The 72,089-nt window shown below is 35.8% G+C and overlaps 3 protein-coding genes, 1 non-coding gene and 2 pseudogenes across 4 annotated transcripts; all 6 read left to right on the forward strand.

Annotated features, from left to right (window-relative positions):
• Window positions 1-6,896: 6,896 nt before the first annotated feature.
• On the forward strand, window positions 6,897-9,502 carry LOC143569171 (uncharacterized; annotated as a pseudogene).
• A 2,164-nt stretch (window positions 9,503-11,666) lies between these two features.
• On the forward strand, window positions 11,667-15,602 carry LOC143569172 (putative disease resistance RPP13-like protein 1). The gene has a single exon (XM_077055145.1). It carries the CDS (start codon window positions 11,667-11,669, stop codon window positions 15,600-15,602), a length of 3,936 nt encoding a protein of 1,311 aa, XP_076911260.1.
• Window positions 15,603-19,455: 3,853 nt separating this feature from the next.
• Window positions 19,456-19,526, forward strand: TRNAG-CCC (transfer RNA glycine (anticodon CCC)). The gene has a single exon. It is a non-coding gene; the product is annotated as a tRNA-Gly (tRNA).
• A 1,683-nt stretch (window positions 19,527-21,209) lies between these two features.
• LOC143569159 (rop guanine nucleotide exchange factor 12-like) lies at window positions 21,210-23,848 on the forward strand. The gene is made up of 6 exons (XM_077055137.1): window positions 21,210-21,324; window positions 21,401-21,555; window positions 21,819-21,893; window positions 22,106-22,372; window positions 22,830-23,150; window positions 23,645-23,848. Exons 1-6 carry the CDS (start codon window positions 21,210-21,212, stop codon window positions 23,846-23,848), a joined length of 1,137 nt encoding a protein of 378 aa, XP_076911252.1.
• A 14,579-nt stretch (window positions 23,849-38,427) lies between these two features.
• Window positions 38,428-38,988, forward strand: LOC143569173 (F-box/LRR-repeat protein At4g29420-like). The gene has a single exon (XM_077055146.1). The coding sequence runs from the start codon at window positions 38,428-38,430 to the stop codon at window positions 38,986-38,988; it is 561 nt and encodes a 186-aa protein (XP_076911261.1).
• An 11,711-nt stretch (window positions 38,989-50,699) lies between these two features.
• LOC143569174 (abscisic acid 8'-hydroxylase 3-like) lies at window positions 50,700-64,601 on the forward strand (annotated as a pseudogene).
• Window positions 64,602-72,089: the final 7,488 nt, after the last annotated feature.

Raw genomic sequence — 72,089 nt, forward strand, 5'->3', positions numbered from 1 at the left:
CGTATTCGAGAATCGTTAATTTTTTAGGCCAAAAACGAAAACAAATTTGGGCCTTAAATTAGTTGACTAATTGAGTTTAAACATTAAGAATACATATCTTTCTTTTTCAAAAAGCATATATAAACTAAAAAAAATTCCCGCCCTATTAGGGTGTCAGGCCTGGGTTGGTCGACCACCCAGCCCTGCCTCATAGCCGGCACTGTTCACATCCAATGGTATTTGGTGGTGTGACCCTCAACACGCGGGTTAGATTTATTTATGAGTAAAATATTAGCTGTTAAAAAAATCGTTAAAAAAGCTGACCTGACCGCTACCAACACGGATTCTTGAATAAAAGAGATTTAATGAAGTGGATGAAACATGAATGCCAAAAAATGTTGCAGGGTTTTGTATGCTCATCTTCACAGTACAATTTACTGTTAATAACTTGGTTGACACTCCTGTGTTATCTAATCCTTCTCCATAATAGAAATTATTCACTTTCCAACTCTACATGACCACAACATTTATTATTAGCTTCACAAAGGGTTAAAAAATGTATCATACTACTACTATAAATGATCTATAAATAGATTATCTTGAGTTGAATAAGTTAATATTTTCATATACATAAGCACTTATCTCTAAATGAATTATTGTTCCATAGCGAACCTCACTTATATGTACAGCGGTGCGCAGAAATCAAAAAAACAATCCGAAACCAAAAAAAAATTGAAAAAATCGAATTGAAACAAAAACCGACGGTTTGGTTTTATGTTTTCTTAAAAACTGAACTTTTGGTTAGGTTTTTGTTTTGCATACAACTAAACCAAAATAATTGACCTGAACTATAGTCTGTGCTTATAGATTTTTAATTTTATTTTGAGTTTTAGCTAATTTATATTAAATTAATATATAATCTAACCAAAATTATTTTAGCCTAAATGTATATTAATAATCAATTAAATTATTAACTAACCAAAAAATTAGGCCGAAATTCATTATTTTCAGAAAAAAACATTTCGGCCAAAAATTCTTAAACCTAAATGACAAACCCGAAAAATGGAAACAAACACGACCCTACTCAAAAAAAAAACACCAAAATTTCAATTCGTTGTTCGGTCTTAGCATAAAGCCAACCCAAACCGACCCATACACACAGCTGTATATGTAAATTATATATAAGTTATCATATAATTTGTATGCAAAAAACTAGGGTTTTTACCTTCATTTGAACATGAAACTTATAAGGTCTACTAGCCCCCCAAGTAATGAGACAAATAGTAGTAAACACCATCACAAACCCCATCAAAAACATCACAAACCTACATTGTCTTGTAACTTGTCTCTCATCATAATAATCATCATCTCCATAATCCTCATCTTCCTCATCTATCACACTAAACAAAGGTGGCCACCCTTTCTTCTTCTTCAAAATATTATTATTATGATGATGGTGATGATGTTTCCCTATCAACGAAAACCGGTACGGCCCCGACACACGGCTCTCTGACGAAAACCGAGAGTGTGACGAATGTGTCGGGGATTCTGTCGGTGTGGTTCGAGTGGATGATTTGTAGTCATCGTGTGAGTCGTGTGACGGGCTTTGGACAATGTAGGTGCATTTTGGAGAGGCCGAGGCCGATGATGTTGAGTTTGAGTCGGATTCGGATTTTTCGTGGATCATTTGTAATGAATAAATATATTAAATGAATAAAAATTAATGATCTAAGGATGAGGATGATGAATAATATTTGGAGTTGAATGGAACATGTTGATGTGATTAGATTTGAAGGTGTTTTAAGGAACGAGAATAAAGGGAGTGGAAAGAGACCGGTTCATGTGGAGAGTGAGAAAATGTGAATTTTGGAACCTTAAAACAAAATCTTGGACAAGTTTTGTGTTGTGTTGTGTTGTGTCAGGAAGTGAGTTATAGTTTTGGGTGAGTTAAGGTTATTTATTAATGGATGTGGGCCCAAAGGATTATTTAAGGTTGATTCCAAATAAATATATATAATGGGCCCAGAAAAGAGTGAGAGGTACACATACAAAATGGTTAATTTGTTATTTGAAAACCGGTTAATTTAATAATTAGTTAATAGTCAGCGGTTAAATAACTGGTTAGACTGGTTAATTAGATCGGTTAATAACCGGTTTTCGAGCACAAAAATCCTAACCGGGAAAAAAACCGATTTTAAAAAAATAATTTAAAAACTGGCTTTGTAACCGATTATTAACTTGTTCTAGGGCCAAAATAAAAAACCGGTTACTAAACGCCGTCTTTTTCCAGATAGAAACCTGTTAATGACTGGTTAATCGGCTTGGATGTTCACCTCTAGTAAAGAGGTAAATACATAAATTTGGGATGCATAGTTATGCGAGGGTAAACGTGTCATGCCACATCGTTTTATGGGGGTAAATTCATCGTATATCGGATAGAACCTAAAGTTGAACACTCGTTGTACACTTGTACGTATCCAGTTTCATTATTTTAAACATTCTTTAAGGTTCCTACTTTAAAAAAAATATAGCAGTATCATATTTAAATTAAAAATAAAAAATTCTCGATTTTATAATGTGCTAGACTTGAACTAGGTAAAAGAACTACTTTTACGTCACCATTTTTATTCTAAATTACCGTAACACCTAGCATTTTCTAATAGTTAATATAACTATAATATTGTTATATTAACTTTTTTTTAAAAAGTTTGTTAAATGTGTTGTGTATAAAGGCATGTTGTGATTTTTGTAACGGTTATAGGCTTTTTTTAGATGTATTTACACCATCTTTGTTAAGCTATAAAAATAGAACATATTTTCACTTGCCACTTCCAAGATTTTTTTTGATAAACTTTGTGTTAATTTGATTTGGTATAATAATGTAAAAGTATTTATTTTTTAAGAAAAAGAAAATTAGTATCCACCATGAAATCGATATCAGCTTTTAAAATTACTGTTAAAGAGACTAATTTTTTAGATGCTTTTAAAGGATCTTGGAATTGACAAAAATATAATCCTCTTTAAGCTTGAGATTTTACCTAATTACTTGACTATTAAAGTAATTTTAAACTTAATAAATGAAGAAAATAGATTTTATTTTTCTATTTCACGGTAAACTAGTGTTTTAAAAATCGGTTCATACCGACAGGTTGAATTGGTATACCGGGTTTCGTATATCAGACCGGTATTTTGAACCCGGTATTTTTGGGCGGTTTTCTATAATGCCGAACCGGCGATTTTTTTTTCTAAAATACCGGATTAAACTGACAAACCGGTTCTAACCCAAAGCGAATTTTGATAATCTGAGGCCAATATTTTTAAAAAATTTTTAACCTAACGATTAACATCAAAACGAGTAAACTTTTGGATTATTTTTTGAAAATCGAATGCTTTTGTATTAATTTTTTTTATTATGGATTATATTTTATTTATGGAATCATATACTTTCTGGGATACTTTTTGGGATATTTTTTGAGTTGAAGCTACATTTATATGATACAATCTTTTATCACCCGTATTACGGGGGCTGTTTTACATTTTTCTGATCTAATATTGATATATTTTTTTTGGATTTTAATTTTATTTATTGTAAGGAAGTAAATAATATACTTAGGGTTTAATGATGAAAGAGTTTCGTAAACAAATATGCTATAACCCATTTAAAAGCTATTTGGGTTGGATGAGACACATGACCCGCTTATTTTTTTTTACTATAAAACTATTTCTTAATTATAATATATATATATATATATATATATATATATATATTTTTAAAAACGAATATTAATTTTTAGTATATTCATATTTTATATGATTTTCATATCAAATAGTTGGTAAGATTAATTTTTAATTTAACGAGATCTAATAACCCGTTTAAGGGTTATCTGGGTTTGGTGAGACTAATACCCATGAATTCGGGTCAAATGCATGAGAAACCTTTATTTACAAATAAAGCAATCTGGTGGTTTGAGAGGAGGTGAGAAGCAACCACAGAGCTTTTAAAGGTTTCGTTTATATATATTTAGGATTGCAAGGTAAACTATTAACCCGTTTGTACCATTTTATAGCCTAATTCGGTATGAGTTAAAGGCCGGTTTTTAAAACATTTCGGTAAACTCTTGTTTTGTGTCTGGATTCTTGCTGTGCATTTTAATTTTTAGGCAAATTGGAATTAAATAATTCCAACTTTTGTGTGTTGGCTGATAATAATCCCAACTTCAAAAATCACTACCAGGGGTCCCAACTTTCTTGGTCTCAATGGATCTCCATTAAAAAACACTTAACGCCATTAAGTTTATTTTCTAGTTTCAAATCGATGTTTTAGGGCTTTTGATCGGAAGAACGATACGATTCGACTGTTGTAAAACTTATCACGCAACGGTGATTCAAATGATTTGATTTTTGTTAACTGGAAATTCAAACACACGAATTAAAACATTGTTTCGTCGTTTGGATTACCGTTTCATGATAAGTTTTACATCAGTTGAATCATATCGTTTTTCCGATCGGAAAAAAATCTTAACGATGTTAAAGTGTTTTTTAACGGAGGTCCATTAAGACAAAAATAGTTGAAAGTGAGATCGTTGGTAGTAATTTTTAAAGTTAGGATTATTATCAGCCAACACACAAAAGTTAGGATTATTTATTTACTAATTTACCTAATTTTTATTGCATCTTAGATGTTAAAAAAATAGTATGAACAATTGCTCCTTTTAGAAAGTTGGACGACAACTCTTAAGAGTCTTAACCTTTCTATTATCAAAACATTAAATTAGTTTCCCAAAATACTAGTCTACATGTAATATTACATATAATACATCTTTAAATATTTACCAAATATAACTTGATAAAATATTCACTTATAAGATTACTAAATATTACAATTAATATTTTTACAATTAGAAAAACGTTTTTGAATACATAAAATGACTGATATTTGTTTGAATAAAAAACAAACCACGTAATATTGTCACAGGTCTCTACTTCTCTAACTTCAAACGATCTACGTTAAACGGATGATAACTTTTGTAGTTCAGTAAGTTCGATTAGATCTATTTACGGTTGGGTTTAGTATTTAGCGAATCTATTGTTCGAAGCATGATTTGAACAAGATCTTGTAATAAGAAAATCACGAATCTGTATAGAGTGATAAAAATCCTAAATACAATGAGAAAAATTAAAAATTGAAACATTTGTGATGAATAGTAGTATAGATATTGGACATTGATTATAACTTATTATTAAAGTTCAAGTAAAGCAAATGTATATTATTTGAAAATGATATATTATCTCCTTTAATATTAAGAATAACGTTTTGATATTATTCGAATTTATCAAAACCTGAAATTATCAGCCATTTTTAATTTTTAAATAGGTATAAGACTAAACACTAAAAACCACTAAACTTGGAAGAAAACACGAGCTAAGCTTGACTAAGTTTGAACTCAACTAAATCGAATCTTGCATTTCAAACTTGAACTCGACTCGTTAGTAATATAAATATAATGCTAAAGCTCGGATAATTTATTATTTCTTTATTATCTAAATCTCTTTAAGTATAGATAATATATATATTCTTCTTTTTATCAATAATTATTTAATTTTTTTCTCATATAATATTATATTCCATTCATCTATTCAATTGTATTATGTTATGTTACATTACGTTAAGTCATGTAATTTAGCGTATTGCAATACATTGTAATACATGTAATTAGCTCTACTATGATTAAACTATGCGTATGAAGTTTCACATGCCTAAAACATAAACTCTAATTTAAATTTAGGTTCAACTTAACTTATTGAGCTCGATCCAATTCAAGTAAATCAATTTTAAGTAATACACAAACAACTTGGATAACACAAAATCTTGCTTTAATCTATATATGATTCTCATGGGCCTTTGCTAGTCTAGAGTTGATTAGCCTAGCGTAACAAATAGAATAAAGTAATCTTTTTACACAAATCCTAACGTTTTAGACCACTTTTAGTCATTCATATTAATACCTTTCAGTCACTAAAAGTGTAAAACGATATCTTTTAGAAAAAGTTGAAAAAAAATGCTGGCTTATACTGAATAATCAGTCCACCAAAAAGTATCTATGTTGTTCCTTTTAAAAAGAGTGTTGGTTTTTTATGTATTAATTTAATTTAATTATAGTATAACTATTTAAGACAGTTCTCAACATGTCAAAACACCTAAAACCCTCTAAAATCAGTAAAATAATAATACATCAACATTTAAAGCCTTCATAAGTCATAAGTTCATGCTTCACCAATTTTGAATCAACTAAAACTCTTATGTTAAAAATAATCAATTGTGATATCTATATTACATTATAAAACATACATACATACAGACAACCCTTCACATTTCATGCTCTCTCTCTCTCTCTCTCTCCTTCAGACCCCGTTAAATTAAATACCGTCATTAAGTCTCCTGCAACTATTCGGCAGAGTCTCGTATCTCCGGCGGGCATTACCAGACAGCATTAACGTCAGTTACCAGCATCTTTTAAGCATTCCAAGCATCAATTGAATGGTTTTTGTGCAATCATAATACGTAATGAATTCAATGATGATCTGTTATTATCAAATGAAGCAATTAATCAACCAGCTAGGTACGCATTCTTCTTATCCGCTGGAGCATTCAGTTTTAGACGATTCAGAGTGTTCTCTTTATTATAGGTTGCTGCAACCCAGATCGTCTGATTGTTGTTGTTTTAGGTATGTTCTGATTTCAAGCTATGTCTTTCTGATACTTACAAAACCACATGCTATTTTTTCTTTATGATAATTAGACTTAGTAAAATAACACATTACAATGTCCTTTGACTCATTTCAATCAAACCAAATAATAGAAATGTGTGCTTATTGTTCTGAAACAACGGTCGACTTTTTAACAGATTTTTATAAAAATGAGTGTGTTTTATATGCAGATTGCGCGCAAAGAGGGTGATCCAGAAACGCCACGTCCATGGAGCCGACATACTCTTAAGAAACAAGAGTCAACTAAGGAGTAAAAGGAATCTGTTAATGCAAGTAAAAAAGTAACACCAGAGGTGAAGGATAATACTGAGGATGGTGACCTTCTGTTCCAGGAGTTTCTTCAGGTCACGCAACCGCGCAAAAGGTCAAAGTTATGGTTAATGATCTTCTAGAAGCCACCCAAGGAAATGATGGTACTAAAAAAGTACAAGTAAGGGAAGACAATAAGAAATTGAAAATAGAATCTGACAACCCTAATGCAACAGATGATGTCGATGAACTGTCATCAAGTTTAGAAGATGAAGATGATTTTTTACAAACCGGTCGTCTTTTTGTTAGAAACCTGCCATATACTACCACGCATGTTTCTTAATCTTCCTTCAAGTTCTGTCATTTTATGATTTATAACGATATTATTTTGTTAATAAAAAACAGGGAAGATGATTTGAGGGAGCATTTCAGCAAGTTTGGCAATGTGTCTCAGGTTCGTCTGGTGGTTGATAAAGATACGAAGCGATCAAAGGGACTTGCTTATATTCTCTATACTCTCCCAGAATGTGCAGCCAGGTTTGCATATTTTTCAAATGTGCATTTCTTGTTATAAATTTCAAGATGCTGTTTTTGTAATTAATATTCTGATCTGTACAGGGCACTAGAAGATCTTTACCAATCTATTTTTCAAGGCAGACTTCTGCACATTATGCCAGCAAAGCCGAAAATTTCTCCTGTGAAAAAAGAGTAAGATTTTTTTTCCATAAACTCATCTTCTGAAGTTATCAATTCATATTGACCAACATTTGAAGATGTTTAAGCAACAAAGTGAAGAAAAGAGGAAGAAATATGAAATTTCTAGAAAATACAAGAGCCTGGAACAGTTTATTAATGAGACAAGACACAGTATGATTCTTACTTCTAGAGTTCTATCTTATTATAAGTTACTAAATTTTGGAAAATGTGACAACACTTTAGATTTTTATTTTGTAATAGATTGTTGAGAACATTGCTAAGGAATTCGGTACAAGTAAAAGTGAATTACTAGACCGAGAAGCCTTTGATGTAGTTGTACGTATTGCGTTAGCAGAAACACAAGTGATTGTAAAGACAAAAAAGGCTCTTGCGAATGCTGGTGTTAACGTGACTGCATTAGAGAATTTCGCCAGTAAAAAAACAGAGGGTGGAAAAAGAAGTAACCATGTTATAATAGTAAAGAATCTCCCGTACGGTTCTTCTGAAAGTGAACTTGCTAGCATGTTTGGTAAATTTGGAAGTATTGACAAAATTATTCTCCCTTCGACGAAAACTCTCGGTTTGGTATGTTATTATCAGGCTTTTTCATTATCTGAATTATATGATTACCTCAGAAGAAAATTAAAAAAAAAAATTATATGTAACGAGTTATTATGGATTTATGTTAATTAAAATTACTCATTATTTGATTTCATAATCCATCAGGTTGTTTTTCTTGAATGTGGCGAGGCTCGTCGAGCATTTAATGGTCTGCTATACAGGCAGTACAAGTAAGTTCATGCTTATTGTTAATTGAATTTTCTGCATAGTATTATAGATATGTAATACTATATATCATTTTTTTTTGTTTCTGTGATTTAGAGATGCTCCTTTGTTTTTGGAGTGGCAGCTGTTGATATTATGAGTGAAGATTCAACGTATTCAACTGATGAAGAAACACCTATTGTGGCAGAACACCAGACCAAACGAGCATTATTAGAGCAACAACTGGAAGGAACGGAGAATGCTGATGTTAATACCGAACGAGTTGAGGTGGTATTTTTGGCCCATTTACAGTTTACTTATAAATTTGTCAATTTGGGCTATGTTTATCTTAACGGGTCCAACGGGCGGAATAAAAATGGAAATAGCATGGCGAAAGTGGTCATGTTTTTAAAATGGTGATTCATTTTATTTAAAACAGATTTTCTATCATTGGGATCATATAGCTTTTTATATCATTTATGGCACTGATTGTTTATATAGATTTTCTATTTGATGTATTTATAAATAACTCTTAATATTATTTTTTGTTCTCCATGATCTTATCAGAGCCGGTCACTTTCCGTCAAGAATCTGAACTTTAAAACTACAGACGAGAGTTTGAAGGTGCATTTTATTGAGCATGTAAAGAAAGGAAGACTACACAGTGTTCGGTGTATAGTTTTCGGCCTTCACTATCCCGCCTTAAACAGTATGCTTTAAATTCCCTTTTTTAATTTAATTTTATTTTTTTGCAGATACAAAAGCACATGAAAAGTAGAAAAAGCGTTTCATCGGGCTTTGGATTTTTGGAGTTTGATTCTATGGATACCGCTGTACATGTTTGCAGGGATTTACAGGTAAATAATACATCATGTTGTATTCAGATTAAATGGATGGTGATGTTAATATGTTTTCGTTACAGGGAACGGTTTTGGATGGACACGCTCTTATATTACAACTAGTCCATGTTAAAAATACCGAAAAGGTGAAAGAGAAAGCTTCCTCCAGAAAGTTTCAACTTTCCATCTGCTTAGGATGGCTTTAGGTAACAAGGAATTGTGAACGAATACCTTAAACCCGAACTGAAGCAAAACTAAAAGACAGAAACCGAAACTAAAAATCTGATAAACCGAGAACTTAAACGAAAATTTCAAATCCAGAAACCAAAACAACTCAAACAGAACTGAAACAAAACTAAAAGACGAAAACCAAAACTAAAAACCTAATAAAATGAGACCCAAAAAACCGAAACAGAACTGTACTGAAACGAACTGAAGCGATAAAATGAGACCGAACTGAAACGAATCCAAAAACTGAAAAAACAGAAACAGAACTGAAACGAATCCAACAACCAAAAAGCTAAAACAAAACCAACTAAAAATATCGTACCGAAACCCAAAAAAACATAAATCAGAACCTGAAAAACCTTTAACCTAAGCGAAACAAAAAATTTAAAAAAATCGAAATTGAGTCGAAACTAAAACTGAACCGAATCCAAACTTACGATGGTAAAGTGGGATACTGGATAATGGGATATATGTTTGATACACACCTGAGCAGGTTGATGAATATGAAAGACTTTATACTGAACGGTCAAAACTGAGTTCGCCATCATCTCATTCGTGAATGTCCGATTCCTTCTAACATTGGGCCCAAATAGGTTATAGTTTAGAGGAGTGTAAATACTGTCATTACGTATCCGGTTTGTTATAGAAATGCACTTGATAGTTTGGAACGGTGTACATACTATCAGCATGTATTCATGTACCTTTTTTTATTTATTTTTAAATTTATAATTTCAATGATGTCATCTGACGATAATGCTCATGCCAATCTTGAAGTTATAAAACATTTTTGGATCTATTGTTTACTTTAAAATGCTATCTGAGCTCTGACAGCACTTGGGCTGTTAAATATAATCCAAAAAACAAGTATTATTGCAAATTAATATAAATTCTGCTATACGAAATGCCATATGAACTTAACAACCCCTCTTCTTATTGCATTGACCTACAACGAACTACGATACAGTTACTAACCTTACTGTGTCATCGAATTTCTGTAGCATCTCCACCCCAAACCGAGCTCATACCGACCGAATCCGTATTATGTCCCCGCCGCAACGCGCGGGCACATCTACTAGTAAATATATCAATTTGATGCCCATCATACATACCCCAAAGCATTAGCCTTCTTTATTAACCAATAACATGTTTAGTAAAAAAAACTCAGTCACTAAATGTCATTTAATTGTTATGCAGGACCATATAAATATAGAAAATGTATTTTATCTTCATTGTTGTCTCTCCAACTTTGTTAGAAATTAAACTAATCATTCACTCAACTAGCTAGATCTAAACAACAAAATAAAAAAGAAAAATTCTGATGATTTTGGTTATTCTTTTTTTTTTGCTAAATTAAAGTCACCAGCTATGAATTTAAGAGTGACTTAAAATTTTTGTTTAACTGGTGTGGAATAAATTACTGATATCATTCCTAAGTCAGACGTGTCGGGTTCGAGTGCGGGTTTTTTCGGGTAAAAGCAAGAGCCCTAGATAGAACAAGAACATTATCATATTCCAAATGAGAACAAATTCATAAAAACATACTTGAAATGCCCACTTTAAGTAAAAAACAAAGTGTGAACAAAACTAAATATTGTATAAAATATAAATAAATATATTTAAATATTATGGTCTGGTTCGGTTTTATACAGTTTGAAATTTTTTAAACCAACCGACCAAAAGTTAGTAAAAAAAAGAACATGAAACCAAACTGACAACCGGTCTAGACAATTTTACGGTTTTAAACTGAACCGTGAGCATCCATTGTTTGAGTTATCAACTTATTTCTCTCATCAGAAAAGGATAAACAAGTAACTTATAAAAGAGAATATGACTAGGTTGCACATGATACTAATAAAAGAGATTATGTATCATGTTTGTATTCGGCATTCGAGTGACAGTGTCATAAACGTACTAAACAAAAAAACAATAATAAGGTTGACCCGAAGTCTACTCATATGATAAATCTCTTCTCTCTCAAATTGAATGATCACATTTACAATGGCAGACAACTGGAGTCTTATCCGTTAGGTTGACCTGAAGTCTACTCTTATGATCATCATTCATCCACACAAAAAACAGTCAACTTCGCTTCATCTTCATATTTCGCATTAATTCTGCAATCAAAACATTTACAGTTTTCTAATGGCTGTTGCTGAGCTCTTTATAGGAGCATTCATCACTGTGTTGTTTGAGAAGCTGGCCTCGGGTGACTTGATCAAGTTGGCTCAGTCCGCAGAAATTTATTCTGAGCTCAACAAATGGGAAGACACCTTGACTCAGATCCAAGCTGTGTTGGTCGATGCAGGTCACAAGCACATAGAACAAAACTCTATTCAGTTGTGGTTAAACAAACTCCAACATCTGGCTTATGAAATAGACGATGTACTTGACGATTTGGCCACTGAAGCTATGCGTCACCAGTTGAATCGAGAATCTGATGCCAGCACCGGCAACAATACCAGTAAGGTATTAAAGTTTGTTCCAAACAAGCTGCGTGCTCTTAACTACAACCACAAGACGAGTTCTAAGCTTAACGGGATTACAACCAAATTGCTTGATCTGGTTAAGGAGAAAGAGCGTTTGGGTTTGATTGATAATATCAAAAGGCCAAATAAAGCTAGTAGACGGTTGGAAGAAACATCACTGGTTGATGAATCCAAAATTATAGGGCGGGAAGGTGATAAAGAGGCATTGCTAGGGAAGTTGTTGGGTGGTGAAGCTTCAAGTAGTAAAAACGTCAACGTCGTGTGCATAGTTGGTATGGGTGGGATTGGCAAAACCACTCTTGCCCAACTTTTGTATAACGACAAGAAAGTAAAGGATCGTTTTGAACTCAAGGCATGGATTTGTGTTTCTGATGAGTTTCATGTATTTACTATTAGCAAGGTCATATTTAAAGATATTGGTGGCGATGACAGAAAATTTGAAACTCTAAATCAGCTTCAAGTGGCTCTTATAGAAAAACTTTCAAAGAAAAGGTTCCTATTTGTTCTAGATGATGTCTGGAACGACAACTTTAACGAGTGGGAACTACTCCAACGACCTTTTAGTGCAGGGGCTTCTGGAAGTAAAGTTCTTGTGACAACACGGAAGCCCATGGTTGCATCAGGGATGGACTCTGTTCAAACGTACCCTCTCAAGCTTTTGTCGGATGAAGAAGCTCTATCTTTATTTGCTCAACATGCCTCGGCTGATCAGCAAAATCTCGATCTGAATCAAGCACTTAAACTGTATGGCGAAGATATCGTCAAGAAATGTGGTAAGTTGCCTTTGGCTTTGAAAGCACTTGGGAGGGTTTTTAGAACAAGATCAAGTTATGAAGAATGGGAGGACCTCTTGAATAATGAAATATGGAATTTAGATAATAGAAGTGAGATTCTTCCAGCTCTTAGGCTTAGTTACTATGATCTCCCCCAACATTTGAAACAAATGTTTGTTTATTGTTGCTTATTCCCTAAGGATTATATGTTTGACAAAAATGAACTAATCCTGTTGTGGATGGCACAAGGATTTTTGCATCAGCCAAACAAAAACATATTAATGGAGAGTTTCGGTGGGGAGTGTTTTGAAGAGCTAGTGTCGAGGTCATTTTTTCAGCATTCAAACAACGATAAATCACGATATACAATGCATGAACTAATAAATGACTTGGCTACGAGTGTTGCTGGAGAATTCTTTTTTATGTTGGATGTTTACGATCAGAATGGAGCTATTGAGAGATTCCACCACCTTTCATTTATTCGTGAAGACTTTGGAGCATACAAAAAGTTCAAGGCACTTCAAAGAGCTAGACGTTTGAGAACTTTCTTAGCCATGTCGGTTAATCGGTTAAATAATTGGGACAGATTTTATATATCAAACAAGGTTCTTGTAGAAGTAGTTCCTCAACTGCAATTCCTAAGGGTATTAAGCCTAGCTTATTATAATATTACTGAGGTACCACGGTCCATTGGTAGTCTTAAGCATATGCGGTACCTCAATTTTTCTAACACGAATATCACATGTTTACCGGAACAAGTTGGCGACCTTCATAATCTACAAAGCTTGTTGTTGTCTGGTTGTGATTTCTTATCAACCTTGCCTAACAGTATTGTAAAGTTAATACATCTACGACATCTCGACATTACCAATACACTAAGCTTAAACAAGATGCCGTCAGGACTTGGTGGGTTGAAAGGTCTACATACTCTATCCAGACTCATTATTGGAGGAGCTGGTGACTGTAGACTAACTGACCTGAAGGACCTGTTGCATCTTCTAGGTTATCTTTCCATCGAGGGGCTAGATGAAGTGAAAGATGCATTCCACATAAAGGAAGCTAACTTACAAAAAAAGAAGGGAATTTGTGATTTGCAAATGGAATGGAGTGATGTCTTCGATGAGTCTCGGAATGAAAAGATTGAATATGACGTCCTTGAAGGGTTACAACCTTTTGAGAAGTTGACAAGCCTCAAGATTGCGTACTATATGGGAACAAAGTTTCCTAGCTGGGTAGGGGATCCTTCATTTGCTTGCTTAACCCAGCTAACATTACGTGGTTGTAGAAGTTGTACATGTTTACCAAGACTTGGACATCTACCTTCACTTCAAAAGCTGTGTATTGAAAGCATGGATGGGTTGAATAGTCTGGGTTCCGACTTACTTGGGCCTTCTAGTTCTTGCCATGATGTTGCATTTCCATCACTTGAAGTTTTAGAATTTGTAGATATGAAGAGGTGGGTGGAATGGTCAATTAGTGGTGGTAACAAAGCACAGGTGTTTCCTTGCCTTCATGAGATGTCTATAATTAATTGTCCTAAGCTAGATGTAGTGGCATTGGAGTTGATAACGTCACTTCGGATTTTAAGCGTAGAAGGATGTTCTTTAGCGGTGTTAAAAAGCATGGTTGGTGTGTCTTCATCAGTTACTAGATTGACAATGAAGAATATTAAAGGACTTAATCAACTCCATGGAAAAGTTTTAAAGCATCTTAAAGTAGTTATATATCTCAACATTTCTTGGTGTGATGAACTTGTTTATTTGTGGGAATCAGAGGCTGAGGCACATGCGACTCTTGTGAATTTAAAGAGTTTGGATTTAATTCAGTGTAAAAACTTGGTATCATTGGGAAAGAAAGAGGCGAACCTGGTGAATAGTATAGACTGTTTTAGAGAAGTGAGAATCATGGATTGTCCGAGACTGGAGAGTTACGACTGTCCAAATAACATTGAGAATTTGGAAATACGGGATTGCCGTTCGGTTGCATCCTTGACATTCCCAACAAATGATGACCTCCGATCCACTTTGAAGTTTATGTCGATTTCTGATTGTGATAATGTGGAGGTAAGTTGGCTTCTCATGTCATCACTTGAATTTCTTCTCGTTCAGAGGGTGCCAAATCTGAGGTTGTTTTCAGAAGGATGCTTAGTTCATCTCACCACATTGATCCTTAGCAACTGTGATAACATAGAATCCATTCCAAATAACGGTTATGGTTTTCTTCCATGTCTTTGCTTGAGATACCTTACGATTATCGATTGCAAGAATCTGAAGTCATTTCCTCATGAGCATTTGCAACGTCTCACATCTTTGGAAGTAATGCACAAAAGGAATTGTCCAAGTCTAGATTACTCGTTCCCATGCGGTTTGTGGCCTCCTAATTTGAGTTCGATATCAATAGGTGGCTTAAAGAAGCCCATTTCACAGTGGGGGATGCAAATTTTCCCAACCTCACTTGTTAGGCTTTCCTTATTTGGTGATGAAAAGTCAGAGGTTTCATTTGCAAAGGCAGAAGAAGATATGAGCCGTTCATCATCTTTTCTTCTTCCTTCATCTCTAATTACTCTATATATCTCTGATTTTAGGGAGTTGGAATCACTTTCGAATGGCCTGAAACACCTCACCGGCCTTCAACATCTTACAATTGTGGGATGCCCCAAGCTACGAGATTTTCCAGAGACACTACTCCCTTCACTTTCAAGTTTAAGGCTGTGGGTGTCTGATTGTTCCCCAGAATTGAGAAAAAAGTGTAGAAGTAGAAAAGGAAAGTACTGGCCCATCCTCTCCCAAATCCCGAACCTGGAGTTGTATTTGGAATGATCAGCAGCTATGCCTTCACCATTATTACAAAAAACTCCTACGAAGACCCGCTGAAGGTGTAGATTCTGATTCGCGTTCTCAAACGCTAGAAATTCAGGTAACAACAAAAACCTCCCACAGTGTTTTACGGTTTTGTTGAGATGATGTTGTAATCGATCCATTTTGGATTTCATATTGTTAATACTCATATATGATTTCTACAGGTTGCAAAAAACGACTTTGCGGAAGAACGTATCTCTCTTACCACCGGCCGACGCATAAATCGATGCTGAGAGTCACCAACGCCGCTACGAGTTTCAGTTCACGAATGGTGTTGAGTTATCCCTCAAATATTTTACATTTGAAACACATTTTGATTCATTTTTCGTATTCAAAATGTCTATTGATGTACATCATATCGTTAGGGCTATGCGCAGATCAAATCAACAGCAGCCACTATATTATGCTTTTAGTGTCTTTCGACTTCTAATCTGTTAACAAATCACACTAATTTTTATGATAATTTACTTCCATTGTTATTTCGTTATGTCATCACAACATCTACATGAGATTCTTGGTGGAGTTGATGTTCTTCCTGAATTTGCTTTTTTAAATGAGCCATCTATTCTTCAAAATCTTCAGTATAGGTACAACTGTGACGTAGTTTATAGTATTATATGTTATTTGCACATGTAATTAGTTAGCGACATTAACCATCCTTTTTACTATATTTTCATACTTTTAATCGGCGCATAATATAACATGGTTCCTAATGGAGGTAACTGTTTTTTGGGTTGATCCTGATTCCTGACCCTTCAAAGCCTTGAACTTTTGACCTCAGCCACAGAAAGTAACTCAAAATCTTCTGGAGGATAACCAAAGGTAAGACGCTATTCATTACCTGGAGGATTCCTACCTCCATGTACATTACAGAATGTTTGTTCATCAACGGCCCGAGTGGATCTCTTTGCATTTATAGAATACCAAATCTGAGGTTGTTTCCCGAAGGATGCTTAGTACATCTCACCACATTGAACATTTTCCGTTGTGATAACATATAATGATTATAATCCATCCCAAATAATGGTTATGGTTTTCCACATGAGTGTTCGCAAAGTCTCACATCAAGTAGTGAAGGAGAGTATTGGTCCATCATCTTCCAAATACGTGGCCTGGAGTTGCATTTATAATGACCAGCAGTTATGTCTTTACAAATTGTTTCACAACATGTATATATATTTGTGTAAACTGAAAAATCTCTAGATCAGTTGGATGACTTGCACTTCTCATCAAAAATCACAACGGTTGGGTTCGCTTAAATAGGGATGTTACCAGTTTCAATTTTGTAAGCAAAAATTATCACTTTGGTTATCACATTCAAGTTTGCTTTTGTTAATTCTAGTTTTATACAAGTGTGATTGTGATTGCGATTGCGATCAGAGGGCCACCATCAGATGACTTGCACTTCCTTGCAAGGTATTTGATTTTATGTTCATACTTTCAATATAATTACTATATTAAGTTGTATTATAATCATCACCGGTTGACAAAAATGGTTATAAATATTTGAATCATAATCCAAGGTTTACTTGCAAAACTAATGAATTTTTGGTGGACACAACATCTGTCACGTAATATCCTTACAAATCCTTAAGAACCCCAATTTCATCCACAACGTTACATATATCCTTACCCATCTTAATTTTCACATCATCATCCATGGCCTTTTTCTCTTCTATTTTGGGCCCACCTCATCGGATGAATCGAGGCAAACCCATGCCCTTGTGCAAGGGCGCCTCATCTAAGGGCTTCTTCAGACGAATAAGCTCCAGTGGTAAGAACCTTCAATGGCTAATATTTGGCAATAAAATATTTGAGCTACGCCTTGTGCAAGGTTGCCACTTCGAATCTCGGGCCCACCAGGTTTTCGTCCCATTGTGTGTTACGCCAGAGCGTTCCCCTCTTGTGGCGGCACAAAGAGTGTCAAGTGGCAGCTGCGGGCATGGTTTCCCGGAGGAACGCCCAAGCCAAACTCTGATGTCAGCGTGGACTCGGTTAAGACAACATAGTTGGTCAGAGTCGGGGCAATGGAAATCTTCAATTTAAAGAATGTCGTGACCTAAATACAAGAATGTCACCGTCCAAAATAAAAAATAAATGAAAAGGAGCAATGACAACCAAAATGCAATATAAAATCAATAAGGAGTATACATTACCAAATTAAACATAAGTCTACTTTTGCTTTCACCATTTCAGGCCTCTAATGCCAAAGAAAGAAAGATCATGAATACAATTTGGACATACATTCACAAATGTATTTGTCAGCCAAACTAGTTAGGTGATCGAATATGTTAACATGTTTAGTATAGAACACGAGCAACGACGAACAAGACGCAAAGTCCCTTACAATAATTGCGACGGAAGTAAATAAATCAGATCAAATCAACTAAATCACTTGGATTACATCGAAACAGAAGGCAAGCGGGCAACAAGCTGCGCCGCTACCCCCTTTTGAATAACTGACTAAATCACTAATGCACTGTCTATTTTTGCAACTCTTATTTGAAATAAAGAAGAATTACTATGGATAGGTACCTACACAACAATGAAATGAGACCACGCATCATACAATAAAGAGAATAACGTCAGTTGTCACTATGATGTCGACAAAAAACATTATAACTGTCAGTGACGGTGACATCTTCAGTCATATACACTAAATCACTGACGAAGGCTAAGTTTGGATTGACCCGTTTGTAATCCTTTAGTAATAATCATTTTATTTTATAATTTCCTATTCTTTTTATAAATTAACTTTTATAAATTAAGTGGAATCCCATAAGTTATCATTATAAGTACAAGCCCAAACATGAACATAAATGTTTTTTTATTGAAAACAAGATGGCTTGGTAACTTGATCTATTGTTATCAATCACTATGTCTGCTTTTGATCGTTTTGAATCTAAAGGCATTTGGGCGTTTATCCTGCTATGAGCATCTTGTGTGCAGATGTTCTGTCTCGTGTCATAAGGCGTTTGAGTTGTGTTTTCGGATCAGCCCACACAGCAACAGTCAAGTTTGTCCATCGGTTCATTTAAGACTCAAATAGTAAAGAGATATCAAGAATGATGATTCTACAACCTTTCGACCACAATTTAAAACTTGCCAAAATATGCCATATGAAATGTATAGTGCAAGAAGCCTACAAACAAAAAGTTACAAAAGTTCAAAATTTTGTGATGATTTAACTTAAGGCTAACTTTTACATGAAAACTTTACTAGTGAATTAAGGGAGATAACGACTACTACGATTAAAAAGGTAACTTTTTCGTTAGCGTATGCAACTATTAAGACGCTGGCGTTTAGAAGGGTGGCCGAAAACAATCTGGCCCCATTTTGTCCTATCAACTTCCTCATTTTCCAGTAATATGTCATCTCAAAAAGGCTGCTACAACCTTCTTCCAACCACCACTACCTTTCTTCAATACATCCTTTAATGTGAACCGATCGACACAATGAACTATTAACATCTAACAGTAAATAATTTATATTAAACAACTAGGGCTTTGGTTTAATTCTTCTACAATATATAACATGTAAGAGCAGAAGCAAAGCTAGTGTGTGTGCATGCGTGAAAGAAATGTCACTCGGGCAACGACATTTGCGTCAACAATTACTGGATGTGATGTCACATGTTTTACGACTTTCTTTTATTTTGTTGGGTCAAAACATCTCATCTTTATGCATACTTATTTTGAATGAAAATATGGGATGGATTTAATTGTATTGAATGTGTATGCATATAAACATTGACTAACATCATCGACATAAAGGATTGCACTAAAACTTTGAATAATGTCACATAAGCAAATAAGCGCATCTAGTGTAGTGGTATCATAGTACCCTCCCACGGTACTGACCGGGGTTCGATTCCCCGGATGCGCACTTCTAATTTTTAATTTTAATTTTTTGTCGGTAGCCAGCTAGTCGTTGGAAGTCGGAGGCGAGGCCAAAAAACAACATGCTGTGTGCCTATCGTCTACCTAAGAACTAAATAGAATGCAATTAATATACATAGACAAACATCGATAACTATATGCAATCAATACCCTGCAACAAAAACGCAGTCATCAAACCAAATTCTCGTACTCTAAACCCTTCAAGTAATACCTCTGTAAATTCTTGGCAAACATGTTACATGTGATCTCAAGCACAAGTCAACAAACATTTGATATGGTTTTATTTTTAATTATTACAATATAAAAGTGCATACTGAATTATTCCTATATACTTAAAAAGTGACTTATAAAGCAAATGGAATGATCATAAAGTCCCGTGGTTAAAAAAAAAAAAAAACTGATTTGAAACAGGATAACAGAATTAATCAGCAAAAGTCAGGTCAAATCAACAATGAGAAGATGATATGTGCCGCTGGAAGACTTGAACGGCGGCCACCGTGGAAAACTTGTTCGGTTCTTGAGGACAAGAACGCTTTGAAGGAGCGAGGAATTGATTGGTGTACACGCTGCCTGCTTTCTTTTCATTTAGTATTTGCATTGTTAGTGACAAGAACGTTTTGAAGGGGCGAGACATTTTGCTCGTTATAAAAATATAGAGAAAATTGATGCAAAATTTATATATTGTTCGTCTTCTATTTTGGAGTTTGATCCACTCACAGATTAACTATCTTGGAGTTTAACTCACTCTACGGGTCCCCACAAAGACAATTAAACTCATAGCAAAGCAACCGTCACATATTTCAGTTAAGATCAGCTGAACTCATACAAATTATTGACTTCCCCTCAACTAACTAAATAGGGTTTAACATTACATTTTTTTAATACTTTCATGTATTTCCCATTCTTTTTGCATAATAATAATAATAATAATAAATAAATAAATAAATAAAACCATCCATTCCTATAAACAAAAACTCTTGTTTAATAAAAACATGCACCTCAAATTTTGGGAACTATACAAAGTTTCTAAAATGAGAAAGACCACAAACAAGAAACTATAACAAAATCAACACACAAAAAGATCAAAAACTAGATTCTTGATGATCATCTCCTTCATGTCATAATGCTCATTTATTTCCCAATTTTTTTAAAATCATTTTCTTTAACAAAAGTGGGATTTTTTTGAAATTTTTTTCTCATTCATTTGAACAATTTTGCATTTCTATCTTTCAAAAACATTGAAATCCTTAAAAAGAAAAACAAAATCTTCTAGGAGAAATTTTAAATCTTGATTTAAATCATGCATTTCTTGATCCCTCTAGGAAACCATTGAAATCAAGAAAAATGGCGGACGAAGAACAAACCTCGGATCAAATCCCCGAGGAAGAAACAATGCATGAAGAAGAAACCACAAATGTTACAAAAACAGAAGATGCATCAAATTCGAATACCAGCGCAAAACAAGAAAAGCCCGAAAAGAACAAAGAGAAGCCGAAAAGTCTTAAGGAAATGCTTAAAGCAGGTTATTATTATTATTATTTTTTATAAATGTCTTGTTTTATTATAAAAAGATATAATTTTTGTATAAAGATTCATGGTTTTTTCGACCGACTTCATGTTTTGTCAAAAAACCGATCTTTTATTAATAAAAATTTCGGGTTTTGTAGATATGGAACAAATGAAAGAAAAGTTTTCTAAGTTGCTTTTAGGAGAAGATATGTCAGGAGGAGGAAAGGGTGTTTCATCAGCTTTGGCTTTATCAAATGTCATTACAAATCTTGCAGGTAAAGTGTTAAAAATGAAATCTTTTTAATTTTTTAAAACCCAAGATTTTATGTAATTTTTTCGGCTAATTTGCAGCTTCGGTGTTCGGAGAACAACATAAGCTAGCCCCGATGAAAGAAGACTCAAAAAAGAGGTGGAGGAAAGAAGTCGATTGGGTTTTATCTGTTACGGATCATATCAATGAGTTTGTCCCTATCCAGCACACGACCCGAGACGGATCAAATATGGAGGTAATTTATCCTTTTTGTTATTGTATGGGCCCACTCTTTGAGACTACTTGTTAAATGATTGGCTCTTTTAATAGACTGTTGTGGGCTTATTAGTCTTGGGAAATGAGAAAGAAACTAATAAGCCCAACATGATATAGTCCTGCTGAGCGGCTTGAGCCCATCATATCATGACATTAATTGAAATGAGATTTTTTGTTTTTCCATTATGATTATCTTTGTGTATTTTGCGTTTTGGGTTCCTAATATAAGATTAACAAATGCAGATTAAAGTGACAAAGCAAAGAAAAGATCTACTCATGAACATCCCTGCGTTAAAGAAGCTTGACAAGATGCTCACTGTATGATTCCTAATGTTCAGTTTATACAAACATGAATATTGTTTTTGTAATCTTGACTAACATTTATAAGTTACTCACAAGAAAGACTAAAAGGTGATAAAAAGTGTTTGCGAGTCAACTCGATCAGCATAGTAAAAATGACCTATTTAACTAAATAAGCAAATAAACAGTTTTAATATGTGATCCCAAACACACATGAACATATGTTTCAGGATTGTCTAGACAATTTCAAAGACCAAAAAGAATTCCGGTACGTGTCGAAAGATGCCAATGAATCCGAAAAAGGAGTCCAAAGAAACGATAAATGGTGGTTACCGACCGTTAAGGTTCCTCCGGGCGGGCTATCAGATGATTCTAGAAAATGGATGCAAAAACAAAAAGATTGTGCAAATCAAGTTTTGAAAGCTTCTATGGCTATTAATGCTGAAGTACTTGCGGAAATGGAGATCCCGGATAGTTACATGGAGACTCTCCCAAAGGTACAACATGTAATGATAATGGTACAACTACAAATGCAAGGTGTACAACCCAGAAAGCTTAGTTACTCCTACAAATTTAGATTTTTTTAAAATTAAGATATAAGTCTTTATTTTATGACGCTTAGCTTCATGGGTTGTACACCGGATTAGAGGTGACTAAATGGGCATGGGCTGGTAAGAGAAAATTTGTAATTACTTGGTGCGGGTTGAAACGTGCCAGGTTGGGTCAAATTTTTTTAGAATCCGTGTATTAAAAAATATTCGGGTAGTTTTTCTCTATATTTAACTTTTTGAGACGTTAGAAATGCAACATGTATAGAAGTCATAATATGTATAATAACAATACGCGTGAATTTAGATAATTTTCCATGAACTCTGCCCAATAACACAATGTTGTCATCACAATATTATACATGATTGATCAATTTACTCAGGCGAATTCAGTATTTTCAAACAGAATGCACGGGATGCTCTTGGAGATACAATTTATAAGGGCATTACAGTCGAGTTTTTTGACTCGGGCCAATTCCTAGCATCCATAGACTTGTCCTCAGAACACAAAATACTCGACTTGAAAAACAATGTCGAAGCTTCAATGATTATATGGAAGAGAAAAATGCATCAAAAAGAGTCAAGATCATCATGGGGTGCATCCGCAAAAATGGAAAGAAGAGAACTTTTTGAAGAGAGGGCCGAAACTATTTTGTTACTCCTTAAACAACGGTTCCCGGGACTTCCTCAATCATCATTAGACATGAGCAAAATCGAGTCGAATAGAGTATGAACACAAAAAAACAATTTTCTTTTAGTTTAATAATTAAAGACTTGTCAGCAACTGGGAGGAATAGACGGGATACACATATTAGTTGTAAATCCCGTCTAAATCTTCCGTTTACTGATGAAAATAATCTGGGAGTTTCGAGTGAGGGCAAAAACAAATTCAAGTTAAAACAAATAATTCTGAACACTTTAGGTCGGGCATGGTCAACTTGGAAATTTTTATCTCAAAACTTTAAATATTTTTATTTGTAAGTAGTGTGTTAAATACACTTATAAAATTATCTCTTTTAAATAAGATTATAAAATTTTAAAAATCATTTAAAGGTTTTATGCATTAAAACACGCTCTTATTTATTAAAAAGGTAAAATAAAAATTAAGAAATAGAAGTATTTTTAGTTTGTCTTGCTTGTTATTGACTTAAACCCATTTGATGGAAGTCCAAGTTTGCAACCTCTTAGTCATACCATAAAAAGTTTTTTTATATTATACAGGACGTTGGCCATGCTGTCCTAGAGAGCTATTCAAGAGTGTTAGAAAGTCTAGCGAACATAGTGATGAATCGAATAGAGGATGTCCTCTATGCAGATGAAGTTGCACAAAATTCAGAGTCGAATGATTCGGAATCTGGTCAAGTACCTACTTCGGCAACAATATCGGATTTTATGGGATGGGAAGGTGATCAAGAAGAAACATAAACAAGTGTTGACACCAGATAACAACTTAAAATAGAATACAGAGATGTGGAGCCCACTCATACAATAAATTTTTTTCAATCTCATAGAAACTACATTATGACTCATCCAAGTGTGTATCCTTTTGGTTAATACATAATTTGGCCCAAAAGCATGTTTAGTGACAAAAATGGCCATAAAGCTTTGTAACATTACAAAAACTACTTGTGTTGATATATTAAGCATTAAAGGCAATGATTTAATGTAGAAAACTATAGGATCTTTGTTATTTAATTGCATTGTGTTATAAACAATTAAATACGTACTTGTGTGACATAAAGAAACCATATATATAGCTGAAGGAGAAGATGATTGTCACACCTCATTGGATTTGAGTTTTTATTTATTTACTTCAAGTCAGTTTTGTCTCCTTTTAGAACATGCTTATGTCCTCCGGTGCGCGCCTAAGCAGTTAATAAAATATCAGATATCGGTCCAGGACAAATATATGAGATATCAGTTATCGCAGTGAGATATCGGTAATTTTAATATCATGTAAAATTCATATATATAGCAATTTAACACCAATAATTCATGTAAAATTCATATATATAGCAATTTAACACCAATAATTCAGTATAATCTCCCATCATTAACAAATTAACCTTTTGCAAATTGCAAAACACTAACAATCGTAGCAAGTAAGAATTGATTAATGCTTAAAACACTAACATTGAACACTAAAAGTTGATAATTAAGACTTAAAACACCGATATCGGGAATATCAGTGATATATCGGTCAAATATTAGTCCAATATCGGTCAAATATTGGTCAATATCGCTGATATTATCGGTACCGATATTCTGACCGATATTTTGACTGATATTTCGCCAAAGGACCGATAACCGATATTACACTGATATATCGGTGATATATATCGACTGCATACTGCGCGCATTTGTTACTGATAAAACTTTGATGATATAGAAGGTGTTTTAACATGCATTTTGAAAGTGCCTATGCAATACTAAATAATCAAAAAATACATACTCAACTATAATAGAACGAGTCGAAATTAAGAGACGTGGCTAGTGCTAGCAAATCATCTATCAGATGTTCGAGTGTTTGAAAACTTCATCATTTAAAAAAAATAAATAGATAATAGGTTCAAAACAAGATACATTCTCATGAGTGATGTCTATATAGAAATACTATATTTATAAAAGATAATGTTGTATAACTAACTTGGAATTTATGTTTATAACACAAAGACGCCTTGGCCGAGTGGTTAAGGCGTGTGCCTGCTAAGTACATGGGGTTTCTCAGGCGTCGTATCATTTTTTATACTTAATAACTTATTTCATTTTATTAATTTTAAGCTTCTGTTTTTTGTTTATTATAAAAGATATACAGGCAGACTATGTTAACGAATATTCTTTTTAAATATTAACTCACATTGAAGGAGGGTTATTGATTTCACAATTATTTCTTCAATATCACTAACAGTTGAATATTTTTCACAAATTAATTGAGATAATAACGATTATTGTTTGATTACTTTGTAATAAAAATATTTCATAATGTTGCACTAGCATATTTGTTTTTATTAAATGTGGAAAATTAATTGAGATTGAGGTGTCTGGTGCTGTTTAGTTAGACTGATGTTTTTAATTGTGTATTTTCAAAGTAAAAGCACATTCGGTGGTAATTTCTTTTAATAATTAGCCGACTAAATGATTTAATTACAATAAAGAGGCAGATAAGCGGACAACTGTTGGAAATCAGGCCCAAGAATAAGAACATGAACGCAAATTTGATCTCAACCAAGATAGATTCTTTCTTCTTTATTATAATTCTTGATTCTTGCAAATTACATAAACCTAACCATCTATTTATAATAAACTAACAACTTGCAAAACAAGACTACTTATTCTATGCAACTAAATAATATTTAATATTCTTACCTTACTAAATAAACGTACCAAAATAAACATAATAAAATACTTTTGCCAAGTCCCTTCAACTTTCGATAACTCGTTTCAAGATTATGTCTCGACATTCCCCCTTAATCTTGAAATCGACTAATTCATTATTCACCACAAAGCTGGATCGTGATCATCTCGAACCAGGTTTGCTTCTTCGTTCTTGTCATCTTTCTTTTCTTCCCACTTGGTGCACTCGTATGCAAAATGTCACACCCCGACTCAGGGCTTGGGTGTGACTCCCGTTAGTTGGTATCCAGTTTTGAAAGTATATCAGAGTTGCGGGTTTGTTTTAGCGGAAGTCTTTAAAACATATATTTCATTTATAAAATGTCGGGTTAGAATACCCGTTTTAATATTTCAAATATCTGCCTTTTTAAAATATGATTATTTTATAATATTATGAATAAATATCCGAGCCATCAGATTACCTTTAATGACTATGTCTCCAATTTTCTATCAGTCCTGCCTGTCAGTTATATTCTTTTCAGTTTCCCTGAAATGTGGGGGAAAAATACGTCAGTACACAGCCGGTGAATGACACTGACTCAATAATACCAGTGTGTAAACAATAATAATACATTTGTGACAATACTCATTAGGCACCCAACTCAATTGGGTTAAAATTACCCTAAATACATGTACAATTAATCATATACACAATATCATTTCTCTGATGAGTCCCATAGACTACCAGAGGCGTGTTTGATGATATGCATGGCCACGGGGAAATCCGAGTCACCATGTATGTATGGATCCAGACACATGTATACTCTTAATTTGAGTATGCCCGTTTCTCATTATTGTAACACAAAGTTTTAAGGATTCGTAAATCCTATGTAAACAGTTCAGACTCTAAAAGAGTTGTAAAAGGTTGAGGCGTATTCACCTTATATGATTGTAATCAGTTTCTGACACTGATTCCTGTATATTGATCAGTTTCGGTTACTAACCCCTGTCTGTAAATCAGTTTCTGTTACTGATTCCTGTTTCTATTTTCAGCTTTCAGATTGATTGATTGGCTGTTATCTCGGACCTATAGTATGAGTATAAAATTTGTATAAATATCTAGATCAATGATCTAGCTTCAGACCCCGTAGTCTGTTTTTGTATAGCTGTAACCTTGATAATTTATTTGTTTGTATAAAACATGTGGACATTTAGTCCCTTTGTTTATTTATTAATTATATATCAGGTTTCTTCTTCAGGAAGAAACATTTATACCTGGTTTCTTCTTCAAGAAAAAACATTTCTTTGTCTATAATCTGTGAATGAATAGTATATTTCTTAATCGTTAAGAAATACTATTTTTAACTATACCCTTTGTATATAAATGATTACGTTTCTTAATCATGAAGAAACAATAATTTAACTATAACCGTTGCTTATGAAAAGTTATATTATGCTTATCAGTAATCAAGGTTCGGGCTATACCCCCGACTATGGTCTAAGCTATTATAATAATAATATAATAATAATTTAATCAGAACCCCTACCTCGTACGAGTATTTGGAGTTAAATGCCTATGACTGATTGAGCGGCACCTCTAATCTATATCGCGTACTACACCATAAACCATCAGAGCTTCGGAGCTTGGCACGTTCCACAAGGTCGGCACGCAAACCAAGGCTAACTATGTGTGTGAAAGTGGGTGTTTGAGGTGTGGTTTGAGAATGCCGTGAGCCTCCCCTTTTATAGCCAAAATTAGGTACCATCGCATAGCGTGACGCCGCAATGTTGAGATGCTGCCACGTATTGACACGTGGCACCGGTTGCTTAATGGGGTCATCGCGTAGCGCGATGCCCCTTAACCCTTGGTCATCGCGCAGCGTGGCGCCCCCCTTTTTCTGATTTCTGGGAAAGAGCATCGCGTAGCGCGGTGATACTGTTTCTGGGCTCATCGCGTAGCGTGATGGGTCCTGGAATATGATTTTTCACTTTTGATCCTTCGTCTTTGATAACTTGCCACTTCTTGGTCATACTTCCATTTTCCAAAAATAATAGAGCGCCCCCCTTTTTTCTGATTTATGGGGAAGAGCATCGCGTAGCGTGATGATGCTGTTCCTGGGCTCATCGCGTAGCGCGATGGGTCATAGAATCAGATTTTTCACTTTTGATCCTTCGTCTTTGATAACTTGCCACTCCTTGGTCATACTTCCATTTTCCAAAAATACTAGAGCTGCCCTCGGCGATGCGAGCGTGCGAAATGCAAAGTGCGCCATCAAAACGCCACATTACGCCCCTCGCCCGTGTCCGTGTCCGAGTCCGTGCGCGTCGGGTGCTTCGCACCCTCCACTAGGACTATGGAAAGTGGTTAGCCACATTAAAACATTTCTATGGAAACTTGCTTCCTTATAAAGAGCTTCCATTTCTTTGTTTGTTTCCATGTGGGATGAAAATTCTATTCTTTATTTATACCCATGGGGAATGCTTCCCTTTTCTTTCATCTTTCCATGTGGGATGAATTTTCCTACTTCCTTAAACATAAGATGCTTAATTTTTTTTTCTTATCTCATTTTTCCCATTACTTGCCTTTAAGATTATTTTTAATCCTTCAACTTTCAAGGTTGACAACTTTAACCCAAAAATAAATATGGGTTTTTCCTAGATGTTACACAAAATGACCGAGTTTGCCACATTCATAGCACCTAACCCACTTTTGTCTTTGTTTCCTTGTCCCATGCCTCTTCCACGTCCTCTTTTCCTCTATCAGAACCTCTTCCCCTACCATGGTTTTGATCACCACCTCTTCTCTTTCCATAGTGCCAACTTTTAGGGTCATCAACCCTTGGATTACTTGAACTTCCTAGTAGTTTCTTACTTTGATCATTCTCTTCTAGTTCATAAAGGGCTCTTAGATGTTCTTCAAAGGTCTTTATCCTCCCCACAGCTTCTTCAAAAGGCATACTATCAATATCTGAATATTGTTCCTTGGAGGCTATGATTGGTAGGAATTTCCTAAGAACAAAATTAATTAGCTTCCTTGCAATCACCTTATCTTTGAGATTAGAACTGAGAGTTTTAAACTTTGCTCTCATGCCACTTAACTTGCTTGCAAACTCATTCACGGTGTCGTTCTCTTGCATCTTCAACGTCTCTAACTTGTTCCTTAATGTTGATAATCGTGCTTTCTGAACCCGATGATCTTCTCTTACACACAAACCTTAATTAATTCCCACACTTCTTTTGCACTCGGGTATTGTGAAACCTGCATCAAGATATCTTTTGGTAGTGTTTGAAAAATCATTGCTCTTGTTGTAGCTGCTGCTTTATTAACCATCCCCCAAAGACCATAAGCCTTCAAGATTTGTTCCATCAAAATTGCCCACATGGTGTAGTTTGTTTATGTCAACTTAGGGCGTTGTAGGGACACATTGCCTTGCTCACAAACCGGTCCAACTTCTTTGTCCTCTGACATGCTTTATTGCTCTTGCGGTTTCTTGCTTCGTTGTTGCTTTCTTGCTAACGATCTTGCTTTCTTTCTTGCTTTAACTTGAAAACGAGTTTCTTGCTCTAGCTTGAATTCTTGCGATTCATTCTTGCTCTTGCTATAACCCGAACTGGGTTTCTTGCTCTTGCTTCTGATCAGATGATCAGATTACTTGCTCCTAACTTGCTCTGGCCAACTTGCTAACCAGTTTTCTTGCTGAACGTTCTACTTACCAACTTGCTAATCAGTTTCCAGCCTACTTGCTAACTGGTTTTTCTTGCTCCTGACCCACTTGCTAATCAAGTTTTCTTGCTACAATTGCTGATTAGATTTTTCTTACTGCTTGCTTACCATGAACTTGATTTTCTAACACATGGATTCAAGAAGAGCCCGCTGCCTTCTTGCAATTAATCTGCTACTTTTGTATAAAAAAAAACAAAAGAAAATTATTTATCGGCACTTGCTTCACCTTTTGGAGTTAATTCACCAATTATTAACTTGCTTGATTGCTTTCGATCGATTGCAGCCACAAATTTGAGGCGCTAGCTTCCTAACTTGCCCAAATTAATACTTGCATGCTTCTTTCTTCTACAGCCTATTGCCTTGCATGCTTCCTTTTTTTCTTTTCTTTTTTTTTCTTCAAACCGTGTCTTCAAATTTCCAGATCCTTAATTCCGGTCTTTCTTCTTCTCTATCTCAGCTTGCTTTGAACAAGAATATCAAGAGCATAAAGGCTTTGATACTAATTGCTGGAAATCAGGCCAAGAATACGAACACGAACACAAATTAGATCTCAACCAAGGATAGACTCTTTCTTCTTTATTATAATTCTTGACTTCTGCAAATTACATAAACCCTAACCATCAATTTATAATAACTAACAACTTGCAAAACAAGACAACTTATTCTAGGCAACTAAATATTTTTTTAATATTCTTACCATACTAAATAAACATACCAAAATAAGCATAATAAAATACTTTCATCAAGCCCCTTCAACTTTCGATAACCCATTTCAGGATTATATCTCAACAGCAACTAGCTGTGCCGCCAGTCCGCCACCTCTTTTTAAATGGCAAAACAAATCCTACTGAAAACAAAGTTTACGGAACACAAATTTGAGGAATCAAGATAAATCATAAAATCTCAAAATGTTAGCGAGCTGAATGCTTAAGGTAAATGATTATATTTGTTTGATATGGTTTTTGTTAGCTTATAAAATATTATATATTTACATATATGCTATAGTGATGCAAAGAGCTCAACTTTAAGGACATCTAATTGTATTACTTTTGAAACCAGAATCATTTTCTCATCTTCTGATTATGTCAATGTAGCCTATTGATGTGTACATACAAACACTATAGGGCTGTTCATTATAAAGGGGCATTGTCACATAGTAAACGAGGCTTCGAAGCCCTTCTCTAAAATGCTAAACTTTGGTTTAAAGCCCCTTTACCGCCCTATTATATATATATGTATGTATGTATGTATGTATGTATGTATGTATGTGTGAGAAAGTGAGCCCCCCCGCTCCCTCTTGAGCGCCCCTTGCTGAGCGCCCCTAGCGGTGTTCAAGCCCGAAGACACCCCAACCAAGCCCCCTTTACCACCCCCATAGCGACCTGTCTTACTGAGTATGCAGCCTACAACTTAGTTCATAACCAGAAATTAAATAACTATCACCAAAGTACTTCATAAAAGATGCTACATATTTCATGAATTGTGCTTTTATCTTTTGAATACTTAAGTTCATATTTGAAAGGTATATTAGTTTTAAATAATCTTAACTAGTACGTTTTGGTTGCTGCCGTATCAACTAACGAAGTGGCTAGTGACGGTCTCACATTTTAACATGTTTGCTTTCAGTGATCCACAACTAATAAAAGCGTAACTCCGTTAGTCTCTGATCGCCGTAAAAACGTTTTCGGCCAGAAAACTCAACATTTTCGTCCCAAACCTTTTTGAAAATTGATTTATAAAATATAATAAGACAAAATAGTTAGTAGTTAAAAGAACAAAATTTGCCAAGTAAAAGTTATTGTTTTAAGATTTTGTATGATACAGATAACCATAGACATGTTTGCACTATGGTTTGCTTTAACAAACTGTTAGTTTACACAACCCAAATTATAATCAATATAAGCCTATTTAAACATTTCAGATACAATATATTATTGCAAGTAATTCTCTATATTATACAGAGTAGTTATAAGTGGTTGTGAGTGGAGATGATAGAAAAACTTTTATTCATGAGTAAATTTAAAGACCCACTGTTTACTCTATAATTTTTTAAAGTTTTTTGAAAGTGTTTGTGAGTGGAATAGTTAAGAGAGAGATAATGTAATGATAAACGTATAAAAAATATTATTTAATTAAAAATGAGAGAAAATTTGTATTACTTTTTAATATAATTATAGAGATAAAGATAGAGATGCCCTTTAAAATGTAATTTTACTAAAGACAATTGTTTTCTGGCAACCCAACAATTTTAAGTATTCTCATAGAAGAGCTTAGTGGGATTAAGGATGGCAAAAAAAAAAAAAAGCCCGAGTCTGATGGGTATAACCGAAAAAATTCTTAACAACATATTTTTAATTAAAATTTGAATCTTATGGTCTACAATTAAAGTTAATAAAAAATATAAAAGCAAAATTACATTTTCTCTCTCCTAAAAAAATGTTTAAAAGTTAAGAAAAATTATAAAAAATTACGAAACAAATTTTTTTTTTCGATGTTTTGTATTAAATGTATCATATATTACATATATGTAAAAAAAATAAAAAAAATAATGTTATATAGAGTTTTCATGGGTTTTCTCAACTCAAATGAGTTCTCATTCTATACATACCCATAAAGTATATATATAAAAAATTATAATGATATTATTTATTTATATGGATTGCATTATATTTTAATTTGTAACTTGTATGTAATGAGTCCAGTATAAGACAAAATTTCAATGTTTTTAAAACCGTGTTCGGCCTGTTCGACCGGTCGGACCGGGATTCGGTCACCCGACCGGTCCGGTTCGATATAGTTCACTCGCTTCTCAAAAAACCGGTCGGTCGGAATCGGTTCACCGGTCCGACCGCAAAACCATACCGATTCAACCGGTTGGACCGGTGAATCAGACCGGTTCAACCGCTTTATTATGGAATTCTTATATATTTTTCATTTAACATTTTTTTTTCATAATTTTTTAATTCGGCCAGTCCGACCGGTTGAACCAGTGAACTGGTAACCCGACCAGTTCAGTATCCGATCCGGTTATAAAAACGCCCGGCCCATGTGGTCATTTGATGACCAAGGCGGTTTAGTAGTTTTGGAACCAAAATATAAATACTAGTTGTTTTCTACTTTTCTTCTTCATAATCGATCATGGACTCGCTCCCTGAGTCTCTGCTTCTCCAAATCCTAACCCACCTCTCTAACTCAGCCGACGTTGCTCGGTGCCGAGTCGCTTCGAAAGCCTTCAACACCGTATTCCCATTCCTCTGATCCATCAGCCTTGCATGTCCAATGAAGTGGTACACCAGTGATGATAATATAAGCTCTATGAAAGTTGCGAGTTACAAGTCGGTGTTTCTCGGCCTTGTTTCGACGTTAAAAACTGTTGAATCAGTGCGTATCGGCCATCCACAACCTATGCTTGCTATTTTGCATTGCAGGGATCCCGAGCGGGAAGATTTCTACCTTGAAGATGATGAGTTTGTTAACAAGTGGATGCCTAGGGTTTCCGAATCGTTGAAATCGCTTTCGATATATGGTCTAGGGTACGATAGGGATCGAATATTTTGCCGTTGATCTCTAAGTATTGTAAGTTCATTAATTACTTGGCTAATTAGGAAATCATGCATTGCATGTTGTTCGTGCTCGTCCGTTAAGTTTTTGTCAAAAAACGAACGGCTCAAAACACTTTACTGAATGATAGTTTGTTCGCGTTCATTCGAGTTCGTTCATTACTTTTGTAAACTATGGACACTAACAAACATAAATAAGCATAAACAAAATCGTTTATTATTAATTTAATGCACATGTAATTATTTTTATATGTTATGAGAAATAATTAACAAGCTGAAGCTTGGAGGCGTTAATTAAGCATGGGTCTAAAGCCCTTGACTAGTTTCGCTAGTCCACGGGTCGGCCCTGCTAGGGTTGTAAAAGCCCAAGTTCAGCTATTTTCGAGCTCTTTTTCTAAAGCTTAAGCTCGGTTTGTAAGTCTTTTTTTCAAGCTCGAGCTCATCTATTATTTATTAATTAATTTAATACATACTTAATTATTTTTATATATTTTGAGAAAACTTTAACAAGCCTAAGCTCAGTTTGAGATCGGTTTTTATGCATAATTTCTACTTTTTAGGGCTATTCTGATTTTTTTAATATTATTTTTGTGTTTAAGTTGTTAGCTTATGATTGATATAAGCTTTTAAAAGGCTTCATTAATTAGTTTGAATTAACCTTAATTTTTATATATAGATTGTTTTAAGTTTTTTAATGCTAGTTTATATATACTTTGAAAAAACTTTAACGAAGCCTTTATTAAATTTGTATTAAATAAATTAATAAATAATAAACAAACTTCAACTTGAAAAACTGACTCATAAGCTGAGCTCAAGCTTTAGAAAAAAAAAACTCAAAACCCTAGCAATTATTCTTGCTTTACTTGTGATTAATTAAGTCATTTTGCAGGTCATAATCTTGCTGATTTAAAGCTCAAGAATGCATGGATGTCTTTGGAAAATTTGAAGCCAATGCCAATGCTAACAAGTTTGAATTCAGTGGCGGATCTTGAGCATCTAGTATGGATGGGCCGAAAGTCACAACCAATTTTTTTCCTACTTCTAAGTTTCGGGTCGGCAATCCGGTTCGGGTTGGGTCAAACAATAATTCCAAACCCTAACCTACCAAATTGAAAGAAATACAAAATGGTGAAATGCGAATTACCGAACCTGGTCTCTACTTGCTTTTGTTAACTGTTTCGATTAATCGATTTCACTCCCACACGAATCAGTTCTGACTTCCGAACCTCAGGCCTCAGCAGACAGCGGTAGTGCCCAATCAATCAATCGATTTCACATCCAAACGATTTCATCAATTCACTTGCTTGCTTCTCAACTTCTGTTTTGACTTATGTACCGAACCTCATAAGTCAGTAAGTCACACAATGGCCATCGCATAACGGAACCTCTGCTTGTTGTTGTATTCGAATATCAACCATATGTTAGGGTTGGATTTTGGGCTTAATGTTTAGTTTTTTTGTTTAAAATTTATTTAGGCTTGCAGTTGGTCTTATAGAGTTTTATTTCTTAGCCTTCCTTGTCACATCCCAACCTAAGGCGGAAATGTCGGGGCGTTATCTGATTGCTCACAGCTTGAAGATACTATCATAATATAAAAGTGACAATATCTAATTAATTATTTTGTTTCAATTATGCACACATTATCCAATTATAACAAGCAATTTATAAATATGAATATAAGCTCAAATAATGTTTATCTTGATTATATCCTAAGGTCTTGTCTACGTGTCCAAATTTCAATATTCAATACAAGCAACCTGCATATGCGTAGAAAATGGAATTTTGTCAACATAAAGTTGAGTGAGAATATCATCAGTTTTGACACAAAAATATAAATAAGCATAACGTGATAAGTGCAGTAAATATAATCAAACCATAAACAAGTATGTAGACCGTTGCCAATCGAATCGGGCGTTGGTCACTAGCAGGAGCACCTACTATACGAATGAATGAATAGTAATCCAATATACGAATGAATGAATAGTAACACAAGTAAGCAAGTAGCACGTATGTTTGATTAAGTCACTCACAATTACACGTATGCATTTGTTTGAATATATATATAGTATGAAATACGGATAGGTACACATATGTCCCCAAAACATTTAGAAAAGTTGGTAAAATAGGGGAATGATAAACTCACCTTAGATTAAAGGCAAGTGGTTAATAATTAAGATAAACGAACTAAAGATTAAGCGAGTTGTCCACTATGCGTCAAATGATATAACCAATTCAGAATCTAAGATTTTAGGATATGATAATATAAGTAAAAACGAACTTTTTGCCGCTGGAATCAATCCAAACGGACGTTTAGAATTCAAGTTATGTTTGTTTTAAGATTTAAGCGAGCTGGTACTGATAGGCCTGTAAATGAACCGAACGTTCGGTGAACTATCATGAACCGTTCGGCGAGAAGTTCGTTTATGTTCGTTTATTTAATAAACGAACGAACATGAACAAAAAATTTGTGTTCATTTAATTAAACGAATGAACATGAACACATGTTCCGTTCGTTCATTTATGTTCATGAGCGTTCGTTTATGTCTGTTTATTTATGTTCATTTATGTATTAATATTAATAGAAAATAATTAAATATTATCTGGATAGGCCATCTGCTTAAAGGTTTTATATTTGTTAATTTGTGTTTATTTAAGTGTTTTCATTTAAGTTCGTTTATATTTGTGTTCATTTACGTTTGTTCATACATGTTTGTTTATATTTATTCAGTTATGTTAGTTTTAAACTAACGAACACAAATGTCCATTTTTAAATAAACGAACATGAACATAAATATTTGTTCGATTAAGTGTCCGTGTTCTTTTAAAGTTAAATGAACGAACACGAACATGCCCTCGTTCTTGTTCATTCGATTCGTTTAAAAACTTTCATTATTCACATTGATGAATGCATCGTTCTCAATCTCTAGGCTCTGCCGATTTTATTTGTGTTCGTTTATGTTCGTGAAGACATTAATTCCCTTATTGAACAAACACGAGCATAAAATCTCGTTCAGTAAGTGTTCGTGAACCGTTCGTGAACACATTATTTACTTAACGAACGAACATGAACAAGGCCTTGTTCGTGTTCGTTCGGTTCATTACAGCCATAGGTACTGACCAGAATTTGAACAGCGAGTCGGAAGTCAGGTTTTGGTCAGTAGCCTTAAAATTATGTCACGAGAATAAAAGTCTTTTAGACCGAACATTCAATCCGACCAGAAGTATGAGAAAACGTTAAGTTAAACTAGTTGACTGATTTGCCCTTTAACGAGTTTTAAACGAATTGACCCCTCAACACCCTTCAACCACCCAAATTGATTGAAGGTTATTGACTAGGGAATGTATATGAATGATTCTTATGTTTACAACTTACCCGGAAAGCGAAAGAACAAAGAGATATGACGAGTCAACGGTCCACACGCATGCAAAGTCAAACGTCTAAGAGTATGTCTTCAACAATAATGCAAAAACCGAAGAGTTTGATGAAGGTTGGAGGTAGGTGACAGCTGGAGACTCCCTCTAGGGTTAGGATCAAGTTTGTGGCAGAGATTATGAAGCTTGTTTATATAGGAATAGCAAAAACGAATCATATTTGGAAGATTTACTCGTTTAGGTAACCGAATAAGAGTTTAATGACCAAATCGATGAAATAAACCAAAAGATTTCGTGCTTGATCAGTAATATAAGAGTATGGACTTGTGTTTTCGTTAATATCCTTTCCTTGGACCTTAATTCCCTCGATTTATGCCTAAAATACGCGATTTGGTTGCTAAAAACAAATTAGGAAACAAAATAAGTTATTTATTGAGAAAATATAGTACAATAACTAACAAAATTTGTTTTGGACACCAAGAAAAAGAAATTAGACTAACTATAACATTTCTTGGAGATTAAGTTTTGTTAATTTAATCGAAAATAGGAAAGAATTTGCAAAATTAGTCCCCGTAGTTCCCGAAAATACGATTTTTAGCCATTTTAAACGATTTTAAAGGTTTCTAAGGATTATTTGGCATGATTGAAAGTTATGGAATTATAAAATAGGTTAAACTATTATAAAATAGGTTAAACCAAGTTAAATACAAGTTTTAATCAGTTCAAAAGATCCGAATTACATTCTTAAATCGGTTTAAACAAATACGAAAAATCCGAGATGTTACATTCCTTTCTCTATCTTAACGTTTATTTCGTAAACGATTTTTCATCTTCGGCTTTAAACAAACTTTACATTTATAAAAATTCAAGGCTGGCCCTGATCAAATAATATGGATGGGCTAGACTCAAATAACTTGGCTGGGCCGCACTCAATACACACACACACACACACATATATATAGGGGAGATTTCAATTAATAACCCATTTGAGTTTTAAGAACTCGAAAGAACTCAGTGTAATGATTTTTTTTTTGAATTTTTTTTACACATGCGTAATATATGTAACTTACATACACGTAAAAAAATTTGAGAATTTTTTACGCACCAAGTCGACTTTTTACACATGTGTAACGGACGTAAAAGTTAGTGTAACCACTTACATATTTATTCTCTCTCATACTTTGACTTTTTTGCCAGATTTAATCTCAACCACATATTCTAATCCATTTAATTAAATGTGTGGCCTAAAATTGAGTTCTTAAGTTCTTAAAACTTAACATGGTTCTCACAATATACTTTCCCTATATATATATATATATAGAGGAGAGATTTCAAATGAAAACCCCTTTAAGTTTTAAGAACTCGAAAGAACTCAGTGTAACGATTTTTTTTTTGACTTTTTTTTACACATGCATAATATATGTAAGTTACATACACGTAAAAAAGTTACAGAATTTTTTACACACTGAGCCGACATTTTACACATGTGTAACGGACGTAAAAATTAGTGTAACCACTTACATCTTTATTCTCTCTCCTACTTTGACTTTTTTGCCAGATTTAATCTCAACCACATATTCCAATCCACCTAATTAAATGTGTGGCCTAGAATGGAGTTCTTAAGTTCTTACAACTCAACATGGTTTTCAAAAGATCCCTCCCCTATATATATATATATATATATATATATTCTTGATTTTCCCGGAAGAAGGATACTACCGAGCGAAAAACGTGATGGGGCCGCGGCCCAGATCGGCCCGCAGAAAGATCTTCTAGTGAGTTTGACACTCGAATATACAAGCTTAAAAGACGACGAACTAAGCAAGATGAATGAATGTTTCCCGAATCTACAAGTTCTTAACTTGCTAGATCCTTCAAAGGTTAAAGATCCCGAGATCCGCCTTCTCAAACTCAAAGCCTGCCATTTGGATGTAGCTGATGCTTTTCTTTCAACTTTGACTCTAATCGCCCCGAACCTCATTACACTCAAAATTTGATGTTCCGTTGTTGCGGCAATGCATATTGAAGCTCCCATGTTATCTCAGTTTCAGCTTCTTATTCAATCTTTTCGACACGGGGGCACATTAACCATCAAAAAGTTTGAGAATTTGAAAACCCTCGTGCTCGACTCTTATTGTCTTGGCTCCGTACTTTCAAAGTTCCCAATCACAAAAACTGTAGAAAACTTGACACTACTGCAGTCGGAAAAATTCGACACTATTGATAAAGGCTCAAAACTAAGCCTAGCGAAGGTGTTCAAGGTTTTCCCAAACGTGAGTTCTCTTTGCATTGACTCAAGTTCTTGGTCGGAACTAGAGGGTCAAGAGATTTTGGATGGGGGGAGGGGATTGAAAACAATTTGCGCTTATTTGACATTGGTTGACAAGTCGTTGACTTTTTCGTTTGTTGCTTCTGTGTTTGACCAATGTGTCGGCTTGTCAGAGGTCTCGTTTCTCATACATCGTGATGTTGATGGTTGTGTATCCGAAAGGTTCATGTCTAAGTGCATGGCTCGTTGGCGCGGGTTGAAGGGGCGATGGGAATATGGAGTTATTATGATCAATATTCTTGGATAACCAAATGATGATATATATCTAACTAAAGTACTATAAACACTTTGTTTCATATTTTTCAATTGTTACCATCAGTGATGTTGCAATACTTTTGTAATTAACTTCATGAGATTTTTATCATTTATATTTTCTGGTCTATACATTTTTTTTTGGCTAAAGGGTATAATCGGCATAAAAAATCTTGTATTTTTTGAATAAAGGTGAGTTTTTGAGTATACCCTTGAATAACTCAAAATATATTCAGCGGTGTGTCAAAAAAATCGATAACGATTAGTGAGTCAAGACTGGTCCATGAAGGTGACTGACAAACACCACGTTTTATATTTTCGTTATATAAGTTGCTAATGTGTTGAATATCAGCGTTTTGACCTGCTTTACATAACAAAATATGAGCCGTCGCAACGCGTGAGTCTCTAACAAGTCATTTATTATTAATAGAATCACAATGATACAAACCCGAAACAGTTACTAAGCAATTTGGTTTAATCTTTTTTTTTTCTTGGTTAAGGCTCGTATCTTAAGGTCTCAAGTTCGAAAATGAACATAAAACATATATAGATTTTATTGGTTTCACAAACAATTTTATATTCCCAGAGCACCATATTCCTCCAAACGATGTAGATTTAATGGGTTTCACATAAAGCAATAACTTTTATCTTTTTTTTTTCTTGGTTAAGGCTCGGGATACTGAACATAAAACACATACAGATTTAATTGGTTTCACAAACAATTTTTTATTCCTAGAGCACCATACTCACTCATCCAAATGATGTAGATTTAATGGGTTTTGCATAAAGCAATGCAAAGTAGGTAGCGTACGCCGTACATTTAATGGTTTCTATAACAATGATATTTATAAAAGGCCCACTGACTTTTATTTCGCTTTTGGCCATCAAAATAGTTGGTCCGCTGCTGCTCCAATACAAGTGGAACATCATTATCATGTCCATGCATTACCATGCCCATTAATTAGCATGTAATTCCAAACAAGAATGTCACTAGGATGCCATGAATTTATTATTTTGAAAGCTTCTATAATGACACCACATTTGACATGCATAGATAATAAAGCAGTAGCAATAACTAGGCTGATGTGTATTGCCCATTGTGATTCACCTTTAGGCATAATCTTCACCACTCTTACTTTAACCACAATAATTCTAGGCTTCCATCAAACTAGATACAAGATTAAATTACAAGATTAAAATATCTAGATTGTCGTGTTTCTTGACAATCTAGGTATTTCATTAGGCTTGGTACAAGATTAAAATTACAATATGCACGTATAAATAGAACAAGATTAGGGTTAATAAACTTAGGGTCCAAGAAAACTAAACGGATATTCCATCCATAGCCTTCTAATGTCAACCCAAAAGGCCTTCATAACCCAACAACTGTTGTCTGCTTTCGGTTCTCCCACAGTATGTTCCAATTCCACATAAACCAAACCCGTTCGGAACCAATGAAAAAGTGTCGCATGCGATTGTTTCCACTAATCCATTAGCTTATAGGGCTTCTTAAAATGAGCTAGTAGTTTGAGCTCAATAGTATATGTTGGATATTGTGGACCAGTTCGGTTAAGTCAACATGGCCAACCGAGTTATAACCCATGAGAGTTACACCTTGGGTAACGAGCATAAAACCGCTTAAACTAGTTAATCGGTATTGGCAATTATTAACGAGATTATAACATATAGTGAACTGAGCTTTAGAGTTAGAGATGAGCTTGGTGCCTGGTTTGGCTTAACTAGTTTATTATAACTAGTTAGTCTAATCATAATAATCTAAGGATTAACAAGAGAAAACCCTAGCCACCACAAGTTCTCTCCCTCTCTTGCTTCATCCACTGCCAGCTAGCCCCTCGCTCGTCGTCGGCTTCACTGCCGCCGTTGTCCCGTAACCCCCGCACCGCCGCTGAAACCCTACCGTCGCTGCTGCGCCATCCTGCACCACCGCCGCAAGCGGTAGCTCTCCACCGCCACTGTCGTTGCCTCCGTGCACCGCCACCGTCGGGTTTTATCTCGTTTGGTCACCTAGTGAAGTTCGTTATCCCTCGGTGTCTTAACCGGTTAATTATTAACCGAGGTAAAATTAAATTTTGTCATTTAGATTTATATTTAATCTGGTTGGTTTCGTATCGTACTAATATTGTTTGTATCCGGATCCTATATGGTTCCACAAAGTGGTGATTACTTGTTTATTTATTCCGCCGCGTTGATAATTTTAATGAGATTAATAATTATAAAACCTTTATTAAAACCGGGTTTAATCATTAAACCGCTGACTGATCACCACTGGAACCCAACAGACAACAGTGGTATCAGATCCTTGGTTACAATATACGAGTCGAATTCGGTTCTTTGACCGGTTCTACATCACAATCTTCATGGTTGTTGAAGCTTTTGATCTAGTTAAAATTTTAGGGCAACATATGTTTGGTCAAAATTTTGTTTATTTTATTTGACCAAAAGGATTGCCCGATTTTTTATTTTTGTTGAATATATAAATCCGGCCCGACCTTGTGTATTTGGTTGATTATTTTTGGTTTTTGGCCATATGGATGGTTTAAAAGTTGAAAGTTGTATTTACTTTTGGTTTTATTTTATGGTATTTGGCCATTTTTATGGTTCAAAATTTTGATAGGCAGGGTTTAGTTTTATATTATATATATATATATATATATTTTGTAATGAGGAAGACCCAAAGGAAATACCAAGGACAAGGACATGAAGTTCTTGAAGCCAGTGGGAGAAATTAAAGATGATGGGATGCACCAAAAGTCCATCCTTATGGTTGTTTTGTGTTGTGACCCGATTGATCTTGCTAGATTTATCTTGCTAATAGGCTCTAGCAAGATCAATCATTAATATTGACCATTTAAGATTTACATATTCTTACTTGCTATTGTGATTGCTTGCTTTTTATAATTAGTTATATCACCACAAACCTAATACCAAATATTTTTTAAAATAAGTTTATTAACCAATAAAGTTTTTGCAAAATTAAACTAAATTTAATTTTCCAAAACTAATAACTTGAAAATTGGTTATTTATATCGCGATAAACTAAGTTTTAATAGGGCCTCGTCAGGTTAGTTCGTCTTCTGCCTCAATCAATCCCCAAGTCACCCGGTTGATCCTCAAAACAAGAAAATTAGTGAAATTACCTATATTAAGGAGACCAAATATCGGTCAAATATGGCCGATTTTATCGGCACCGATATTCTGACCGATCTTTGTCAAGAGGAACGATAACCGAGATCCCACTGAGATACCACCGAGATTGATTGCATAGCGCTACGCGAACCAAGCTAGAAAAGAGCCCGAATATTTTGTCCTGCGCGTGACGAGAAGGACAGGCCCATTAGTGTTTAGTGACGCGAACCGCCTTAAAACAAAGAAAAAAAACTAAATTATTATATAATCGTTTTCAGCCTCTATTCGAGATATCACTTTCTCCAAGAGCTGTAGAAGAACCTTAAGATGACTTTGCATCATCCCGAAGCTTCTGGTTCGTCAATTCATCGCAAGAGTTCATCCGTTCATCAGATAAGAGAGTCGAATATCATGTCGATGCTAGGCTAAAACGTTTGTGTTCACTATAGGCTAGGGTTTTGTGTAAACAAACTATGACCAGATTCATTGTGCTTTATAATCAAGAACATGATTAAGCTTTACTATTTGATCTTGTTTGTTTTATCAATTAATTGTTTAAACAGTTTGTGTCGTTGATTATTGAATTTTGCATCATTTGTCTGGTTGTTTTCATCAACATTTAAGGTTAGCTCTTGTGTTATTGAACCAATAATCTCTAGTCATTGCAACCTAATTTATTTTCATAACATAAACTGGTAATCAGGTAGATTAAGTTTAGTTGTGTCAACAATTCGGTTAAGGTATCGTTTTCATCACAACCAAACTATTAGGTCTAGTAATTACTGTGCGATCAAGTTAATTGAATATGTGATTAGTTGATCATCACATTACCTGAACCTGGAGTGAATCACTTTTTTTATAATTGTTTACAGCTTTACATGTAATTGTGTAACTTTAGTTAATCTTTAAAAACTGCTTGACATTGTCTGTCCATTTAATTAATTAGTTTACATCATGAGTTTAACTTGCAATTTCCGTTGATTCCCCATGGAGATGACCTTACTTACCAGTACTAGTTATAGGTATTTAAGATAATAAAATACTTATTATTTACTAGAGCGCGACATCTAGATTATCTATGCCATCCTACTATAAGCCACACTTGAGGCATATAGCAAAACTTCAAAGTGTTTTGAGATACAACACTGCACTTGATTTCTAGACTATCCCTTCAAGGTGAAAGAGTTTCGTTGACACATCTGGCCCTATCACAAGTGACTGTACTAGGGCGGTTATTACTTTACTCTCCTGTTATGTGTTACAGTTGTCTGGAGACTAAGGTAGGCATAAATGAGGCTAAACGTATCTACGTAGGAAAATGTTGTCTTAATAGGCCTCATAACCGAGAGTTGTGCTTTATTCATAATTGGCAATCGTTGTTAGTCTACCTAACCACTTACTAATGTTGTGGGCTACAGCTGCCATTAGTAACTGGAAGCCAGATTCTAAAGCTCCTGTTTTATTAATGTTATTGGGTCATTGATAATATGATTATAACGTCGAAAGTACTAATAAATTACTTTTGCTTATTTAATAGATATCAACTGCAAATAACTCCTCATTCACCCTCAAGACTATTCTTGTGAAAGAAAAGTTGAATGGCAACAACTTTTTTGAATGGCACCGCAATCTAAGACTTGTTCTCATAATGTCAAATAAGCACTATGTTCTCCTTCGACCGGTTCAAATCGAGCCTGAAAACAATACTGCTGCTGCCAGAAAAGTTCTTGATAAGCATAAAGACGACTATACTGAAGTTGCATGCATTATGCTAGCAACCATGTCCTCCGAGCTTGCTAGAGGCTTGGAAGATCTTGGTGCCAATGAGATGCTTGAGCAACTCAAGGGCATGCTCTAGAAACAAGCCCGCCAAGAATGTTTCGACACCATGATGCAACTAATTAGCTGCAGAATGGAACAGAGATCATCTGTTAGTGCGCATGTCATCAAAAGGAAAAGGTGCATTGTGACATTCACCAATTTTTATTCGTATTTGGATTTGTATTTGTATTCGTTAAACCGACCCGTGGTGTCATTTTGATGTATTTGAGTTATTGTTTTTATCAATAATATAATATTTCCGATGATTTACGTTTATCGTTTGTTCATTTTCTATTCATTTTGATAAAAGACGAAATTTAGAGGATTTAAAGTTCTTATTTAAACGCTTTCCGAACTATACGGGTTTAATTCGAAAAATTTTCAAGTTATACAATTCATTTTTCATTATATAACATTTCAAAGTGCAATGTTTGAATTGTAATTATTCTTTAACTTTTGTATTAATATAACTTGAAAGTTGAGGGGCCTTAAGTGTAAAATATTTAAATTAATAAATTAAAATATAATTATAAGTCACCCAGCCCCCGTCATCCCTGTCCCCGTTCCCTTTTTTCCAAAAGCTGGCGATCTTTCGGCAACCATTAAACCCTTAAATGTCACAATCGATCGCAGTTAATAGCTTGTATTGACCTTAGACCATAACAAAAATCAATAATCTTCAACAATAATACGTTATAATCAACGAATTGATTCTAAAACCACTGGAAAATTAGCTAAATCATAATAACAACAATTAATCGTCATACGCTTCAATTGACATTATAAATAAGCGCCTAACATGCTTCTAAACCCGTCCCTAACATCAAAACTCACACACATACTCTCTGTAGTCTCTATTTGATCTGCCAAACTTCGTTTTTCGGCATCCTTGTTCACCATCAATCAAGATCATTTACGGGTAATATTTATAGGCTTTTTAATAGTTTTGAAGCAATTAACAAAACCCTTAACAAAGATTGAACAAACATGGAACGATTTGATCGAATTGAATTGCTAGTGTTTATGTTAAAAGAAGATGAACTTGTTATAATGCTTATATTTTTTTGTTTATATGAAATAACAAACAATGTAAGCTGGTATGGTGGTTATATCACTAAACTTTGACGCATCAGACCTGGTTTTAAACCCGGGTCAGTGCATTATTTTTGTTAAAACATTTTCCTTTTATATTAAACCATATAAATTATTAAAAATCATTTTGAATCAAATAAAATTATTAAACTAAATAAAATAAATTATAAATTATATTTTATCATTTTCCCTAAAAACTAACTTTCGCATTCGTTAAACCCGTTAATATTAGTTTGTATTTCCGTTTCGTTAACTTTAATTCGTTAGATTTATAATTCATTAACTTTAATTCGTTAGCTTTATACATCGTTAGCATAGTTATATATTTTCTAGATAAAATCACCATTTAAAATCTCTGCCTTGTAAATACCATAATTCTCATATTAGCGTTAGGTTATAATATTAAAATAATATAAATCGTCAAAATTTCCATTAAAACATAAAATGATATTAAAATAAATCAAACGCTATAAAATAATAAAGGATATAATAAACTATATAACTTTAATAAGCTCGTTAGTCTTTAAATTTTTGTATTTGTTTTATTCATAGTTCGTGAGTGAAGAAACATGAAATGAATCTGACCTGATCCAAGATGATGTTCCCCAGTCTTCGAGATGAACGAACCACGACTTCGACTTTGTCTCCGGTAGCTCGAGATCTGCCATGGAAATATGGGGGGGATGTGACTTCTAAGAGTTTCCCTTGTTTACAGACACAAAAATATATGTGGAGGCCAAGTGTCCAAGAAGGGATCCTCAAAATGAGAGATGAAGACCCTTATATAGGAACTCCATGGCTACCATCATGAAACCCTAACCGTATTGGGCCAGGCCCGGTTAGGGGTTACCTCCACGAGCCCCTAGCCCATTGGGCATTGGTTAGTAAACAATAATAATATAACAAATATAATATAAAACACAATAAGTAAAAGTTCGTACCAGGTATTTAGGACCCTACCTCCACAAGTCCCCCTAGTCCGGTGCTGCTCCTGGGAGTGCAAGCGGTTAGGTGGAGTTATGGACTTATTAGGAGTGCTTGTACGGTTTTTCCGACCCGATGCTTCCCAAATGTACTTTTTTGCATATACGTCTACTTTGCTTCGGGTTGTAAGAGGTTTTAATCATGATGGTGTGTGGAGTGGAGCGGAGCGCGTCCGGTATATGAAGCATGTCCGGCCTTGTATTCGGCGTGAGGCCATATGGGTTTATAAGGATTCCCAACCTTTAAGTTTGGTGTGTAGCCGTATGGGTTTATGAGGATTCCCAACCTTTAAGTTTGGTGCGTAGCCGTGCCGGTTTATAAGGATTCCCAACCTTTAAGTGTGGCGTGTAGCCGTTCGGGTTTATAAGGATTCCCAGCCTTTAAGTGTGGCGCGTAGCCGTATGGGTTTATGAGGATTTCCAACCTTTAAATTTGGCGCATAGCCGTATGGGTTTATGAGGATTCCCAACATTTAAGTTTGGTGCATAGCCGTATGGGTTTATGAGGATTCCCAACCTTTAAGTTTGGCACGTAGCCGTATGGGTTTATGAGGATTCCCAACCTTTAAGTTTGGCGTATAGCCGTATGAGTTTATGAGGATTCCCAACCTTTAAGTTTGGCGCGTAGCCGTATGGGTTTATAAGGATTCCCAACCATTAAGTATGGCGTGTAGCCGTATGGGTTTATAAGGATTCCCAAACCTACGTATTCGTCGCGTAGCCGTATGGGTTTATAAGGATTCCCAACCTTTAAGTATGGCGTGTAGCCGTATGGGTTTATAAGGATTCCCAAACCTATGTATTCAGGGCGTAGCCGTATGGGTTTATAAGGATTCCCAAACCTATATATTCGGCGCGTAGCCGTATGTTTTGCATTAATATAAGCACTTAATAATTTTTTGTGCCATTTCATGCAAATCTTATATACTCATACTTTTCGTTTTATTTTATTTTGATTGTTATACAAACCAAAATCAATATAGGAGAAAAGTTTGAGGTTTTTGTAAAAACTTGTGAAGCAATTCTCTTATTTAAGGAACTTGTAACCAAACATGTGCTATTCTTAGCGTTCTGGGACTTGTCTACAAGGATTCCACGCCTCTAACACGAGACTTTTTTTTTTAAAAAAAATTGGAAATTAATTCCATTGCAAACAGTATACAATCATTGCGCATGACTATGACATATAAATAATTGCTTATACATCTGCATATAATATATATATATATATAGGGGAGAGATATTTTGAGAACCATGTTGAGTTGTAAGAAGTTAAGAACTCAATTCTTGGCTACACATTTAATTAAATTGATTGGAATATGTGGTTGAGATTAAATCTGACAAAAAAGTCAAAGTTGGAGATAGAATAAAGATGTAAGTGGTTACACTAACTTTTACGTCAGTTACACATGTGTAAAAAGTCGACTCCGTGCGTAAAAAATTCTGTAATTTTGTTACGTGTATGTAACTTACATATATTACGCATGTGTAAAAAAAATTCGGAAAAAAAAATTGTTACACTGAGTTCTTTCGAGTTCTTAAAACTCAAAGGGGTTCTTATTTGAAATCTCCCCTATATATATATATATATATATATATATATATATATATATATATATATATATATATATATATAAAGTTACCTCATACAAGGCAAGCAAACACCTCATTCAACTAAGGAAAGATATCCAGGTCGTCCCGATGATGGTGGCGAAGCGAATATCGTTCACGAGGCAATGCGACGATCGCCCACCGGTGGTAACTCGCTAAGGTTGTTTGTGGACGCGTAACGGAGCGAATCAACCTGCGGTTGAGTTTTCATCTAACCTGCGGTTGTCCCGCCGAAGTGTATACTTGATCCGTGGTGCTTAATCGTATATTCTTGACAATGTTTTAAGATGTTTGCATGATCCACCAACCTTTGGAGGTGTGGTTCGTTGCCGGTCCCACGGATGGCGCCAATGAAGAAACATGAAATGAATCTGACCTGATCCAAAACGATGTTCCCCGGTCTTCGAGATGAACGAACCACGACTTCAACTTCGTCTTCGGTAGCTCGAGATCTGCCATGGAAATATGGGGGGAGGAGGTGACTGCTCAGAGTTTCCTCTTGTTTACAGACACAAAAATATATGTGGAGGCCAAGTGTCCAAGAAGGGATCCTCAAAATGAGAGATGAAGACCCTTATCTAGGAACTCCATGGTTACCATCATGAAACCCTAACCGTATTGGGCTAGGCCCGGTTATGGGTTACCTCCACAAGCCCCCAGCCCATTGGGCATTGGTTAGTAAACAATAATAATATTACAAATATAATATAAAGCATAATAAGTAAAAGGTCATACCGGGTATTTAGAACCCTACCTCCATAGTGAGGTTCAACCATTTCAACTTCTTTGACGCATTTTCGGCTTTTATTCTTATTTCCGCTTCAATATCAAAGATAAGTTTCTCACACCTCCTTTCTATACGCTTTTACATTTTAGGGGTAGCATGTATATCCTATTCAAATCTTTTACTTAATTATTCTTTTTCAAACTACAATTCGTGTTATTGACTTTTGTGTTTACTTGCTTGCTTCAATTTCAATTTCAAGTGGTGGTTTTGCTAAGTATGATCATATGCCACCTTTGCACTTAGGAATGTCATGTTATGAGTGGAAAAGGGACCCCTGATCCAAGTACGTTGGTTGTTACCAACTGGAAAGGACCTTGCATGCGATTATCTGAGTATGTTAGCTCATATCACATGTTTACTAACTAATTGTTAAACCAAGTTAAGAGGAGTTTTAACCAAGATGATACAGTTTTATCCTTAATCATCTCTTTTAAAAATATAAAAGTAAAAAAATGTTATCTTTAATTTATGCTTTTAAATTTCTCTTTAAACTTATTTGTCAAAACCAAAACTACTAAGATGTTTATTTTCGGTTAAAATAAACACAATGATTTAGTAGTAAAAATCAAACAAGTGTGTCCGTGGATCAATACTTGGTTCTTACCTATACTATTCTACATATACGATATGTACACTTGCCTATTTATATGTGGTTTAGTTAAGATAACAATCGTTTTTCTACCCTATCTCATGCACACCAGTCACCTTAACCAATTAAGACAAAAATACAAGAATATGACATCCAAACACACCCCCGTGTCTCAAGTACCATGCCCCCGTGGAAAGTCAGCATATGTACGATCTGATAAGCATTTAATGAATCTGTATAGCTCACCACGGGGCTGTGCCCAATCACCACGAGGTCATGACCAAGAGCCTTGATAGCTTATAAGTAGTTGTGCATGCCTCATTACAATGGGTGTGCTTGGAGAGGATCTAGATGGATTTATCACTTAAAAACACTCAGTTTACACTTAAATTGAAGATCCATTGAAGAGTTTGAAGGCTTGGAGGCATCCATCATCATCATCATCATCCATCATCATTGAAGAAAGATTCATCACCATCTGTCAGATTGTTCTAGTTTAATCATGTGTTTGTCATCTTCATCTTCTTTGATGTCCATGCTCATCATGAGCTAAACCTCCATTTACAATCTAAATCTATGATGAAACTTAACTCTAATTGATGATTATATTTAAGATATGTGATTTAGTTCTTGTGAAGTAATGATTATTTTGCAATTATCATTTGATGAAATATGTTTTGTTATCATAGTCCATTAATTCAAGATTGATGATTAATATCTTTAAAACAAATCTTTATAATCATTCATGATTCACTCATGTTTTGGAGACTAGGAATGGTAAAAAGAAAATTTTGATATTTTATCCAAAATATATTTCCTTGTGTTGGACTTTGAAAAGATGAGATACATGCTATGATCAATTTCTCTAGTTGTGATAATTCTAAAACAAGATTGTTAAGTATAACTGATTAGGTTGCCATGCAGGTTAAAGATATCATATGTTAAAGGAATGTATAATTATAATCTTCTTAAATCAACCAAGGGGGATTGTGTGACTAAATTATAAATCCCTAAAAGTTGTTAGGATTGGTGTTTGAGAAATCAAAGTCAATCCTAATCTTTATACTTCATTAAAACTACTTGCTTACTTAAATTGACATTTTCATGGTAGACATGAAGTTATGCAATCTACTTTCTTTTATGTCATAGGGTAATTCGCTTAGGAATGAGAGGCTATTCTATCTTATAATATTAAAGCAAGTTAATCTCATATTCACAATATTGATAATCAAAGAAGTGTTAAGTGGAATCTTGATTTAGATGGTAACATTCATATATTGATTTTCTTGTCTAAAATTCGTCTACTTGTTCACCCACTTTACTTTACTTTAATTAAACAAAGATTTAGTTTAAAACAACCCAAAAGGGTTATTACTTCTGGTTAATTTACAACAAATATTTATTATTAGAAATACTCCATGTCCGTGGATCGACACTTGGTTCTTACCAATACTGTTCTGCATATACGATAGGTACAGTTGCCTATTTATGTATGGTTTATTCTTTGTAGAAATCATTTTTATAAATTTAAAACACGATCTCGTGTGAAAACAATCAACAGTTTATTATACACCCAATCGCATACACATCAATATTCATACAGCTTTTTAACAGCCATTAGCTCCAATGATAAGCCAAAAAATTTTAGCTGACAAGATGAAAAATGGAGAGAGGAAATGAAGCGAGAAATTAAGGTGCTAGAAGCAAACGATGCATGGACTCTTGAAGACTTGCCAAAAGGCAAACAAGCAATAGACTCCTCCAAGTGGGTCTATAAAATAAAATACAAGCCGGACGGTGAAGTCGAAAGGTATAAGTCGAGGCCCGTAGCAAAGGGGTTCATCCGATTGGAGGGATTGATTTCCATTATACTTTTTCTCCGGTCGCTAAATTTGTTATTGTCTGAATTTTATTGGCCATTGCGGTTAAAAGAGAATGGTTTGTTCATCAAATAGACGTGAGCAATGCCTTTTTGCATGGAGACGTAGATGAAGAGGTCTACATGCAAGTTCCTCAAGGCTTTGCGAAAGGAAGTAACAAGGTGTACAGACTAAGGAAATCTCTATACGGCCTGAAGCAAGCTTCTCAGAATTGGTATCACAAATATACCATGGCCTTGTCTACATTCCTTGTTTACATATAAAAGGGATGGTTCCTTTGTGGTAGCCCTTATATACGTCGTCGATGGAATCGTTGTTGGTAATGATGGTATGAAGATACAATCTACAAAGATTTATCTCAGCAAAATATTTTCTAGGCATCGAGGTTGCTCGAATTTCTGAAGGCTTGGTTCTTAGCGTAAGAAAATACACACTAGATACTTGAAGATAGTGGTATGCAAGGTTGTCGTCCAAGCTTGTTTCCAATGGAACAAAACCTGAAGTTAGACAAAGAAAGCAAAGAACCCGAGATAGATGCAAATCAATACCAAAGATTAATAGGTCGCTTACTTTACCTTCAGGCGACTCGCACATACCTTAATTATTTTGTCAATATCTTGAGTGAATTTGTTGCTGATCTTCGACAGAATCACATGGATGTGGCAATTAGAGTCCTTAGATATTTAAAAGGAACACATGGTCAAGGTATTCTTCTTCCAAAAGATGGTGGACTAAGGTGCTGCTTGTTTTTCTGAAAATGGTTTGCAGTCTCTTTTGTCTGCGCAACGCAGACCACGCGCAGACATTGCCATCAGCAGATTGTTTGTTTTCTTGAAGACGTTTTATTAAAAAACGTCTGTGCAAGCTCTTTTTGGTACAGACTTAGCCCATCCACTTCTGAGATCTTCTAAGGTCTGCAAAGGGTTAAAATATCACACCCTACCAACACCCACTATCCACCACCACCCACCCACCCACCACCACCGTCCACCCACCCACCATTCGCCACCACCACCGTCCGCCACCACCACCCATTGTATTCTGCCACCACAGTCCACCCCGAACACCCACCCACCATCCACCAGCCACCACCACCGCCCACCACCCATCGTCCGCCACGACCACTGTCCACCACCCACTACCACCGTCGGCCACCACCGTCTACCACCATAAATGTCCATCACCCATCATCGCATTCTACCACCACCGTCCACCAGCACCCACCACCCGCCACTACCACTATCACCATCCAGCATCACCACCACCGACTACCATAGTTTGTACACCCACTACTAACTTATTTTAACAATCTACAGATGTTAAAAAACAAACAGTCTTCTTCTTGTTGACTGCAGAGGTTTGACCCACCTCTTTTTCTGTAGATGTATGCAGATGTGGTCTGCAGACATTTTAACTCTGAAAAAACAAGTAACACCTAAATCTTACAGGAGACTCGAATTTAGATTGGTTGAGCTGTCCCTTCACTAGAAGATTGAGAATGGGTTATGTTTTGCTTTTTGGTGGTGGGCCGATCTCTTGGAAATCCAAAAAACGGTTGGTGGTCTCTTGATCCTCTGCCGAGGCTGATGACAAGGCCATGGCGAACACGGTTAGTGAGACTATTTGGGTTCGATGGCTCCTAAACGAGCTGGAAGTTAAACTCGTCAGCCCTACGCCCCTCTTTTGTGACAATAAGTCTGCCATTTTGATAGCCAACAACTCCGTTTTTCATGAACGAATAAAGCACATAGAAATTGATTGTTACTTTATTCGAGAACGAATTGAATCAAGAGATATTGAGTTTGTTCTTATTGCCACTCATGAAGGTTGCTGATGTATTTACCAAAGCCCTTGGGGCTCAAAAGCTTTATACATTACTTGGCAGCTTGGGTGATGGAAATCTACACACTCCTATTTGAGGGAGAGTATTGGAATTATTATCGCCTTGAATTATAGACACTATTATTTCCAGTGATTATAGTTTCCATATGTGTAGGCTTCCCCTGCTAGTTAATCTTAATCTTTTATTTGAAGTATCATAAATCCCAAAACTGTTATATCCAACCACCTATAAATCCCTCAAAGGAAAACCACCTGAAAGAACTCAGAAATTTAGTTTAATCACATCTTTAAATGATCGGGTTGTAGAGAAAATTATCAAAATACGCAAAGAGAAATAGGATTACGAAAATAGGAATAACCAAACAAAAAAAGCACTACTATGCAATACTCTAGGCTAACACATGAACCCATGAAAGATGGACACATAAGTGATAAGTGGTGCCTGAAGAGATTATTAATTATTTGTATATCTTTCATTGGTACGTTATGCGTATTTTTGTAAGCCTGGCCTATTATCATTACTATATAACAATTAAAATTGTTGGTGCTGCAAAGGCACTGATTGGGACACATTAAATTGTTTTTTTTTTAATTCTATGTTTTACTTTTGGTGTGGTATCTAACATAATCGATATCGACTGAATTTGCGTCAACTCATTGCTTCAACGGTTGGTTTTACCCACTGATCATTGCAACACCCGAGACTGACAATGTTCGGTTTCACCAACGTTCGGGTTTTACTGATCTAATAAACACTGTTTTAAATATTTTATATTTTTATATGTTAATCATTCTATATTTTAAACATTCTATATTTTTATATTTTGGGTTTTAACACTTAGGTTTTACCAACGCTGTTTATATGGTACCGTAATGAGCGTAACTGAAACCAAAGAAATTCGTGTCGACTACTGATGTGACACACGGGACCAACAATGCTCGGGTTTTACCGACTCACCGCTGCAAGCCTAGGTTTTACAAGGCTTTACCAATGCTCGGTTTTACCCCGATCAAATAAACGTTGTTCTAAATATTTTATTGTTTATATGTTAGCACTATTATCATTATATGTATATATAAAATATAACTTTAGTGCAACAAATATATGATTGGCCAAATGGCAGCCCTCCATTAGGCCACTTCACTTACTTAACTTCCGACATCGTAACAAACGTTAACTTTGTTTTTGTTTTAATTTCAGTGCCGTATCGAACGCGGCAGATACTGACCGAATTCGTGTAGACTCACTGCGGTTTGTTTTAGTTTCTTACTCTAGCAAACTAAGGAAAAAACGACCGAATGCCAATTTTTTTTTTGTATTTTTTTACTTAGTTCTGGTTACGTAACGAACTTGACGGAAACCGACCGAATTTGCGTAGACTCGCTTCCTTAACGCACCGGGATCAACAACGCTCGATTTTACCAACCCGCCCCGACGCAACAAGCAGGACAAAATATACTAGTTTTCTATAAAATACGTGTCCGCTTGCCTATTTTGATAATTATAATCCAATTATCCCATCCTTTCAGTCGCCAAAGGGTTTACTACGCATTTGTTTCACGAAATGAAATAGAATTGAAATTGGAATTTGCATAGGATTTGGAATCGAATTTGGAATATTAACATTCCAATAGGAATTGGAATTGAAAGGAATTGAAATCCAATTCTATTATTGATGTGTTCGTTTGACAAATGAATTGTGATCTATCACCACAAATGAATTGGAATTGTTTTTTAACGAGGATAATGGCGGAAACATTTTAGTTTTTTTAGATTTTTTTTATTTATATTTTGTGTTATGATTTTTTTTGAATTTTTTTAGGGGTTTTCTATTAAGATCGAAAACCCCTCAAAAAAATATTCAAAAATAAATAATAAAAAAATTCATAACTCAAAATATAAATAAAAAACAAAAAAAATAAAATGTTTTATTCGTTGTTCTCGTTAAAAAAAATTCCATTAAATTCATTTGAAATTCTCCACATTTTTGAATAATTTGAAATCCTTTTATTTAAAGGAATTTGAAGGAATTGAATTCCAATTCCAATTCCAATTCTTTGACAACCGAACACACCAAAATAGAATTAAGATTTCAATTCCAACGAAACAAACATGCCATGTCAATTGATTTTAATTCTAATTCCTTTGAATTTCCATGAATTTTGTGAAACGAACGCGTCATGTTTAACTAGTAATTACCAGGAATCTTTTTAGGGTTGTTTTCTTAGTGCTCTTTCCTAAGATGCTGTGCTCTTCAACGTTGTCTGTATTCATATTATTTATATATTGTTTAATTAGAGAGAGTATATTATGGTCATCCAATAAGCAACAAACCAATACGTCGCTAACCCGTCCATCTATATCTATATATATAACATGTTAATATGGTCTTATTCTTGCAAACTCTGTATAATAGTGTTAAGTGTCTTAAGATGATTATTTTTCCAATGGAGGAGCTTTACTTGTCAAGAACAACTTTCACATCATCTTGGCTATACTGCTCTCCGGGTTGGTCGCAAGGTTTTTATCCAAGAAAGAGAAGATATCATCACATGGCATGCTCGGAAGCCTTGGCCTTCCTCTTGTTGGTGAATCGTTTTCTTTTCTTTCGGCTACTAAGAGTATAAAAGGAACCTATGAGTTTGTTTGACTTCAGAGACAAATGTAATCTATTTCTCATACATGTACTTTGTTTTCATGTTCTTCTTCCTCTTCCTTAAAATAGTAAGTCAAAACTAGAAAGTGCTAATCTTGATCAAGAAACTAGAGGTGCAAAATCCGACGATTTAACGATTAAATCAAATGTTTATCTTGTTTGTTATAGCCGGCCAGTTTTCCAGAATCACACTGTCCGATAATTAGTTATCTTTTTAGCTATTACGTTACTTAGGGGGTGTTTGAGATTCCTTATTTTACCTCCTTAACTTTTCATTAAGTTAATAGGTTACAAAAGTGTAGCTTATGAAACTTTTTCTCTCACAATATAAGCAATCCCAAGCGCCTTATTACTTTTCAAAAAGTTAATAAGTTAAAGTTGCTGAAAATAAGCAATCCCAAACACCCCCTTAATACATATATAAAACAAGATGAATGATCATGTATTTTCTTTTTCAAATATCAAGTTAAATACTTGTTTAGCTGAATAATGAAACCATTAGGATGTACTTAATTACCAGTTTAATTAATTTGACGGATTTTAACTCGCAATGAGGGAACTGTACGTTTATAATACAGGTATGGGAAGTGGTTCAAAACAAATCTGTTTGGCAAAGTTCATGTATTCGTCCCAACTGTTGCGGGTGCAAAACAATTTTGCCAAATGATTTCAAATTGTTTAACAAAGGGTATGTGAAATCAATGGTCAACGCTGCCCCTTCTGTCTGGTGCTTTCTCCATGGATTCATTGGCCAAATTTGTTCAGAAATTTGATAAGTTGCTCTCCACAAAATTCAAAAGGTTAGCCGACGATGGCAAGTCCTTTGTGGTTCTTGATTTCAACATGAAGGTATACTGGAGTCAATTTTTCGAATTGATAATGATGTTTTACGATTCCTTTAATCAAGGTTTAACGATTCGATCAGATAACATTCGATTCAATGTGCGACATGATGATGAGCATCACAGAAGAATCTTTGCTGGACAAACTAGAAAAAGATTGTGCAGCTATGTCTAATGCAATGCTCTCTTTCCCTTACATTATTCCAGGCACTAGATACTACAAGGGCATTAAGGTAGTTAAACTCTTGCCATTCATGTCTGTCAAACTTTTGCTATATGTATGTACGGCGTGGTTCACTTCTTATATTAAAATTTATACAAATAATAACGATACCCTTTTACTAATATGAGAAAATAAGTGGTACAAATACCATAATACGAAATAAAAATAAACAATGAAATAACATAACAAATATGTTAAATGATTCTAACAAAACTCTTCAAATGATAAAGTTTTCATCTTGTTCTTTAGAAACATTTTCTTGTAATCTCCTTAATTGATAAGAACCTCAAAAAGATAGAGTGTCCAACTTTTGCCACTATATATTCTAGTAATCTCTTTGGCTGGAAGAAGGAATAAACTAAAGTTGACGATTGAGGCTGAGCCACGTGTTCAACACGCTTCTCCTAAAACAGGTTTCACGCATCTACATAAAGCAGGGTGTCAGTCTTCTAGTGTACAACAACCAAAGCAGTTGGTATTGTTGGAGATGTCCACGCACCCGGGTTACATCTGATAAATTGTAGTGTTAGAACTTGTGAAAAACAAAAAAACTAAAAATATAGAGAAATCGAATAAAGAAACTAGCTTATATCTATAAGTTTCCAACATATGGTTCTTCAAGGATTTCTTTTTCACCAAGAGCTCTTCAAGTATGCAAGTATTTCTTTTTCCATTGTATTTTCAAACTTGTATTTATATTTTTTTCTCTAGCCTCTAATGAGGCACATGGCCTTCCATGTATACATCAGGCATGGATTGTGAAAAATATCTCTTAATTAGAAGTTTAATTAGAGACATAAACTCTAACAAAAACTTATCAAGTTATTCATAAAGAACTTTGCTGAAGAGTTTATCACTGAAGAGCTTAATACTAATATAAATTCTAATAAAGTAAACAAGTGACAAAAAGAACTCTACCTAAGAGTTTGTCACTATAATTTCCATTCACGTTATCCAATTCTCCAACAATCCCCCATATGAATGAAGATCGATCAAAATACACCATATTTTCAATGCAACCTCGACAATTGAGTATTGCAGGATAGGTTGGTATATTAGCTTTGAACTTTTCTTTGTGAAGCATACTTAGTCTCCTAGCAATTTGAAGACGCGATATCTTTGAACAAACCCCATTTGCGTAGACAACAATACACTTCACACAATACTTAATGGTTATGATAATCAGAATACAAGAAAGAAGAGATGGATTGAACAGTTTTTATTATTGAGATTTCAACTACAATGACAAAAAGGAATTAGAAGAAGTTAAATACTAAGGCTTAATTTGCTTTTACAAGGAAATAGTGCAAAAGATGGTAAACAGCCCATGAATCAAGCTTCCAACGGTCAAATAAAGGTTTATCAAAATCTTCTAATTTGGGAAATAGATGATCCCCTCTAATATAATATATTTTGGTATTATTTTTCTAACACTCCCCCTCAAGTTGAGTAGTGGGGTCTCCAATGCTCAACTTGCTAAGGCACCTGCTGAATATTCTTCCATTGACGGCTTTGGATAATATGTCTGCCAGTTGGTCTTCTAATCGGACGAATGGTAGTTCTATAATCCTTGCTTCAAGCTTTTCTTTGATGATGTTCCTGTCAACCTCCACATGTTTTGTACGATCGTGTAGAACTGGATTTTCTGAAATCTATATTGCGGCTTTGTTGTCACACATGATTCTACTGGCTTCAGTTTGGAGAAAACCAATTTCTGTCATAAGTTTACGTATCCATAGAACTTCTGCCACGCCGCGTGCAATTCCTCTACATTCCGCTTCGGCACTAGATAATGCTACTACTTTCTGTTTTTTGCTTCTCCATGTAACTAGATTTCCACCAACTAGTGAGAAATACCCTGCTGTTGATCTTCCATCATCTTTGTCTCCTGCCCAGTCTGCATCGGTGTATATCTCGATTTTTTGGTGTTTGTTTGGTTGAAAGAGAAACCCATAACCTGTTGTTCCTTTGAGATATCTAATAATTCTCAATACTGCTTCCATGTGAGTGATTTGGGGTTGGTGCATAAATTTACTGACTACCCCTACTGCATATACAATGTCTGGACGAGTGTGTGAGAGATATATCAATTTTCCTACCAAGCGTTGGTATCTTTCTTTGTCTGCCAATTCTCTTCTTTCTTCCATATGGAGGTTATGATTTACTATCATTGGTGTGTCTGCCAGTTTGCAATCAATCATTCCTGTCTCGGTCAAGAGATCTAGTATATATTTTTTCTGACATATAAAGATCCCCCTTTTAGACCTTAGTACTTCAATTCCAAGAAAGAACTTTAGTCTTCCTAGGTCCTTCATTTCAAATTCTTTGAACAGATTTGCCTTTAATTTCTTCATTTCTTCTTCATCGTTCCCTGTAATAATCATGTCATCAACATATATGATTAAACAAGTTACAAGGTTACCTCTGTTTTTAAGGAAGAGTGTATGATCGGAATTGCTTTGACGAAAGCCATATCCTATCATTAAGTGAATCTGCCGAACCAAGCTCTAGGAGATTGTTTAAGCCCATAGATAGTTCTTTTCAAACAACATACTTCATTTGCTTTGAAATTTTCTGTGAACCCAAGTGGAGCTTCCATGTAGACTTCTTCTTTTAATTCCCCATGAAGGAAGGCATTCTTAACATCAAATTGATGAAGAGGCCATTCTTCATTGGCAGTGATTGAAAATAGAACACTAATTGTGTTAATTTTGGCTACCGGAGAGAATGTTTCTTGGTAGTCAATACCATATGTTTGGGTATAGCCTTTAGCTACCAACCGTGCTTTGTATCTTTCAATAGTCCCGTCTGGTTTGCGTCTAATTGTGAAGACCCATCGACATCCTACCGGTTTCTTCCCTGGTCGACGGTTACATTTTTCCCATGTGTCATTTTTTATCAGTGCCTTCATCTCTGTTTCCATAGCGTCCTTCCAGTTCTTGGATTTTAAGGCTTGTTCTACAGAGTTTGGAATTTGTTCAGCGTATAAGGAAGCATTAAAAGCTTTAGCTTCTTCGGATAGGTCTGCTTCGGCTATGTTTGCTATTGGGTATCTGGAGAATTTGAATTGTTTATCTGGGGAGTATCTTTTTGCTGGTATTCCTCTGTTGACTCTTGGTGGGAGGACATATTTCTCGGCTGTTTCTTGTCTTATTTCTTCTTGTATAGGTTCTTGTTCTTCCTGCGCTTGTTCTTCTTGCACTGTTTCCTGCATTATTTCCTGCACTATTTGTTCTTTTTCTAGTTCATGATTGTTAGAATCAATATTTTCAAGAGTTATATTTTCAGGTATTTGAGAATTACTTTTTCCAGATGTATGGTTAGGGGCATTTGGGTCTGTAACACTAATTGAAGGCCCACTAGGTTGGTGTGAGCTCGGTGATTTATCTTGGTTACAATGATTAATTTCTTCAGATGATGAGACCCATTTTGGAACCCATTTTAACCAACTCAAGGTGTCATGTTTTTCCTCCCCCTGACTACTGTGTTGGAAGGCATAAAAGTACTCTGTTTCAAGAAAGTCACAGTTCATGGTAGTGTATATGTGACGCTTTGTTGGGCAATAACATCAATACCCCTTTTGGTTGACCCCATAGCCTACAAAAACACATTTTTCAGCACTTGGGTCAAGTTTTCTTCGATTGATTTTGGGTATGTGGACAAAAACCAAACACCCAAATATTCGTGGTTGAAGTGTTAGGGGTGGAGGTAATTTGGTGAATTCTAAAAGGGCTTGAAGAGGGGTTTTTAGGTCAAGGGCCTTTGTTGGTAGTCTGTTGATAAGATATGTAGCGGGTAGCAAGAGCTTAGGGCTAGAAAGATTTTGGAACTTGGGATTCGATCAGAAGCGCTCGGGTTATTTCTAGTAAAATACGATTTTTCCGTTCAACGGTGCCATTTTGCTCTGGAGTGTGGGAACACGATGTTTGGTGAATAATTCATTTTGTTTGGCAAAATTGTTTCATATAATCGTTAACGAATTCCCCCCCCCCCCCATTATCGGACCAAAGAACTTGGATATTAGTTTTGAATTGTGTTTGTATCATGGTATAAAACATAGTAAACTTATCAAAAACTTCAGATTTACTTTTTAAAAAATAGATCCATGTCATACGGATGCAATCGTCAACAAATGAAACAAAAAATCGAAAGGGTTGCCCCCCAATAATATTTGTTGGTCCCCAAACGTCTGAATGAATAAGGAAAAAGGTAAGTCAGCTTGTGTGTTGTTTGGTTTTAAAGGTATGTCTATGGTTTTTCGCCATGATACAGGTTTCGCAACTTAATGTTTCATTACTAGGAAATAATTTTGGAAATAAAATATGCAAATAACCGATAGATGGATGTCATAGTCTCCTATGCCATAACCACGCTTCTCTATTTATTGTTTCATGGGCTAACATCGCAGTACCATGGTGAGTCACTTCATCCACATAATACAACCCATGGCGTTCAGTGCCACACCCAATAATCGATCCCGTCCTAATATCTTGTAAAATAAAGAAGGTTGGATGCATTAAAACTGTGCAGTTTAATTCCTTTGTTACATGACTAATGGATAATAATTTATGTGACAATGAAGGAACGTAAAGACAGTTTGAAAGTTTTAATGTGGGTGATATTTCAATAGTTCCCCCTCCCATAACAGGAACTATTCCCCCATTGGCGGTTTTTATGTGATCAATTTTAGTTTTAGAATTTGAAACAATGTCGGATAATTCAAACGTCATGGTGTCGATAGCACCACAATCAAAAATCCATGATTTATCTTTTAATTTTTTACGTGCATTAACCATATTAACCTTTCCCATAGATAAGTTATTTTTGTATAAAACATGATCTTGAGAGCTCTCCGAGGCAAATAAATCCAAATTTTGGCCCGTGTCGCAAACAACTGATTCTTTCAGGTTATTATTAAAGTTAACGGATTCTATAAGGGTTTTATTAAGAAAAACATAATCTTTAATGGCTGTTTTATACATATCAGATTCTATAGGGCATATCTTGGAATTAATATGTTCTTTAAGGGGTTCATTTAGAATATCTAGAACTTGAGGGTTAATAAAATTAAGATCACAAATGCAAGGGTTTGAGACTATCATCTCAAAACTGTTACCTCCATTAGTGCCGCTCAACACAACATCCTGCAGTGGTGAATCGATTGATTTCTTCTTCTCTGGCATATGCTAATCCACCACAGCTGCTCTTTCTTTCAGCCATGGTTATTTGGATTGGAAGGCTTTCGAGGTTACCGGACAGGTTACCGCCTGAATCAGACATGGCCGCTTGTCCACGGTTTGGTTTGTTGGTTTATTTGTGCAGCGATGTATATGGCGAGCAGTAAGATCCTATGATCGTTGGCACTGCTTTGATACCAAAATGGTTATGATAATCAGAATACAAGAAAGAAGAGATGGATTGAACAGTTTTTATTATTGAGATTTCAACTACAATTATAAAAAGGAATTAGAAGAAGTTAAATACTAAGGCTTAAATCGTCTTTACAAGGAAATAGTGCAAAAGATGGTAAACAGCCCATGAATCAAGCTTCCAACGGTCAAATAAAGGTTTGTCAAAATCTTCTAATTTGGGAAATAGATGATCCTCTCTAATGTCATATATTTTGGTATTATTTTTCTAACAATACTCTCCTTAGTCGGCGATCCTCTCACTTGCGTGTCCAATAATGGTCGTGGAACACTTTCCTGATTCTACGAGAGCTTTAGGAATTGTTTCGTCAATTCCGTTCGAAATGACACCACTTCTCTCTAACATAGGTGATTCCCACTAAATCGTGACGAGCGACGTGGTTACCATGATTTACCCAAATCATTTACCACGTGTTATGGTTAGCCTCACAATTTTTCACTGAATGTACGTCATAGGAATGGACTAGAACGTACTTAAACACCTTCAATAGTTTGTCACTATATGAAGATTAATAATTTTAATAAATTTTCAGTCACATTATCCAAATTTTCAACAATATATATAAATATTTAACCAAATGAGAAATACTGATGCAGGCACGTCAAAGACTGATGACATTTTTGGACGAAATGATTACTAGTAGATGGAGTAGCAAAGAGCCTCACGACGACTTCTTGCAGTCCATGTTAGACAGAGATTCATTTTCAGATTATGAGAAGCTTACTGATTCAGAGATTAGGGATAACTTGCTTATAATGATAATAGCCGGTCAGGGAACCACTGCAGCTGGACTGATGTGGAGTGTTAAGTTCTTAGACGAGAACAAAGAAGTCCAAAACATGTTGAGAGTAAGTAAAATACCGAACTTGTGTCATCAAGAATATCATTTGAAATTAAAAATGATAACATAAAATTGAACCTACAGGAAGAACAATTGTCCATACTCAGAAATAAACCAAGAGGGGCTTTACTTGTCTTGAGGATCTTAACAAGATGTCTTACGGCTTAAAGGTTCGTTTTTATTTCTAGTAAATGCGTGCCAAAATGGATACGTTATTGATGTATGTCTAGACTTTTGCGGGCATTTTTAGGTTGTGAACGAGACATTACGAATGGCAAATGTGGTGCTCTGGTTCCCCCATGTTGCGCTTGCTGACTGTAATATTCAGGGTAGGTACTCAAGTCCCGGATCGATAATCAAACACATATTAAACGAACAACACTCGTTTATATTAATCAGAAAATATAACTCAAAAAAACTTATAACAAACTCTCAACCCTAACTCAGTTTAACTCTTGATGAACCCTAACTCGGTTGCATCTAGATTAACCCTAACGCGGTTACATCTCATGTGTGTCTCTAGATACCCTAACTCGGTTGTATCTCACACGTTCTATAATGTCTAACATATCTTGGTTTATATAGACTAACCTAACTTGCTAGACGAGACATTACCAAATATAATAAAACCCTAATTGCAACCTTATGAGCCCATTACATCATTAATGAATCTCACGAGCCCAAGATGTCCAACCCGGTCACCTACACGTCACGGAGCCTACTAAGTTGGAAATTACGTCCAACAAGTACTTATCTCAATTCTTAATTGGGAATGAGGAAACTCTCAACATGTGTAGAATGCTTGCTTAATATTTTGTCTGTTATTGCAGATATTTAGATAAAGAAAGGTTGGCATGTTAATGTTGATGCGGCTTACATACACTAAGGGGGTGTTTGGTACAGAGAAAAAGAATGGGAAGAAATGGAAATAGAAATGGGAGAGAAATGGAATTGGAGAGAAATAGAAATGGGTGGAGAATTGACAATCATTTCCTTTGTTTGGTACAATAGAGAAATGGGTGGAGAAACGGGAGCAGAGACGTGATTAGGGTTCCGCCTCGGCATCATCATGGTGGAGAAATGGTGGCTCAGAGACGCGTCGCAACACCGCGAACGGAGTAGAGCGTCATCATCATCGCCGCGCAACATCAACACCGCGATTTAGGGTTCCGCCTCGCAACACCGCCATCGCCGCCGTGCCGGACGTGGCTGCGGCGTCGGCCGCCGTGCCGGACGTCGGCATCATCATCACCATCGCCGGTCGGAGCATCATCATCATCATACGCGAACGGAGTAGAGCAGAGACGCGATTTAGAAGCAGAGAGAATTCCATTTCTCTTCCAAACGGAGAGAATTGGATTTCTCTACTTTTTGCCTACACCCAATTCTCAGAGAAAACCAATTCTCCGCCCAATTCTCCGCCTAATTCTCCCAAACAAGAGAAACCTAATTCTCCACCCTCAAATCTCTCTACCAAACACCCCCTAAATTCACATTTATATAACATACTATATTTAGATGAAGCTCAAGATAATCAAAGTCTTAACTTTGTGTCTCCAGGAAGCACAGAAGGCATGCAGTTACATACCTTTTGGAGCAGGGCCTAGGACTTTCTTGGAATCAATAAGGCAAAGATGACGATGCTCGTATTCTTGCACAGGCTAACAAGTGGATACAAGTGAGTTTCAAGTTTAATTTTCTTAATGTTTCGTTTTCTGTTCTTCTTTCGCATAACAGTTTTTGCTTATTCCATGCAGCTGGACAGTCGACGACCAGGATCTTACCATAGATACGAAATCTGTCATCCATAGACTGAAGAGCGGAGTGCCAATGTCTTTGACACCCATAAAAGATGAAATTTGATAGTCAATAGTCATTGTCCTTTTAGCATTTTCCCACTCGGTTATAAAAAAAATAAAATGTGTGGGGTTTGATTTCAATTCCATTCAATATGATGTGGTACGTGTTGGGTTCGTAGGCCTTTTTGTTTAGGCCCGGTTTATTATTTGAAGTCCAAATGGCAGACGGGTGTAGGGTGGCCGGGCTTCACGTTTAGATTTCTTGTTTAATAAGATACAAACCCTAAACTAGTCTCTATATATATGACTTTATGTACTTGTAATCCCTTGTCACTTAATAAAGAAATACCTAGTTACAACCCGTGGACGTAGGTCAGTTTAGACCAAACCACGTTAAATCCTCGTGTTCGTTTATTGCTTTCGCGTGTGTGTGCAGTTCGTATGTGCGTTTAATCCTAACAAGTGGTATCAAGAGCTTAGGTTCGGATCACACGAAGAACACGTTGAACAGTTTCTTACGCCGTTGTGTCACCGCTGGCAGTTGCTAGGGTTCCACCGCCGCCGAAAGAAATTTCTCGCTGCCATAGTAGATTGTTGTTGCTGCCACTTACCATCGCCGCCAGAAGCCGCCGATTACGGTTTTGCTGTCGCACCACCGCTAGTCCGCCGAAAGTAAGAAAAATCGATCGCCGACTGAGGCTTTGCTCCCTAGACGTCGACGATTGATGTGTTCAGGTCCTGTGATTTATTCGAAAGCTTTATTGACCACCGTAAGCCAACGCTTGTTGTTTTGAGTTGCGAAGAATAGGGTTAATTCTTTTGTTTAGAGTTTCCGTTGTTCACGTTGAAGAAGAAAAGTAGTTTTGACCAAATTTGTTTTTGGTTTGACAAAGGTAGTAGGTGGCCCATACTTTGGCAGAATAGTCTCCTTTTTCTTGTTTTTTTTTACTTGGGCAGTAAAACAAAAAGCAAAGGAATTAAGTTGAATTATTTTTTTGGGTTGAGATCCTATTTTTGCAAAGTACGAGCCAATAACGATTATATCAAGATCCTATTTTGTTGAAGAATCGTTATTTATCAGAAGAAACATTAAAGAAACCAAGAACCAGTGCCAACCACGTTTGTCAGGTTTATCGTTTCAGTTTAAAGTTTTAGTTTTCTGATTTGCGGTTCGTTATTAAGCTGCGGTTTGAATAGGTTATTTTTAACAGAGTTTAGTAGAACAGTTGTTAAGTTCAGGCCCGTGCCATTGCTGTGTCTGTCTCTGTTTTTATCTAGATTTTCGTTTTAGTCATTATTATGGTAGAAGACGGAAAGGTTTCGATACAGAAGTTTGATGGACAGAAGTTTGGTTGGTGCAAGATGCAGATTGAGGCGCTACTTTGTCAGAAGGACTTGGATGTAGTGCTTGAGGATGAAAAACCAAAAAAGTTGTCTGAAGCAGATTGGAAGAAGTTAGATAAAAAGGCTAGGGCTTGTATTACATTGTCGTTGTCAGAAGATGTGGCGTTTAACATCATGAAAGAAACCACAGCCTGTGGTATGATGGAGGCACTATCTAACATGTATGAGAAGCCTTCGGCAGCGAATAAGGTCTATCTTATCCGAGAGTTAGTGACAACAAGAATGAAAGAGGGTGGTTCAGTTATAACGCATGTTAATACTCTTAATTCGATCCTGTCCCGCTTAGTGTCAGTTGACATTAAGTTAAATGATGAAGTTCAAGGCCTTTTATTATTATCTTCTTTACCCGACAGTTGGTCACAAACAGTGACTACGGTTTGTAGTTCGGCTGCAAAAATTAACTTTGATGGGATTCGGGATCTGATTCTGGGAGAAGATTCAAGATGCAGAAGTTCAGGTGAATCATCAGGCAATATGTTAGTCACAGAAGGTAGAGGTAGGGGAAAACAGCGAGGCAGTGGGAGTAGGAAGAGGAGTCAGTCTAAGACTCGTAAAGATATTGAATGCTGGGGTTGTAAAGAGAAGGGACACTTCAAGAATCAGTGTCCGAATGGTAAGAAAGAGGTGAACGTTACAGAAGACGACACAGATGACGGGGTCAGTAGTGATGAGGCTTTGGTTTGCAGTGTTGAGAGTAATGTTGATGCTTGGGTGATGGATTCTGGTGCTTCGTTTCATGCCACTCACTGTAGTGAAACGATGAAGAATCTTAAATTTGGGGATTTTGGAAAGGTTCGACTAGCGAATGATGATATTTTAGAGGTTACGGTTATGGGAGACGTTGATTTGATAACTTCAGCCGGTACTTCTTGGACTTTGAAAGACGTGAGGGTTATTCCAAGTTTGAAGAAACGTTTGATTTCAGTTGGGCAGTGGAAAGTAGTCAAAGGGAATCTCATGGTTGCTCGTGGCACGAAAATGGGTTCATTGTATTTGGTTGGCATGTCACCGAAAGGAGTGGATCCAGTTTTGGTGAAAGACAAAATCCGATTCACAGAATCTCGTGGGCAGAAGAAGGTTCGTTTTGCAAGTAACAAACCCAGAGCCAAAGTGAAGATTCAGGATGAACGAGCTAGGAAGGTTAAATCAGTTGGGGGACATCGTGACAGTGGGAGCACAGGTCGTGTTTCAGTTACAGTTCCAGGTCGACAGTGGATTAAGAAAACCAGTATTCCAGCTGTCGAAGTCTCTCCAGTGAATTACTTGTTGAATATGGAGAGTGTTTGTTCTCAGGTTACCTCAGGATCCGGTAGTTCATTACAGTGGGAGCCGGTAGGGACAGAGAACGGGTCAGGGGCAGTTTTAGCCATGTTGGAGCTCCGGGGAGCTTCAACGGGCCTTCAGGTTCATTGATGAGAAGGCGGTAGCAACTAGAAGAAGTTTAATGTTCATATTACAGAAGTACAATCAGGAGTGCAGACAAGAGTATTCAAGGCCTCCGAGTGGGGGATTGTTTGGTTCGTAGGCCTTTTTGTTTAGGCCCGATTTATTATTTGAAGTCCAAATGGCAGACGGGTGTAGGGTGGCCAGACCGAAGCCCGGCCCGGTTTAGATTTCTAGTTTAATAAGATGCAAATCCTAGACTAGTCTCTATATATATGACGTTATGTACTTGTAATCCCTTGTCACTCAATAAAGAAATACCTAGTTGCCACCCGTGGACGTAAGTCAGTTTAGACCAAACCACGTCAAATCCTCGTGTTCGTTTATTGCTTTCGCGTGTGTGCGTTTAATCCTAACAGTACGATGCATGTAATTTTTCAAAAATTATATATATATATATATAATATGTTAATTTTATACTTTTTATGTATTAATTACAAGTTTGGAAACCAAATATAAACTTTTGAAAATGGGGGGGGGGGGGGGTTAAATGTTAATACACCCAAAATTAGTTAAACCCTGACCCAACCACCACGTTCATTATACACTTCCCCTTCTCCTCCATTCATCAAGCGACGCACAGCCGTAAGTAACCCTAGCAAGAAAATGGCTCGGTTTTTGTCCGATTTGGGTTCTAATCGAGGTAAGAACGGCAGAACGCATTCCACTTGATCGATTTGATCCAGTTTTGACCCATTCTCATCCAATTGACCTAATTTTCTGGAACGCCATTTGCATAACCAGAATCGCGATCCAAGGCGTTCCTAGACCTTTTTTGTACCGCATTTTGGTACGGCCAATCCGGAACATAAATCATGGCCAGTTGAGCAATCCATGTGACTATGGTGATGACACACAGATAGTTAACATCAGTTATGTATTCTTATGCAATTTTAATACATTCAATGACAACAACAAGATTACCTATGATTGTTAACTTGAAACAGTATACTTCAAACCATATATACCAGATAAAAGAAAAGAAGAGAAAAAAATCGTCGATGTTGTTTCTGAAGACCAAATCTAATTCGGAAGACCACTTTTGGATATGACCAAATCCAGCTAGGAATTTTGCCACTTGGACCCCACTAAGGGGGTTGCCTCAAACCCTTGTTTGGTTTAGTTGTGTAATTTACCCCTAAACCTTAGGGGTTCCACGATATCAAAGTTATAATAGTCCTGATTGAGAGCGTTCCCTCCGCTCCTCTTAACTCACCCCAAGTCAATATGATGTCAAATCCTTATAAACTATTACGTAACTGGCTTTTTTACAAGCTTATTCTGGAAGGTATAACTTCACTTATCGGGTTTTAAAATTGGTTCAACTAGTGAATTAATAAGAAGTCAACTCGACAGCCGATCCGATTATGAAAACATTAAAGTTAATTATTCAAACACCATATTTTTGTGGGTGGAACAGTCTAAAATGTAGTTCCTAAAAAATTTATCAATTAAAATTTTTCTAATGTATCTATACTTGTAAAGAAAATAAAAGGCTTTCTCCAATAATCACTTAAGTCTCGTGTTAAATAAATTACAAAAAGTTATTAAAATTTCTCCCAAACTTTTTTATTCATATTTGTATTATTAAAAGAAGACAAATGCAATGTTGTTAAATTAAGGAATCATGTGTGATGGTGGTTATGACTTGTGAGAGTGTTTTGGAATATTTAACACTTTGAAAGATGCTCTCTTTTTTCATATGATCTTTGGCTATATCATTTCATGAATCCCCAAGAGAAATGGAGCCAAAATAACATTTTGGATAGGTTTGTATATTGTCTATTTGGCCCCATGTTATGGGTAAGTGAAGAGGTACGTCCCAGCAGAGCCTAGTTGGACCCGCAAGACTCACCTCAAATAGGGACGTCTGCGCAGTTGAATCCGCAAGACTCACCTTCAACAGGGACGTTTGCGCGAAGGCTAAACTCGCAAGACTCACCTTGAAGAGGGACGTCTGCCCAGAAACCAACTGGATCCGCAGGACCCACCATGCTCAGAGACGTGACGTCCTTACGCGCAGTTCGCAAGCTGTTCCCGCAGGAAAAGCCTCCCAATGGTGAAGTACCCCGCCTGTTCCCGCAGCTGCGGATACAAGCCATCAGGGAAGGCTACCTGCGCAGCAAGGCTACACGCACAAGGCACTTAACTCTTAAATAATTCAGTAATGTCACCTGAAGGAGTGAGCAAGCCGGGAACACTCCCGCACAAAGCCGGGAACACTCCCGCACAAATGAGCCAGTCCGTACGATACTGGAGGATCTTTTGTACTGTACCTGACGAGGTATGGACAAAAGATCTAACCAAAGATACGACAGCTCACTGACAACAGTATGACGAGCAGCACGCTCTTGTACTGTATGTCACTATCAGCCGCTGCCTACTCACCAACCTGTCGGAGGACGTGCATAGCCTGCAGTTGGTGGAACAGGAATAGTACACAGCCGGCCTGGTCACTATCAGCCGCTGCCTACCCACCAACTGTGACATCTGCCCCGATCCGACCCGACCCAGGTACCCGTTTCTCTAATCCGATCTCTTTCTGTTATGATTTAATATTTATTTATACTTATATTTTACTTTTTAATAATAATAATATGTTCCTCCCCGCCCCTCTCTCTTCCTTTCCGCCGTCCCGTCCCTCTCCTTCTCTTTCTTTCCGCCTTCTCTTCTCTCTTGTCGCTATCCCGCCCTTCTGTTTAACCTTTGAGCCTTGAACCCCCCCCCCCCTTCTCTTTAACTCTTTGCTTGCCCCTTTGGTTCTTCCCGCCTAAGGGTGTCTGCGCAGCCTCGCGCGCTAGACTCCTTACAAGGAAGCCTGCGTGAAGATTGACTGTTCCTGCGTTACGCGCTAGGGACTGTAGTTCTTCCCGCGGCGCGCTAAGAACTATAGTTCTTCGCGCGGCGCGCTAAGAATTGTAGATCCTCCCGCGACGCGCTGTGAATTTGTAGTTCTTCCCGCGGCGCGCGCTAAGGTTTGTTCTGTCTGCCTTCGCCCTCAGCGCGCTCAATCTTCTCGTGTGCGCAGCCTCTCGCGCGCGCAGCTTTCTCGCGCTATGTCTTGTGTCCTTTCTTCTGTTTTAACTTGCTTGTTTGCTTTTGATATCTTATCTTTTGTGCTGTTGACCTAACCTGTCTTATATCTGAAAAGTTACTTTCGGCGCAGCATGCGCACCAACCCCATTGGTTGGCAGAAAAAGTGACTGACATAATCTTTTGAAATCTTCTTTTTCATGCCTTGACCAGTACCTTTATCTGACTCCTCCCATGCTTTATTCTGTAACCTGTCAGCCTTTTTCCTGTTCCCCTGCTGCCATATCTTGTGATATCTTTTGCTTTTGGAATCTTTTGCCTTTTGCTTGATTTGTTAAGATCTTTTCCTCCTTTTTAGGGATTGTGTCTCCTAGGGTTTCCCTATAAATAATAATGTTAATTTCCTAACACTACACACACAAAGCACTTAAACTCTCCTGTTCTCTCTTGCTCCTTGCCGTTGTTCTTCCTCAGCCGCCTCCCTCTCTGCCTCCGTCTTCCTCCCTGTTCTGCCCTGCTTTTCCGGTAATATATATTATATATAATAACTTATTAATTATGCTAACTTATAATCAAGACTTAAAACCAATCGTTAAAACGATAATCTTTAATTATAGGATAACTTTGCTTGTTAAGAGTTGGTTCTTGCTTTATCTTACACCGCACCGTTTATCAAGTGAGTAATCTCGTACCTAATCCCTTTTTAGTTTTAATGTTTTGGGATGTTCATGTGTTCATACAAACTTAGAGTCTTAAACTTGTTTATGAACTTTAGTCGCGCAGTATCCCATGTGTTGAGGACGTAGACTTGGCTGTTTATTTGTATGTGTGGATCATTAACCGTCTTGTCGGTCTATTCCGCAGTTCTCATGGTACCATTAGATGAACACGGGAGAACTATCGTTTATGATTTTCTCTTTTGTTTACACTTGCACAGTTTTCTTGTTTTTGTGCTCAATTGGGAGCACGGATTGACTATGAGCTATGAATCTTAGACTTGGTCCCAATCTGATTACACCCTTGTTGAAAACCAGACATACACATGTTGCGCGCAGATTTATTGTTATCTATGTATGGTATTAAACTTGATTTCTCACCAACACGCAAGTGTTTGACGTTTTATTTTAACACATGTTCAGGTTTGCTGTAGCTACATTTGGAGCTTGTGGACACGTAGGACGTTTTACTTTTGGACCTAGATTAAAATGTATCAAGACAAGTTATTGTTGTTCGAATATTTTGCCTTATAATATATTGATTTATGTTGATTTATGTTATCTTGTGTTTACGTTGCGCGTGCGCGAATGAATATATTTATTAAATATTGACACCCAATAGTGTCACGAGTAATGAAACAATATGTGGCGCCCCGATGTATAATCCGCCTTTGGTCGTGGTGTTACAGATTGGTATCAGAGCTCGTTGACTTTAGGATAGGTGGTTAGACGTAACGGCGTAGAATACCTAAGAGTCCCTTCTCGCGCATGAGAGAAATCTCTTGTTTGCGCGCTTATTGTTAATTACTCGTTATTTATAAATATGCTTGCGCAGACGCAGCGTATGGTTTTATGTTTTATTTCGCGATATTTCGATTTTTGCTGAATTTCGATTTTTATTGGTTTTACTTGTATATTCGTTTGTTGAGGGGATTGAAAATCCGAGAAGTCATGGT

This window comes from Bidens hawaiensis, unplaced genomic scaffold (assembly GCF_021521415.1).
Source record: "Bidens hawaiensis isolate Kalapana, Puna unplaced genomic scaffold, B.hawaiensis_p1.1 tig00024419_1, whole genome shotgun sequence".
Lineage (NCBI taxonomy): Eukaryota > Viridiplantae > Streptophyta > Magnoliopsida > Asterales > Asteraceae > Bidens > Bidens hawaiensis.

Bases quoted from the DNA above. Each gene is read 5' to 3' on its own strand.
- LOC143569159 (XM_077055137.1), top strand. From the start codon at position 21,210: ATGGAACAAATGAAAGAAAAGTTTTCTAAGTTGCTTTTAGGAGAAGAT. The intron at 21,556-21,818 runs GTAATTTATCCT...TAACAAATGCAG, and splicing joins GAGACGGATCAAATATGGAG to ATTAAAGTGACAAAGCAAAG. The intron at 21,894-22,105 runs GTATGATTCCTA...CATATGTTTCAG, and splicing joins AGCTTGACAAGATGCTCACT to GATTGTCTAGACAATTTCAA.
- LOC143569173 (XM_077055146.1), top strand. From the start codon at position 38,428: ATGCATATTGAAGCTCCCATGTTATCTCAGTTTCAGCTTCTTATTCAA.
- LOC143569172 (XM_077055145.1), top strand. From the start codon at position 11,667: ATGGCTGTTGCTGAGCTCTTTATAGGAGCATTCATCACTGTGTTGTTT.